Source organism: Mus caroli, unplaced genomic scaffold (genome assembly GCF_978045245.1).
Source record: "Mus caroli unplaced genomic scaffold, Mus_caroli_1 scaffold_12, whole genome shotgun sequence".
NCBI classification, from domain to species: Eukaryota; Metazoa; Chordata; class Mammalia; order Rodentia; family Muridae; genus Mus; species Mus caroli.
The window spans coordinates 37,556,980-37,614,048 of NW_028227267.1; the positions used below are offsets into that span (position 1 = coordinate 37,556,980).

Below are 57,069 nucleotides of genomic sequence, written 5' to 3' on the forward strand. Positions count from 1 at the left end.
CCTGCCATTTGAAATAAGGGACTGCTTGATGTAGGCTGTGATAGAAACATCTCAATAGCCTGTGGAAGGTCTTCATACTAAAACATAATTCCCCTTTATCTTAACCTTACCCTGTACAATCATTGTATAGAATTCATTGTGCATGACTGCTTTTCAGCTGGCCTTGATATGTATACTTATTTTATTATATCTGAATTTCCTATTTCTTTCTTCTTCTGCTTAGTTGTAGTCTGTGAAACTCGATGTTTCTTGATGTAATGATTTTAAACTATGAAAACCTGAGATATAAGGGCTCAGTACAGCACAGTTGAAAATTTCCCAGGTGTATGCTGTGTGTACTCATCTTGGAAACAATGTAATAATAACTGTGTAATGGTAGTACCAGATTAATGCATAACTTTCAAAGACAGTTTGAAGAAATTATTAGAAAATGAAATAGAGACAACATTGGAACCCGAGAAATGTAAAAGTCATTGACGTTATGAAATTAGTTTCACACAACATTTGAGAGTAGTCCTGAATAGTAAAGTATAGAATATGTCATAAAGTATGTCAGTCAAAATAAGTTAAAACACTGGGACTCTTACAAGGGTTACTGTGTGCAATGTACAGAATCAGAAAGCTAGCAGAAGTACTGAGTTAAGGGTTAAGCACCTCTGACCCATTCAGTGCTTTGGTAGAGGATTTCCCATCAGAGCCCTACCCTGCAAAGCAGGGGTTGGATCTCCAGTACACACCAGCTACTCAAATGGATACCATGTTTCCTTTTGTAAAGAAATGGAAGAGTCCGTTCAGCCACCATCTGGGAAGGCTCTATCTCATTTTCAGAGCCACTGCAATTGCAGGATTTTAACTTAGCCCCAGCTCCATTGTCTTATGCCAGTATTCTCTGTATTGTCCACTTTCCTGTGGTAGTGTCAGTGATGGGCTCTGCACTATTATTTGTCCCTGTTACCTGACCTGGTGTTGCTGCTCACAAAACCTGCTTCTCTGATCCAAAGAGAAACTTCAAATCACATTCTAAACGGCTTTGGCCCTGAAAGGAAATGGGTGCTTCTACTTTTTTACAACAAAGTAAACATATCTCAAGAAAAACTTTCTATAGGTATGATCCATCCCACTAATTTAGCACACAAAGAAGGACAAAAGTCCATATTAGGCGATGGAGAGATAGCTCTTCATTTGAGAATATGTTTCTCAAAAGACCCACATGGCATCTAACAGTCCTCTGTCATTTTAGTTCCAGGTGAAACCCAATAACTTCTTCTGGCCTTTGGGGAGTGGCATGCAAGTGTTGCACAGACCTACAGAAGGCAAATCATGCGTGAATATAAAATAAAACCAAATAACAAACAGAATCACCACTGGGGGGAACAAAAACCAAGGGAGAAAACTCACAAAGCATATGGGCCTGGATTTGGTCTCAGCTTTTAAAAAACATCTGGGTACTGAATACTGAACTACACACTGTGCTTGTGTTAAAACCATAAAATGGAACCAAATGTATTGTCAAGCACAAAATTCACTCTCATAATAATGAAAAATAACAAAATCACCAAAAAATAATAAATCCCTATCTCAAAAGTTCCTAAAATTGAATCTCTCTAGTAGTAGTTACCACTGATAGAACATTTGAAGGAAAGCAGAAGCATACATGTCTGTGTTTTCTGACAGCTTTTATATTCCCTTAGAATATGTTTTTATTTCCTGAAAGCCATTTCAGAAATACTGATATATTTCCAATTAATTTGTTCAACACTATCATACACAGTATTTTAGCAGCAGCTAAATGTTTGATATGAAAGGATACAATATGGGTAATTTTTCCACCTTCAAGTTGGAATCCACAGAGTTGGACACACTAGACAACTGAATGTACAAACTATTACTTTTGTAGCTCAGTCTGGCTGGGAAGTCATTATGGAACCCAAGCCCCTTACTTAGAACCACCTGTGTCTGATAGGTGTGGGATTTCAATAGGGTGATACCACAGCTGAATAAAGAAGTTTCTTAGCTGGGCGTGGGGGCGCACATCTTTAATCCCAGCACTCGGGAGGCAGAGGCAGGCGGATTTCTGAGTTCGAGGCCAGCCTGGTCTACAAAGTGAGTTCCAGGACAGCCAGGGCTATACAGAGAAACCCTGTCTCGAAAAAAAAAAAAAAAAAAAGTTTATTAAGAATGAAGAGTTAGAGATCACTGTTTTATTCATAAGAAAACATCCAATTTACTCAATAGTAACTAAAAGTGGGCAGTCAATATGTACAGTGTATAGCCTTATCAAAAAAGTAAATCAATTACAAAATAAAACAACAGCAAAGAAACAAACAAAAAATAAACTTTAAATGAAACAAAAGAGAAACAAAATAACAAAAGTAATCAAAGCTCAAACCAAAATCAAAAAACAATTGTGCTAAAGAGCCTTCTTTGGCTGTTATTTTGCAGCACAGACTTACAGTCCATGGCTGTCCTTGGAAACACAGTAGAAAATAAGTTACTTCTGGTAACAATCTTTACAAGAGAAATTTAAGTAGGTCTCCTTTTTTGGAGTATGGGTTTGAAGAACAAGGACACCCAAGACTAAGTAGAAAACATGTTATAGACTTTGGCTCAAAGTCTTTATGATCTTGTAGATAGATTTTGTAATTTTCCTTGATGACCTATCAGGACAAGAAAAATTTACACTCTCAGAATCTTCCTGTTTTCCCAGAAGCTCTTGATGTGTCTCAGCACATGTCTGAATCCCTCCACATGCTCACTCTTGCTGAGCCAGAGCACAGATGAAATTAAGGGTTATTCATTGCAAGGAAACAAAAGTAAAGGAAGAAAATGCCGCAGATGATAGCCATGATTACTGGGGATGAGATAAAATATTTGCTTTGCACATGCAGATATCCCCCTATAGAAGTTATCTTCAAAGGAGACCTTGTCCTGGTCTGTTCCATGTTCCAGTTTCTGCTGGAGTATTTCACACCTAGGGAAGGAAGGAAGAACAACCTGATTAGGATTTGTCAATTCAGCTCTCCATCCCACACTAGATCTATTCAGCTGGATAATCTATTATGACCTATCATTGTCTAAGGTCATTCCCTGCATCCCCAAGTGTCATTGAGCACCTGGGCTTGGAATTATTTCTCAGCTTTTAAAAACTGCTAGAAACTGAGCTGAGAACTACACATTGTACAGGAGTTTAAAAGAAAAACACTATATTTCTCCAATAGTCCAGGTATAATATATTGAATAATAACAATGTAGCAATGTCTGATACTGAGTTCAAGTGAGATGTGAACAACCTAGAAAACCATGTGGATGCCTTATGGGGAACCTGCCTAGAATTGAAGTGAAGGTTACAATTATTTCTCTAGTGCAGGATCCTGACAGGGTACCACTCATCAACCCTTATATCTGGAAATAACCAGAGAAAACCTATAACATGAAATCCACAGGCACTGCATGTGTCCTAAAATCAGAAAGAATGTGCTAACTGAAAATATTCCCAAGGCTAGGAACTGAATTTTAAAAGTGATGGTCATGAAGGAACATAACAACACACATGTACATCTGAGACTGTGGTAGAGCACTCTGTCAAATATGCAATTTATTTGTATTCACACAACCCAAGCACAGTATACCTCAGTAACCTGTTGATTTTCCTAGCTAATGCTATTATAAAAATCTCCCAGGATATTTTGGAGTCATAAAAACAAATCTTGAATGGGATAGGTACGTAATGAGCAAAGCATATAGACAGCTCAGTCAATGATAAGCTTTCCCCTCATAAACACAGACTCAGAATCAGGGTTCTTGGCATAGTATCCAATCTGTCTTAGCAAGTTCCAAAAGCTGTGTAGAGTAGGCTTCTCTGCCAGCAAAGGATCACGTGTTGGTGATGGACTAGCCTCTCCTTCACTGTTTCAGTTTTGTCCCAAAGTAAACAGTTCCCTCCATTAGAGGCTCCCTTTGTCATTGCTTGACTGACTTGGTGTCCAAAGGTATGATCCCAGAAAAATAGGAAGTCATTATAAATAGGAACCAATGGAACAATTTTCTCCGAATAATGTGACTGTGTCAAGGATATTTTGAGTAAAATGAGGCTAACTAGTTGAAGGTCAAATACTTGCATGGATTATCTAACACTGAGCAGTAGTTCATGAAAGGGCTGCATCACATAGTACAGTTTCACTCTTTAGCTGATGGACATCAGGATATCATCTTCTTCTGGACTACTCTGAGGACCAGTACAGACCTCATGTGTCCTAGAGACTCTGTGGATATCTACTCCTTGTTCTGGAATCAGTGGGTCAAAGGGGACTTCTTTTCTACTTTCTGAACCTCGCTTCTCAAACACCTGATTTTATACTACCAGACCTGTCTGAACGTCCTCATTTCTCCCAACACCCATTGAGGCTGATTTTAACACTGAGAAAATGATTTTGTATAACAGCAATTGCAGAATCCCACACAGATAACATATTGTGAGTTTTTAGATTATCATGACCCTCAAGGGGCTCCTGAAACAGCTCTGTTTTGCACCACAGCTGTGGGAATTCTGCTGGATGCATGTACAGCTACATGCAACTCAATCTCTCAATGATTAGAATCCAAGCCATATCATAAGGCAATGTTTTACTGAGTAGAGGTAGCTGTAAAGGCAATGGTAGCAAGCAATAAGGAGAAGAATCTGGAATGCTGAGAATACACAGTGAGCCACCTGATATTCCAGTCAGTCTTTTTAATTCTTCCAGAGCAGAAAAGGGACATAACACATGGATTTTATACACCAACTTCCTCCTCAACACTATGTACCATATTCCATTGATTTTCTCCAAAGGAGTTCAATGAGGATCAGTAGTATTGCCCCTAGCCAGTTGAGAGTCTGACTTTAGATTTTGTGTCCTTTTTTTTTGTCTTGGAATCTAGGTAGAGTTGCACACGAATTGGACTGCTGTATTTGATTTTTCATGGGTGCAGTCTGTAATGACAGGGGCTTTACTCATCATGTTTGGCCTCTAGAGACAGACATGGTTACATGTCTACAGGAACACACACACAAACACACACACACACACACACACACACACACACAGTTGTATATTCAAGCATCCATACCACAAACACTTGCAAAGGCATTTTGCCTTACGCAAACACACAACATAGAATAAACACACTGAGTCACAGCTGGTACACAAACATACACACACACACACACACACACCAACACACACACCACATACCACACAAAGACTGACACAAACACAAAAACATCAATGAAATTCTTGCTCTTATCTAGCATATTTTCTGTTGCATGAGCATGTAGTTGGACCTATGATGTGTATAAGGCTCTTAGACTCAAGGGGGCTTTGCAACCCTGACCTGTACTTGTCTCCTCTTCAGGAACTTTTTCAATGCAAATACTTGCTGGTCCTAAAGGGAAATTACAAGCTCTACACAGATATCCTGGACAACACAGCACTAAATTGCCAAGTAAGAGATTTCTATGTATAGCCTCCAGTAAGCCCCATTTTGACTCATCAAGGCCCTCTCACTAAACCTACACTGAGTCCTTTTGAGCATCCGAGGAAGACTGTGACTTTTGATCATTACTCAGGAACTTTTCAACACATTACTTATTATATGATATTAAATCATCCTCAAAATCAGTCAGGAGAAATCTAGTTAAATGACCTGCTGTGACATTTCTGAAATGCAGCACTCTGCACAACTCTGAGTGAGAATGTATCCTGAAACAAAGCCATGCCCAAAATATAGTTAGCAAAACAATGTCAGCAGAGTGAGCACTGTAGGCTTCTATGTATGCCCATGGTTAAGCCAATAAGACAAGCCAGAATAGCCCAGGCAATAACTGTAAGCAGGAAAAATTAAGAAATGTAATACTAATTTTAAAAATAGTAGTATTGTTTAATGATTTGCTGATATAAATAAGAGACAGATCTCCACCTGGTAGTGGACAGATGAAAATTCTACTGGACATCGAACAACAGGAAGTATCAGGTTTATTGAGAGACATAGGCCCAAAGAACTAAGTTAAAGAATGACTACACAAAATCAGATGTCCTTAACTGGCCTTACAAAATACCCACAAAGGTACAGATTTGCATAAGCATCCATAAACACACATACACATACACACACACACACACACACACACACACACACTCACCTAAAATCATAAAAGAGCAAAAACAATGAAGAATCTGTCATGCTAGTGGAAAAAAAAATTTAGACTATGCAGAGCAGATGTTTCAACTGAGAAACACAACTCTGGTATTCTTACTAGGGAAATAGAAAGATCTAGACAACATTTTTCTTGGACAGAATGAGGAGCATACAGAGAGAATTTTTTTCATGAAGCCTCAAAACTCTCACACCAACTGAGATTGTGAGAAGCCTTTCCTACATCCCTGCTCATCCAGCCAGCTCCAGACCACAAGGCCCAGGAAAGAAAACTCCAACAGCACTCAAAGAAAATAGGACTGACATGCTGCTACTCAGGCTCACTGAGTGTGAATCAAGATCTACAGGGGAAAGGGTTGGGGTGGGGGGCAAAAACTGCCAAAAGGCAACAATGAAATCCACTTATTTCTCAATCCCACTAAGCTCTCATCCCTGCAAACTACTTCCTACCTGAAATCTCACATGCTCCCCACAAAATTTTGAAGGCCTTTACATCTTCCTGCAAAGCACTCTACTATTCTAAAGAAGGGCTCCAACACAGCACCCTTCAAACTCAATGTCATATAGAGTCGTGATGTGTAATCAACTTATCTCCCCTAGTGAACTGCAGATTCTGGCAGAAGAGAAAAATTTGCTTGTCAAACATGCAGTTTCTTGATAAAGGCTACCTCCACAAAAAGCCTGGTAGATGATCCCATAAATAAACAGTTGGAGGAGGCATAGGCAAATGTCTGGTAAGTTGCTGGAATGTTCCATTGGACTTTCTATGTTTATGGTGAGCCATGACAGCAATCTGCCTCTGATACACATCACCCTACCTGCTGCTGCTTGGGACTGGTGACAAAAATGTTCTTGCTGGCCTCATCACAGATCCTTTTTCTTCACCAAAGGATGCTTCCTGTTCAGCCGGCCCCACCAGCAGTTTCCTGTTCTCATTCAGCACCATCCTTACTTTTTCCTTCAATTAATTGTAGTCACTCAGGAGGTAACAGTGCCTGAAGCTGATCCACAAAAAAAGAAACAAAAAATGGTCATTTCCAGCAAGCTTACATTTCTCTGCCACTCTTTTAGAACTAGGATTCCTACAAGAGTCCTGATCCCAGGACAGCCTCAGACTAGAGTTCACACTATACCTATCAGTACCAAATCGAGGTAGGTCAAATCCAGAGATCAGTCGCATGCCACAAGTCTCAAAGGACTTAGGAAAACCATAACACCAATAGTGTTCCATGTACATTACTGAAGAGGAAATGTTCCTCATGGTTGCTTATATGTCTTGTTACCAGAAAACAATCAGCAGGGAAAGGGCAAAAACACTCTGAGGGAGAAGAGAAGACCAACATGTATAAATTCATTCCATTTTTGTCATGGATCCCAGAACTTTGAATCTGCTGTCAGAATCCTAAAGTTTCAGGGTTGCTTGATATTCCCAGCATGATGGAAATGGTTTCTATGCAGAGGATCCTGAATTTGGAAGAATAAAGTTTGGAGTGTCTTGGACACTCTTCACACTTAAGAAAACTGAGTCCAAGAGGTACAAATCCAAGACCCTTGCCTCAAGGGAGGGCTCTTATTAAGGAACAGATAGTGGGGCTGGAGAGATGGCTCAGAGGTCCTGAGTTCAATTCCAAGCAACCACATGGTGGCTCATAGCCATCCTTAATGTGATCTGACCTCCTCTTCTGGAGTGTCTGAAGACAGCTACAATGTACTCCTAAACCTGATAAAAAGCTTCCGTGAAGTAGCTGGATATAAAATTAACTCAAACAAATCAATGGCCTTTCTCTACACAAAGAATAAACAGGCTGAGAAAGAAATTAGGGAAACAACACCCTTCTCAATAGTCACAAATAATATAAAATATCTTGGCGTGACTCTAACTAAGGAAGTGAAAGATCTGTATAATAAAAACTTCAAGTCTCTGAAGAAAGAAATTATAGAAGATCTCAGAAGATGGAAAGATCTCCCATGCTCATGGATTGGCAGGATCAACATTGTAAAAATGGCTATCTTGCCAAAAGCATTCTACAGATTCAATGCAATCCCCATCAAAATTCCAAATCAATTCTTCAACGAATTAGAAAGTGCAATCTGCAAATTCATCTGGAATAACAAAAAACCTAGGATAGCAAAAACTCTTCTCAAGGATAAAAGAACCTCTGGTGGAATCACCATGCCGGACCTAAAGCTCTACTACAGAGCAATTGTGATAAAAACTGCATGGTACTGGTATAGTGACAGACAAATAGACCAATGGAATAGAATTGAAGACCCAGAAATGAACCCACACACCTATGGTCACTTGATCTTCGACAAGGGAGCTAAAAACATCCAGTGGAAGAAAGACAGCATTTTCAACAAATGCTGCTGGCACAACTGGTTGTTAACATGTAGAAGAATGCGAATCGATCCATTCCTATCTCCTTGTACTAAGGTCAAGTCTAAGTGGATCAAGGAACTTCACATAAAACCAGAGACACTGAAACTTATAGAGGAGAAAGTGGGGAAAAGCCTTGAAGATATGGGCACAGGGGAAAAATTCCTGAATAGAACAGTAATGGCTTGTGCTGTAAGATCGAGAATTGACAAGTGGGACCTCATGAAACTACAAAGCTTCTGCAAGGCTAAAGACACCATCAATAAGACAAAAAAACCACCAACAGATTGGGAAAGTATCTTCACCTATCCTAAATCAGATAAGGGACTAATATCCAATATATATAAAGAACTCAAGAAGGTGGACTCCAGAAAGTCAAATAAACCCATTAAAAATTGGGGCTCAGAACTGAACAAAGAATTCTCACCTGAGGAATACCGAATGGCAGAGAAACACCTGAAAAAATGTTCAACATCCTTAATCATCAGGGAAATGCAAATCAAAACAACCCTGAGATTCCACCTCACACCAGTCAGAATGGCTAAGATCAAAAATTCAGGTGACAGCAGATGCTGGCGAGGATGTGGAGAAAGAGGAACACTCCTCCATTGTTGGTGGGATTGCAAGCTTGTACAACCACTCTGGAAATCAGTCTGGCGGTTCCTCAGAAAATTGGACATAGTACTACCGGAGGATCCAGCAATACCTCTCCTGGGCATATATCCAGAAGATGTCCCAACCAGTAAAAAGGACACATGCTCCACTATGTTCATAGCAGCCCTATTTATAATAGCCAGAAGCTGGAAAGAACCCAGATGTCCCTCAACAGAGGAATGGATACAGAAATTATGGTACATTTACACAATGGAGTACTACTCAGCTATTAAAAAGAATGAATTTATGAAATTTCTAGCCAAATGGATGGACCTGGAGGGCATCATCTTGAGTGAAGTAACACAATCACAAAAGAACTCACACAATATGTATTCATTGATAAGTGGATATTAGCCCAAAACTTAGGATACCCAAGATATAAGATACAATTTGCTAAATGCATGAAACTCAAGAAGAATGAAGACCAAAGTGTGGACACTGTGCACCTTCTTAGAATTGGGAACAAAACACCCAGGGAAGGAGTTACAGAGACAAAGTTCGTAGCTGTGATGAAAGGATGGACCATTTAGAGACTGCCGTATCCAGGGATCCATCCCATAATCAGCTTCTAAACGCTGACACCATTGCATACACTAGCAAGATTTTGCTGAAAGGACCCAAATATAGCTGTCTCTTGTGAGACGATGCCAGGGCCTAGCAAACACAGGACTGGATGTTCACAGTCAGCTATTGGATGTATCACAGGGCTCCCAATGGAGAAGCTAGAGAAAGTACCCAAGGAGCTAAAGGGATCTGCAACCCTATTGTTGGAACAACATGATATACTAACCAGAACCCCGGAGCTCTTGTCTCTAGCTGCATATGTATCGAAAGATGGCCTAGTTGGCCATCAATGGAAAGAGAGGCCCATTGGACTTGCAAACTTTATATGCCCCAATATAGGGGAATGCCAGGGCCAAAAGAATGGGAATGGGTGGGTAGGGAAGTGGGGGGCGCTATGGGGGACTTTTGGGATAGCATTGGAAATGTAATTGAGGAAAATATGTAATAAAAATCAAAAAAAAAAAGAAAAAAGAAAAACCCACTGTCATCACGTCTGCTAACATCTTGACAGATGAAGACCCACAGAAGCTCATCAATAATTGTATGAGGAAACAAACATGAAGAAACAGATCAGTCTAGACATATTGTACACCACCACATCCCATGAAAGATTCTGAGGGAATGTTCTACATGGATGGGAACACCTCAATTAAACATGGAACCAGTTACCCAGGGGCTTCGGGAGATATTGTAGCTGAAATTATTTGGCCTCAAGATATATAGACCAAGTCTATGGTGAAAGAAAACACCAGTCATCACTTACCAGGAATGTCAATATGCTTTACTTAATAAATATGTGGATACTATGATATATGGAGAAGGAGGGCTCATCATTGCTGGCAGAAAGAACATTAAAAACAAAGAGGAATTCTTGGCTCTCCTGGAAACTCTTTGAATTCCTCCATGATACTCTTGGTTTCAAGGCAAAGCACATCAACTTAATGACCCCCTTGAGGTCACAAGTAATCAGGTCACTGAGTTGGCATGCCAAAAATTGTTTGAGATCAGTGTATGCTGTGCATGGCGGCACATGCCTTTGATCCCAGCAATTGGGGGCAGATGCAGGCAGATTCCTAAGTTCTAGGCCAGACTGGTCTACAGAGTGAGTTCCAGGACAGCCAGGCAATACAGAGAAATCCTGTCTAGAAACAAACCAATCAAAAAACAAACAAACAAAAAACAGTGGAATCTACTGACATTCAGGTGACATACTGTGACCCACTGTAGCCTGAGAATCCATAGTATAAACAAGGGGAAATAAGGGATGTAAAAATATCTAAAGCATAGCTGAAACCAAAGTTTGGTGGTGGACACCAGAGGGAAGGAACACTCTGCCAGGAAATACTGGCAAGTTTCTGGAAACAAACCTTCACCAGACTACCTGACTGGCATACACACTACTTTCTAAGTTGCTCATAACAAGGTATGGTAAAACTGGACTTAACAGCATGGCTCAATTCCTCCAACAATATGTCAGCTTAATAGTAAAATACATGTAAAGACAGATACTTCTGCTAGAAGTGGGAACATATGAGGGGCCAAACAGTGGTCAATTGTGGGAAACTGACTTCACTGATGTGTGTCCTAATGGGGGAGAGTAAGAGTCCATATTTTTTTTTCCTGAAACTTATGAGTTTATCCACTAGTCTGAAACTTCTAAAAGAGTAGCTGAAAAACTCTTCAAGGTACTTGACCAACAATTATACCACACCCTTTGAATTGTGTCAAACTATAGCAGAGCATTCATAGCCAAAAGCTGTCAATAAACAGTGAATGATTTAGGAATAGATGGGAACCTTCATGGTTCCTGCAGACCTCAGAGTTCTGGTCTCATGGAAGTAAAGAAGAGTTCCTTAACGGAAACACTACAAATCTCTCAGAAGAGTTCAGGGAAAGGTGGCTGAGCCTCCTTCTTACTTTGGGACTATTGTACCCAATACAGGGAGGAATTCATCCCTATACTATTTTATTGGAATGCCTGTCCCATAGCTTTCTAGGCTCAGATATCATCAGCTAGCCAAAATATAACTATTTCTTTTTCATTAGCCATGTTCTCGAGTTCTCCATAAAGGCTCTTCATACGACTGCCAGAGAAACAGAGTAGACTTTTGACTGCCCAACCATCTCCCCAGACACCTTTGGGCCTTGTTGTAGTGATATTCCATAACCAAAGGTGGTAGCCAAAGACAACACAATCAATGTGGAAAGCTTTTGCATGATTTCTACACTCTTACACCTCTGAGGATAGGTGGCATTTTACCATGCACTCAGCACACACAGGTCAAGAAGGCAGAAGGCACTGATGTCAATGCCAAAAGGAGCCCCTTCTGAAATTATGAATCCATTAAAATAGAGGTTTCACTGGACCCGAGGCCTTTCATCCCTTATCAATCCAATTGAGTCTTAGGTATCTTATGAATACAGGATCATATTCCAACCCCCAACAGACTCAGGCCTGGAACTGAGAACTTAAAAATGTAGATACTGGAGAAGTAAGAGCTAATAGGACCAGGAAGCAGCAATTCAATGTCCCTCTTGGCCTTTGTTCACAGATGCCTATTCTGTCTGGTTGTTTTGGAGATAGAAAGAATGTAAGATTTTAGCTTTTGAAGAAGGGACATAAACTTTAGTGACTTCTTCTATTGCCAAGTACAAGGGAGTTTTCATTGCAAAGAAATGGGGTTGTGAATTAGAAAGTGCAATCTGCAAATTCATCTGGAATAACAAAAAACCTAGGATAGCAAAAACTCTTCTCAAGGATAAAAGAACCTCTGGTGGAATCACCATGCCGGACCTAAAGCTGTACTACAGAGCAATTGTGATAAAAACTGCGTGGTACTGGTATAGTGACAGACAAATAGACCAATGGAATAGAATTGAAGACCCAGAAATGAACCCACACACCTACGGTCACTTGATCTTCGACAAGGGAGCTAAAAATATCCAGTGGAAGAAAGACAGCATTTTCAACAAATGGTGCTGGCACAACTGGTTGTTAACATGTAGAAGAATGCGAATCGATCCATTCCTATCTCCTTGTACTAAGGTCAAGTCTAAGTGGATCAAGGAACTTCACATAAAACCAGAGACACTGAAACTTATAGAGGAGAAAGTGGGGAAAAGTCTCGAAGATATGGGCACAGGGGAAAAATTCTTGAATAGAACAGCAATGGCTTGTGCTGTAAGATCGAGAATTGACAAGTGGGACCTCATGAAACTGCAAAGCTTCTGCAAGGCAAAAGACACCATCAATAAGACAAAAAAAACCACCAACAGATTGGGAAAGGATCTTTACCTATCCTAAATCAGATAAGGGACTAATATCCAATATATATAAAGAACTCAAGAAGGTGGACTCCAGAAAGTCAAATAAACCCATTAAAAAATGGGGCTCAGAACTGAACAAAGAATTCTCATCTGAGGAATACCGAATGGCAGAGAAGCACCTGAAAAAATGTTCAACATCCTTAATCATCAGGGAAATGCAAATCAAAACAACCCTGAGATTCCTCCTCACACCAGTCAGAATGGCTAAGATCAAAAATTCAGGTGACAGCAGATGCTGGCGAGGATGTGGAGAAAGAGGAACACTCCTCCATTGTTGGTGGGATTGCAAGCTTGTACAACCACTCTGGAAATCAGTCTGGCGGTTCCTCAGAAAATTGGACATAGTACTACCGGAGGATCCAGCAATACCTCTCCTGGGCATATATCCAGAAGATGTCCCAACCGGTAAGAAGGACACATGCCCCACTATGTTCATAGCAGCCTTATTTATAATAGCCAGAAGCTGGAAAGAACCCAGATGTCCCTCAACAGAGGAATGGATACAGAAATTATGGTACATTTACACAATGGAGTACTACTCAGCTATTAAAAAGAATGAATTTATGAAAATCCTAGCCAAATGGATGGACCTGGAGGGCATCATCTTGAGTGAGGTAACACAATCACAAAGGAACTCACACAATATGTATTCACTGATAAGTGGATATTAGCCCAAAACTTAGGATACCCAAGATATAAGATACAATTTGCTAAACGCATGAAACTCAAGAAGAATGAAGACCAAAGTGTGGACACTGTGCCCCTTCTTAGAATTAGGAACAAAACACCCATGGAAGGAGTTACAGAGACAAAGTTTGGAGCTGTGATGAAAGGATGGACCATCTAGAGACTGCCCTATCCAGGGATCCATCCCATAATCAGCTTCTAAACGCTGACACCTTTGCATACACTAGCAAGATTTTGCTGAAAGGACCCAAATATAGCTGTCTCTTGTGAGACGATGCCAGGGCCTAGCAAACACAGAACTGGATGCTCACAGTCAGCTATTGTATGTATCACAGGGCTCCCAATGGAGAAGCTAGAGAAAGTACCCAAGGAGCTAAAGGGATCTGCAACCATATAGTTGGAACAACATGATGAACTAACCAGTACCCCGGAGCTCTTGTCTCTAGCTGCATATGTATCGAAAGATGGCCTAGTCGGCCATCACTGGAAAGAGAGGCCCATTGGACTTGCAAACTTTATATGCCCCAATATAGGGAATGCCAGGGCCAAAAGAATGGGATTGGGTGTGTAAGGAAGTGGGGGGCGCTATGGGGGACTTTTGGGATAGCATTGGAAATTTGGAAGGAGATTGAGGAAAATATGTAATAAAAAATATTAAAAATTTAAAAAAAGAGGACAATAAAATGGAATTTTCAATAGGAAAAAAAAAAGAAAAGAAATGGGGTTGTAAATCAGAGATTGTGTGAAATCACATGGCTCAATACATTCAAACAGTGTCTCCTCTCAAGGCAGTTGCACTCTAAAACATAGAATCCAACTTGTGTAAAAGTAAAGGTGCAGAAGTAGGTTTTTGCCCTCTGGGAAACAGAGACACCTGGGTAAATCGATTGTTTGTTCCATGAATGGACCCCAGAAGTAGATTTATATTGGAGAAGAATCTCCCTCATAAAAGGATCCTAACAAAGATGAGCTACCCATGCCATGGCACTAACAAACTCACCCCATTCAACACTGGACTTGTAGTGAAGCAGAGAGAAATCTCTAGCTTTGGAAGGAGATGTTGCCAAGAGGTATCCCCAGGGGCAAAAGAGAAACTCAAGGAAAGGGCACCTCAGAAACTGGTCAAGATGGGGTAAGCTGGTAAGCTGGTAGGCTATGGAATTTCCCAGTGACATCATCAGTAGTCACTTCCCAGACAATCTCTTGTATCCAAGAGAACCCTAGAATCTTCTGTGATGTCACCAGTGTTGTGGTAACCAGAGCAGCTTGTGGGGTATTACTTCAGATCCTCATGGGTTCCCAAGGAGGCATGTTGTCCATGCTCCTCAGGGTATTTCAGAGAGAGAATAGAATACACACAGACACCAGAACAAGGCAGAAAGAGTCCGGACGCCCGTCATGGTGGGAAAGGGCAAGAAACAACTGGTCATGGAGATGGCACAGTGAGTCCTGGGCAAGGTTTGGGGAGCTGCCGAGAGGATGTGGGCTTCAGCTGGTCCTTCCAGGAATAGGGATTATGATCTGGATCCTTCAGATTCTTCAATGGTAGAACCAGAGTCAAGAATGTCTAATAATTAGTTTTACAGACAGCCCGATATTCAAAAGCCTGCAGTTGCTTTGCTGAGAGATCTTAATTTCCTCCTGAATGGAAAATTATGCAGAGCAAGCTCTGTGAGAATAGAAAAGTGTTGTTCTCAGGATAGAGTGTTCATGCACTTCATCTTAATAGAGTTTCCTCTAGGTTACATGAGCATGTGATGCCAAGAACAGAGAGGGCTATTCCCCTGCCTATGAATCAAGGTCTCAGACACTTTGGTATGGAACACACGTGATGTGGACTGATTCACAGTCTGGGGTTCCTATAGTAGTGTACGAGCTCTCATCATGCATTTGAAGAAGACTAGAAAAGTGTTGGCTAGTGTGCTAAGAGGTACGGATTTTGTTGTCAGATATGAGCTGACAATGCCCTCCATTTATTCTTGCCTGGGGCAGCTTATGCATTTCAGGGCTAGGGTGATTACAATAGGAAGTCAGGCATATGTTTAGTGATGGTGGTTGTGAACAGGGACCTAGCTGAGGAGCCCAGCTTGAAGATACCTATGATGCACTATACGGGATTCTCGGATGCTGGGCGTGGTGGTGCGCGCCTTTAATCCCAGCACTCAGGAGGCAGAGGCAGGTGGATTTCTGAGTTCGAGGCCAGCCTGGTCTACAGAGTGAGTTCCAGGATCAGCCAGGGCTACACAGAGAAACCCTGTCTCAAAAAACCAAAAAAAAAAAAAAAAAAAAAAAAAAGGGATTCTCGGTGTCTAGATTTTCCTCTTCCTCGGGTTTCTGTGTGGGACAAAGCATGGTTTCCCTTTCCCTGCCCTATTATCTCTACAAGGTTACTAGTGTTTTTCTACCTACAGGGTCTGTTGGGGAGCCAGCACCCCAACCCCCCACCATCAATGAGCAGGAGAAGAGACGGGAGAGGTTGGAGAAGCTCAAAAGAGAGCTCCAGAACATACAAAATGCCAGAGACGAACTTCAGGGAATCCTGGCCAACTACACTAACAAGGATTTAAATGACAGGTAGTCTTTATGCCCAGATCTCTGCTGACTATCTTGGGCCATCCCTGTTAAGCCCAGATTCCCTCATACCACAGGTGGCTACAACTCCAGGCTGTCTGCATGTCCAAATCAATTTTGCTGATTGGATTGTCAACACAGAACTTCAAGTTCAGATACGAGTGATATGGGGTCACAGGCATTTTGATTCCTCCAAAAGTTATTCAGAGCCTGTGGCATGAATCACAGTCTGGGGATGAAGGTAGTGATGTGTGAGCTCTCATCCTGCCATTTAAAAAGCTTACACAGGTGTTGGTTTGTGGGAGTTGCTAGGTAATGTTTGTTTATAGCCAATCCTTTCCATAATTGACCAGGCAGTAATTTGGGAACAATTGGTCCTCTCAAAAGCTGGAGAGGCCTGTCCCACATACTGCCTCTCAGTATGACTGGATTGGCTGCAGTTCATAATGGCTTTTCTCAAATTTTGTTCATTATACTCTCAGATAAAGCCAAATCAATTTATTTATTTGGCATTCTGATTGAGTGTAAGTGTGTGTGTGTGTGTGTGTGTGTGTGTGTGTGTGTGTGTAAAAGAGAGAGAGAGAGAGACAGAGACACAGACTCAGAGAGATACTGGGTGCATGTGAGCTTGTGTGTGTGTTTGTGGATGTGTGTGTTCCTGTGTGTGTGTGTGTGTGTTCCTGTGTGTGCAGCTTAAGATCTAGAGAGTCTGTGTCATGTGATATATCCTTAGGTTTTGCCTGACTCCATTTCCAGGCAATAGCAGTGAGGAAGCCAGGGAGGTTCATTCTGAGTAGCAGAGGACTTGACCTCGGTGCTCACCATGGATGCACATTGGAATCTCCTGGTTTGTTATAAAGACTTTTCCCTGTAGATATGATTATGTCCTTTGGGAATTTATGTAGCAATAGAGCCAAGGATTGACTATTCCATGTCGAAACCAGGAGGAGAATCATACAGATTTAGCGTGGACCCAGGCCTTTGACACAGATTCCTGGAAAGTTCTGGGAGAGTCAGTCTATTCTTTCAAACCCCTTCAGGGAGCTGAAGCAGATCAGCACCCTGCCTTTTCTTCCCTGGGCTTACTGGCCCAAGGTGAAGAGTAATAAGTTTAATAAGCACCAAGTTGAACAGGTAACAAGGAGCTAGGTCCAGTGGCATATATGTGGTGGGGAAGTGCATGATTCACCTTGAATTGAAATGATCCTTGTATCCTTAGTTCACGGGACAATTTGTTGCTTGGGCCATGCCCTCCCACAGGATCAACTTTGAGACATATATGCTTGAGATGCAACATGACCAGGTGATGACTGACCTGAAGAGAATGCCCAGGGACATCAGTGAGGCCTTATCCAAGTGCAAGGAGTTGACTAAAGAAAATCAGTTCTACTGGTGAGTGACTAACAGGGTCATGACCCAAGAAATAGGCCCAGGATATGTCTGACAATCCTTGTCTTTGAACTAACGTGGGGGCTTAGGTTCTATACTCTTAGTCTCTAAACAGGAAGCCTGCCTCCTTCAAACAAGGCACTAAGATTTTAACATCTTAGACTCATTTTGACCAAGGGTGAAGAGTCTGGGAGCCCCTCAAGCCACTGTCCTTTCCAACTAAGTATCCTCAAGATCGAAACGTTTCCACCATGATGGAGATATCAATCAATCTTGGGCCTCGTGGGCTCTGAAAGTAGATTCATAGATGGGGTTTCCAGGAGAAACATAGAAAGATAGTGTGATGCTTGGGTCTCTTCACTCCTAGAGAATTTTGCCCTATACCTACAGGTGGTTTTTTAATACCACAGACTCATAAGAACATATAGACCCCATGTTCTTTTCTGAGAGATACATGAGTCCCTGTTCGTGTCAGGGTTTTCAAAAGTACCTTGGGTCTTCTGGAAAGTGGCAGTCCTCTGGATTTGATCTCCCTCTATGGCCAATCTGGATACTTGTCTGGGGCTGTCTGGGGATCAGGGCCCATGATAAAGGAATGGTGCTTGGAGGAATGGGAGGAAGATGGATGGATGCTGCCTGGAATCACCATGTTTTTGTTTGTGGCTCAGCTTTAGGAACTGCCACCTCCTGATTGAATCTAAGCTCATCCAGCACAAAGTCAGGATGTTGAGGAGTGAGAACAGACAGCTGCTAAGGGATCAGATTGCATTGGCAGAATACAACATAGAAATAAAAATACTATGTAAAGAAGGCAGCCAGAATATCAAAGACCACTATACTACGCAGCAGCAGGTAGGATGAATGAAGCATCATGGGCAGAATGCCCTAATGTGTAATCATAAAGACAGTCAAGCCTATGTAACCATCCTGCACCTTATCCAGGCTCTCTCCTATGTCTCATCCAGTTTTACACTTCTGTGATCATTTCCAAGACTTTCTGTGGAGTTACCCTCTTTTGAAGAAATTGGATTTCAGACATGCCCTCTCTTCCCAATACCAGTCGGCCACCTCTAGCTTGCCACTGTAGGCAGAGGAGATCCTGGACCCCTGAATGCAACATCTTTAGGTTCTATGGTATGGAGAGGTGCCTCAGGATGCCACTTTCTGAATTATCTAGGAACCAGGCCCTCTGTTCTTCTCTATGGCAACTCATCCAGAGGGGCTTGAGCCTGTCCTCTCCTAGGACAGAAGGGCAGGCTCCAATTTTATTGTGTATGTATATGTGTGTGTATGTGTCTCATGGCTTGCCTGAAAAGATGCAGTGTCCTTTACATGTCTCTGAGATGAAGTACTCGTACAGGATGGCAGTATCTAAGGAGCCATACACATAGCAGGGCTATTGGGTTTTGTTTTTGTTTTTGTTTTTTCCTTCATGAGTATCCCCTTTAGAGTTCAATGCTTACCCTTGGGAAGAATTCCATGAAGTGTACTCTTGCTGATTACAGTATCCCTTCAGTGTGCATGAATTTCCTGTGAGATGGTTTCTCTGGGGATTCCCAGATATAGGGGTTCACAAGGAGAGCCAAGGAAGGATTCAGCACTCCAGAAATAATAAGAGCCTTCACTTCAAAGTTTGCTAGGATCCCTAGATTGCCTCTGTTCAATAATAGATTCAGACCCTGATACACACTTATTTTTCAATGTAAAAAATATTTAGACTATTGGAGAAATGTGGTGTTTTACTTTAACTCCAGCACAGTGTGTAGTTCACAATTCAGTGTCAAGCAATATTTTACATTTGAAAAAAACATCCAGGCCCAGGTGCTCTCTGACCCTTCTCCTATGGAGATACAGGAAAGATCTCAGATGAAAGGTCATACTGGATTATCCTGATGAGTAAAGCTGATGTTTCCTGGATCGCTGACATGACAAGATCTCACCAGGCTTTTTTCTCTTCCTCCCATAGGTCTGAAATATTCTGCAGAAGCTCAAACAGATCAGAGACCAGGTCAAGATCTTGCTCCGACACAACTGTTCACCAGGAGCACTGGATGTACAAAGCAAATTAACCACCATTGCATCTAATCCTTGTAACCATGGCAATCTTGGGCTGCATTTTCTTCTATTTTGGTTTGCTATGGGTAATGAGGCCTTTATTTTGTCTAGCCTCTGGTCCAGCAAGACTGCCTGTTTGGAAGGCTTCAGAGAAGTACTGAGATACATCAAGATCTGCTGGGCATACAGCAGGACTCTGAGAATGCCAATTTTGGCCGGTCCTGTTGGGTCATCAAGAATTATTTCATAGTGATCAGTCAAGTGAATTTGAAAAACTTTGAGGTATCATCTGTAACATCTCTCATGTTAGCCTTGAAGGACTAATCCATCGGCAGAACACCCACCCCAATGAGGCACGCCTATATTCATCTTCAACAGATTATTACCATCAGTGACTGCTTTGCACTATTTCACCAAGGCCAGCAACAGGCTGTGGGTCTGTGCTGAACATCTGCAGCAAGAGAATGATGCTTAGCTTAATTATTTTGTTTGGTTTTTGGTTAGAGTTTTGATTTCTTTGGGTCTTTGGTTTTCCTGTGTTTTCATTTGAAGTTTCATTATATATTCATTATCTTTTTGTTACTATAACTAATTTGTATTTTTGCTAAGTCTATATCTTTTATAAACTGACTCCCCACGTTAAGATGTTATTGAATAAAATTAGTGTATTGTTATGGATAAAACATCATCTCTAATTATTTCTATTATAAGGATATTCTGCATTTATGTGTGGTCCATACATAGTCCTGTAACACTAGAAGTTTCAGGCAGGAATGGGACTCTTCAAGTGTTATGTAGTTTAGGCTTCATAAGTAGTGCCCAGCCAGCCAGAGCTCCACAGAAAATTGAGCTTTTGATGTGGATAATGTGTCAAACTTTGTGGATCCCAATGTCAGGATGGAAAAAGTATCCATGCTCTATCTCTATAGTCAAAAATTTAGCTAAAGTCATAATGTACTCTCCTGTGGATGACCACGTTGGACAAACAAATTAGAAACACAACAGTATTTCTCTAATACATCCCAGGAAACAAAAATATTCACACTGAGTAATTAAAATCTTCTGAATTATAAATGAAGTGATTGGGATTAAAATGACCTTCAAAGGTCATTTCATAATTGAAGGTTTGATACCTACTTCATAGAACTGTTTTACAAAGGAGTAGTAGATATGGACTTGCTGGAGGGGTTGTGACAATGGAGGTTAGCATTGAGGTTTCAAAAGCTCATGCCAATCCCTGCCTCTGTCTTTGTCCCTGTCTTTGTCACTATCTCTCTGTCTCTGTTGATCTCACTATGTTTCTCTCTCTTTTTCTCTATATCTCAGTCTACAATGTCTCTGTCTCTGCCTCAGTCTTTCTGTTTGTCTGTCAATCTGTATCTATCTATCTCTTTCCTCTGCCTCCTCTATATGTATCAGATGCAAGTTCATCTACTCCTCTAGTCCCATGATGCCTGTATGCATGCCTGCCTGCCTACTGCCAAGTTCCCCACCTTGACAATCCTGGATCACACTTTTATATTGTTGGCTAACCCCAATTGAATATTTTCTTTATACGTTATTTTGGTCAAGATGTGCCCTAGCAATAAAACAGTGAATAAGAAAGCAAAAGAAACTCTTAATCAATGCAAAGATCAGCTACAAGATGGGAGAGGATCTTCACCAAGTGTACATATGACAGAGAGTTCATTTCTAGACAATCGGATGGTGTTTAAAACCAAACACCAGGAACCTGCCTGTTAAATATTAAAACATTATAAATTTAAACATTTCAAAATGTTCTATGGCTGTACATGGTAGTGCACACCTGTAATCCCAGCAGTCAGAAGGCAGAGGCAAGAAGAACTGCATGAGCCTCTGGACAGCCTGGTCTATGTACTAGATTCTGGGACAGCAGGAGTAACTAGAGAGTCCCAGTCTCAAACACACTCCCTTCTGATGTTCTGTCGAACTGAACAGAATCTTCAAGGAAGAGAAAGAAATGGATCATAGATATGTATTTAAATATTTAATATCCTTCCTCATAGGAAAATGCAAATTAAAATAGTTTTAACCTTGTATCTTACTGCAGTCAGAATGGCTATTACCAGTAGTTTAAGGACCACAACTGTTGGTATGAGTGTGGGGTAAGAGAACATATATTCACCTGTACAGTCATTACAAAAAACAGGAGAAATGTTCTGGAAAACATTACTAGAGATAGATCTTCTATATGAACCAGCTATACTATTTGTGGGGGTGTGAATGAGAAGAACCCTTATAGGCTCATAGATTTGAATACTTGGTCAACAGGGTATAGCACTATTTGATCGAATTTGGAGCTGTGGCCTTCTGTGGGGGTGGGCTTTAAAGTTTCAAAAGCCCAGCTCAGGGCCAGTATCCCTGCTTCCTGCAGATCCAGATACAGAACACTCAGCTACTTCTCCAACACCATGTCTGCCTGTGCATGATTCTGTCAGGACAAAAATGTACTAAAATTCTGAAAAGACCCCCATTTAAATGCTCTCGTTAAAAGGACCTATCATGGTCCTGTTGTCTCTTTCTAGCAAGAGAACACAGACTCAGACACTATTCCAGGGCATATAGCCAAAGGCATTATCCTAAGACAGAGACCTGGGTGTGCTCATGTTCCTTACTGATTTATTCACAATAGGCAGGACATCAAAACAACCCAGACGTAAATATAACTGATGAAAGGATAATGAATATATGGTTCATATACACAATGGTAATGAACTGTGACAATATAAATGAAATTTACAGGTTAAAGGATAGAGACATGAATAATCTTTCTGAGTGATATAACCCAGACCCAAAAAGACAAATACCACATGATGTGTCTTATGTGGATGGTAACTTTGAATGTCTAGAAATGTGTATTTAAACTGCAGTATCCAGAGAAGGTAATGCATAGTGTTGGGTTATAGGAGGATATTTCAAGAAAATAATAGAACACATAATTTGTGAAGGAGAAAAAAGGAAAACAGTAGGACAGAGTGAGGTAAATATCTTGGGAGATTGCAGAGGACTGTGGTGGCTTGAATATGCTTGATTATGGGAGTGGTACCTTTAGGTGTTGTGGCCTTGTTAGAAACAGTGTGTCAGTGTGGAGGGTGAGCTTTGAGATCCTCCTACTAAACACCAGTTAGACAGTCTTCTTGGTGCCTTCAGAATAAGATGTAGAGCTCTTAGCTTCTTCTCCAAAGTAATGTCTGCCTAGATGCTGCCATGCTTCCTGCCTTGAAATCAATTGACTGAGCCTCTGAACCTATAAGCCAGTGCCAATGAAAAGTGGCCTTGGTCCTGGTGTCTCCTCACATCAATAAAACTCAAAGACCTGGGGCAGTAGACCACCATGTCCATAATTTGGTAAAGTTGAGTGGGTTGGAAGTCCCAGACCCACAGTAGATGGCAAAAGTGTCACCTGCTTCCTACCAGGCCTCTTTCATGGGACCAAAACCTCTACATAGGAACATGGCCTGTGGTCATTTAGAACAGAATAGGGTTCCCCCTACTAATGAGGTACCTAGAAGATGGTAGGGTTCAGTCAATAAGCTTCCCTTCCCGGACATTCCTTCCTCAGAAGGTACTTAACTTCTAGTCTAACCTCAAGACATGTTATGCTTTCATTTCCATGAAAAACAATCAATAAACAGTTTAGAACCAAGGAGTGTCTCTCTCATCAAATCAACTGTGGGTTATACGAAGAAAAAGCCTTTGCCTACAGAGCCATGCCATCTAAGTCTCCAACAGAAGGCCCCTTAATTCTCCTGGACTAGTCACTTCTGAGCTAATACAGAATTTCCCATTCCCTGTTTTCAGGGCTAGTTCTCAGCCTGCTGGCCTCCTACATGCTCAGCTCCTCTGTGACTTCTAGCAGTACCTGCATGTCCAAGATTCTGAGAACCCCTTGGCCTGGTCTCCTTGCAGGCCAGCAGGCTCTAACCTGCTATAAACTCCCTGCAACTCAGCACTGTCTGGATGTCCAGGATTTCCTGGGTCCATGTCCCCAGACTCCTTAACATAGGCCCATGGAATTCAGAACCTCCATTCTCTACTCTTGCCTGTGGTTTTCAATGTCAAATGGACTCCAAGGTGTCAGGGAACCCCAGCTTCGATCTCCCATGCCCAAGGCTACATTCTTCCACACCCTAAGTAGTGTAATTGCATTTCAATCCAGGTCAATACCAGACAGTGGGCTTAAGATACATACAATCTACCATGTCTGCATTTGGTCTGCCCAGTTGGTTTCCCACACCTGTGCTGCAGACCACAAAGCAAAACAACACTAAGACAAGGAAGTAGTATGGAGGTGGGATAACTGACTGCAGACTTTTGAAAACCCACCTGTAAGCCTACAATTTAAGAAGCTTTATAATACACAAACCCATATAAAGGAGGTTTAAATGAAAATACCCTATTATGCTCTGACAATTCCTCCCCTGAACATAATATACTACCCAATGAAAAGCCCAGGGCCAGGTTTGCTTTATCTTGTTTGGAGTTGCTCATCACTGAGTCTCATACACACTCCCCAATCATTAAAGACTGCTTCCATTGCTCTTCCTCCCTTTCTGGAAGTCAATGGTCAGACCACATTGCTGAAGAAGATGGTATCTGGCACAGCCATCAATTCAGGCATCTATCTCATTATTTTCTTGAGAACATATCTATTACTCTTTAGCAGTTACTTGGAGATATTTGGCCCATTGCAACCCACCAAATGTCTATAGAAGAGATAATCCCTTGGTAGCTGAGATTGCAAATCCCAGTCCACCATCACCCTCCTAAAATCTGGCAACTGATATTCTAATTTCAGCTTCTCTAAGTGGGCTAAACTGGAGAGGGAGCCCAGGGCCTCAAGCACACCAAGCAGCAAACACTACAGGACAATACACTACACTTCACCACAGCATACCGCACCACACCACACTATAGTATACTACACTAGATAACCCCAGTCCTCCTGTTTCTCTGAGATCAACTTTGGCTGTCCACTGTGGGAACATGTCTTCTTTATATATCTGCACTGGATATAGGAAAATATGTTTTAACCAAGATCACTTTGGTGTTTGTCTAGCAAGTTTGTTGGCAATGTTAAAGATTTTCAATTGACATGCAACTTTATCCTTTGTGAAGATTCAATATAAGAATACAATGTACAACTATTAAATTATTTATCATTTCTTTTCATTGGGAGCTTTCAACTCCCATTTTCATTTTGACCTATTGTTTTCTTGTTGGTTGGTATTGTGGTAGAAGCTGTTCCACACTCTTTAATTTTCTTCTCCTAGGTATAATGACCATTACCATACAACCCTGAAAATATTCATCTCATCAGATAGCTTTAACGTGGCTAAATACTCTTTTGCAAACAAATTATGGATTATGGAGAATCTGGGGGTTGGGTTTTAAAATACTTTCACCAAAATAGTCAGAATATAAAACCTCTTACCTAGTTTCTGGTTTATTTCGAAGGAACAGCTCACCTGTAGTATAGAAATGTTTTTCTTAAACAAAGACTTGCTGTAACCAAGTTTGGGAGGGTTAGCTTTAATTGTCAGTTGGAAACAACCTGGAGTGAATCTGGGAGGAGAGTCTCAACAAGGGATATTTCCCTGGGTGGCCTGTGGGCATATCTTTGGGTTAGTTCTCCTAGTCAAATTAATTGATATCAAAAACCACAGCCCACTCTCAGAGGCAATATTCCCTAGACAAGGAAGAGGCCCCGAATGCATAAAGGTGGAGAATTGAGCTGAACACAAGTAAGCACTCAAGTGAGCTAGTGAGCATATCTGTGTTCATTTGTCTCTGCATTGGAAGGTCAGAGTGATGTGACCAGTACTCTCAAGCACCAGCTGTTACGACTTCCTGCAATGCTGGGCAGTCACATGAAACTGTAAGCTAAACAAACTGTTTCTCTCCTAAGATGCTTTTTCTGAAGCGTCTTTTCATTTGTCCACCCTGTCAGATCTTCTCATTTGGAGGCTTGGAACTCTTTTTACTTTATTTCTCCATCAAATGCAACATGTTTCTGGGAACTGAACTTTCCCTTCTACAATGTTAAGTACTAGAATTAATTTCTTTGTTCTTATTGTAATTTGACATCTGTTATCTAACAATCCCCATCTCCTTCCTTCTACTCAGGTCTCTACAAGAACTATCTCATCTACTCTATTTCTATAGAAGATGTAATCCCTTGGTAGCTGAGATTGCAACTCCCAGTCCACCATCACCCTCCTAAAATCTGCCAACTGATATTCTAACTTCAGCTTCTCTAAGTGGGCTAAACTGGAGAGGGAGCCCAGGGCCTCATGTATACCAACCAGCAAACACTACACGAGTATACACTACACTTCACCACAACACACCACCCCTCTCCACACTACAGTATACTACACTAGAGAACCCCAGTCCTCCTGTTTCTCTGAGATCAACTTTCTTTCTTAGCACTTGCTCAGCCTTCCTGCATGGATTATCTGCCCAAACAAGGTGAATGTAATAAAACAAAGGGAACATTTTCTACTTTCATAATCCACATTAAAATTTGCTGTGAACTCTCTGCAGTTCATGACCACCAGGAACACCTGGCCTCCATTCTCTCCATTGCCACTTACTGGGTTCCCTCTCCATTTTTTCTGTTCTCTTTTCTAATCTGAGGATACAGCCTTGGATACTCATTTTTTGGGTACTTTGTCCTTTCCTTCAGACCTCTGTATTTGCTGTTTCTCCCCTTAGGACTCTGTGTATCAGGCTGAGTACTTATAGAGCTGTTTCTAACTCTGCATCAGCCGATACCCACAAGAGCTTCTGGCCCTCAGACAGGTGGTTCTCCAAAGCTTTAGATAAGAGGTGTGACTCTGAATAACACCCTGACTCCTGCAGACGGATGGCTGCTGAACAAACTCCATGACTAGTGGTACCAGGAGGGTTTTGGGACTCCTCCAAGTCTGGCTGCACTGCAGCTTCTCCTACAATTCAATGGGGATGCCTTACAGGTTAAGAGGATCAGTCAAGTACTAACAAGGTGGCCACATGGACACATCCAGAAAGGCATGGTACAGGAGAAGCTGAAATTCCTACTTGTTCATGTGAAGGCTGCTAATAGAACATTAATGTCCAGGCAGCTAGGGTGAGGGTCTTGACCACACCCTATACTCCAACTTGGCCACACCTTCTTATATTGCCACTCAGTGGGCTGAGCGTATAAAAACGATAACAAATATTGATGCAAAAATACTCAATAACTTCTTGGAAACTGAATCTAATAACACATGCAAATGATCATTCACCATGATCCAATAGGCATCATGCATAGGATGTAAGAATGATTCAATGTTTTGGAATTCATCAAAGTAATATACTATGTAATAAATTTAAGAAAGTATTACTTGATCATCTCTTTAGATGCTGTATCATCCCACGGATGCAGGAATGATTCAATATATGGAAATCCATCAATGTAATCCACTATATAAAATAACTTAAAATATATTGGATAATCTCATCAGATGCTGAAAAAGTGTTTGACAAAATACAATACAACTTCAAGTTCAATGCACTGGAGGGATCAGAAATCACGGTCTATATCTGAATATAATAAGAGCAACATAGAGCAATCCAGTTGCCAACATCAAAATATATGGATAAAAATTTGAAGCCGTCCCCTTAAAATCAGAGACAAGGAAAGACTTCCCCCTCTTCCTCTATGTATTCAACATAGTTCTTGACATTTTACCCAGAGCAATCAGGCAAAAAAAGCAGATCAAAGTGATACAAATTGGGAGGGAGGAATTCAAGACACTACAATTTGAGGAGTATGGGATATTACACATAAGTGAGCCCAAAAAAATCCAGGAGAGAACTCCTACAGATGATAAACCCCTTCAGCAAAGTCAATGGATATAAAATTAACTCAAAAAATCCAGGAACTTTCCTCTACTCAAAGGGTAATTAGGTTGAGGAAGAAATTTTAAAAAACAACATACTTCACAATAGTCACAAACAATATCTTGGTGTGACTCTAACAAATCAAGGGAAAGATCTGAATGACAAGAACATTAAGTCTCTGAACAAAGAAATCAAAGAAGACCATAGAATATGGAAAGATCTCCCATGGTCATTAATGAGCAGGATTAATATAGTAAAAAAGGTCCATCTCGCCAAAATAATCTACGGATTCAATGTAATCCCCATCACAATTCTAACTCATTTCCTCACAGAGATAGAAAAAGCAATTCTCAAATTTATCTGGAATAACAGAAACCACAGTATAGCAAAAACTATTCTTAACAATAAAAGAATGGCTGGGGAAATCACCATCCCTGATGTCAAAATATACCACAGGGCAATAGTGATAAAAATGGCATGGTACTGGTATAGACAGACAAGTAGACCGATGGAATGGAATTGAAGACCTAGAAATGGACCTACACTCATATGGTACTTGATCTTTGTCAAAGGAGCCAAAACCATCCAGTGGATAAAAGACAGCATTTTCAACAATTGGTGCTTGTTCAACTGGCAGTATGCATATAGAAGAATGCAAATTGATCTATTCTTATCTCCTTGTACAAAGCTCAAGTCCAAGTCACTCAAGGACCTCCACATAAAACAAGATACACTGGATCTAATACAAGAGAGAGCAGTAGAGAACCTCAAACATATTGGCAAAGGGGAAATGTTGCTGTACAGGACACGAATGGCTCAAGCTGTAAGATAAAAAACATTGTCAAATGGGACCCCATAAAATTGAAAAGCTTTGTAAGGCAAAGGATGCTGTCTAAAGGACAAAATTGCACACACATATTGGGAAAACATCTGTACCAACCCTACGTCTGATAGAGGGCTAATATCCAAAAAATACCAAGAACTCAAGAAGTTACACTCCAGAGATCTTAATAACCCTATTAAAGAATGGGGTACAGAGCTAAACAGAAAATTCTCAACTGAGGAATCTTGAATGGTTGAGATGTACTTAAAGAAATGTTCAATATCTTTAGTCATCAGGGAAATGCAAATCAAAATGACCCTAAAATTCCACTTCACAGCACTCAGATGGGCAAAGAACAAAAGTCAGCTGACAGGGGATTCTGGCAAGAATGTGAAAAAAGAAGAACATTCCTCCATTCCTGCTGGGACAGCAAGTTGGAAAAACCACTTTGGAGATCAATCTGGCAATTCCTGAGGAAGTTGGAAATAGTTCTACCTCAAATACAGGTATACCACCATGGTACATAGACCCAAAAGATTCTCCAATATATTAAAAGGACACATGCACCACTACTTTCATAGCAACCTTATAATGACCAGATGCGAAAACAACCCAGATGTCCCTCAACAGAGGAATGAATACAGAAAATATGGTACATTGAACAGAAGTACTACTCAGCTTTAAAAACATTACTTCATGAAAGTCAAAGGCCAATGTTTGGAAGTTGAAATATCATCCTGAGTGTGGTATCCTAGTCACAAAAGGATATAGATGGTATGTAGTTATTGATAAGTGGAAATTGTTCAAAAAATGCATGGAATCCTCACGATACAACTAACAGACTATGGGAAACCGAAGAAGAAGGAAGATCACACCAAAGTGTGAATGCTACAGTTCTACTCAGAAGGGGGAAGAAAAAATGTTTGGAAGTAGGAGGAGAGAAGGATCTGGGAGGGAGAGAAGAGTAGGAGGTAAAGGGGGTTCTGGTTCAGACATGGGAGGAGACCGGGAAGAAGTACAGAGTGAAAGTCATTTGAAAGGAGGTCTGTAGCCACTGGGGAGGGGGAACTGTGTGTAACCACTATAAAGTCTCAGATGCCAGGGACCCAAGAGATTCCCAGAACCCAACATGAAGGACATTAGCCGAATACCGAACAAAGAAGAAGTAGGAAATATACAGACCATATTTATTGGATAAGCATGGAAACCTTCGAAGCATGGAGCCACCCAACCATCTCAAAAGTATTAATCCAGAATTCCTTCTCTCAAAAGTAAATGCAGGGATAAAGAGAGGAGCAGAGCTTGAAGGAAAGGCCATCTAGAGACTGCCCCAACTTGGGATCCATTCCATCTGGGGACACCAAACCCAGTCACTATTGCTGATGTCAAGAAATCTGATGCTGTCAGGAGCCTGGCAAGTTTCTCTCTCTCTCTTCTCTCTCTCCTTTTTTTCCCCCCCCACAGGTGCAGGAACATTTTTGTTGCTTTTCCCTAAACACAGTGTAACATTGATTGATAACATTTGTATCAAGTTAGGATTATGGGTAATCAGGAGACGATTCAGTATATCAGTATGTAGCAATGGTCCTCAACCTTCCTAATGCTGCAGCAAATCTTTTATGTACTTCTTCATGTTTTGGTGATACTCCCGCCCCCATACCATGTAATTATTGAAATGCTACTTCATAACTGCAACTTTGGTATTTGGTCTCTCTTGAAATGCTATGCATGCAGCCAAACATGAGACCGAGCAAGGGGACCCAGATTGTGAAGTTAGGACAAGGACTGAAGGAACAGAACGGGATTGCAACTCCATAAGGAGAACAACAAATTCAACCAAACAGAGCCTCGCAAAACTCACATGCACTAAACCACTAAGCACATAGTACATGAGGGGATATCCAGAGTTCCAGCTGGATACGTAGCAGAAGAATGCCTTATCTGGCATCAATGGGAGGGAATGCCCTTGGTCCTGTACAGGCATGATGATCCAGGGTTGGGCAATGCTAGGGCACTGAGGCAGGAGTGTGGGGAGGAGGGGGTATAGGAGCACCCTCATACATAAAGGAAACGCTAGAAGTGGAGGGGATGGGGTTTTTGGAGGGGTAACTGAGAAGGAGGATAACATTTGGAATGGAAATACATAAGAAAATCAATAAAGAAAAAGTAAAAATAAAGTTATAAAAATCACAAATGGGGCAACCCTGGAGAAGGACAATCTACAAAATAGATCAGGATCTACAGATACAAGCCTCACCAAAAGAACTTAGAAAAGAGAATTACAGGCAAAGGAAATACCATAAATGTTATTACAAAGTCACTCAAAGAAAATACAAAGAGTAAAAAACTCCTAACTCAAAACATCTAGCAAATACAGGACACAATAAAAAGAACAAAACTAAGAATAATAGAAAAAGAAGTGGGTGAGACTTAACAATTCAAAGACCCAGAAAACATCTTCAACAATATCATTTTTAAAAGTCCTTAACCTAAAGACAGAGATGGCCTTAAGTTTGCAAGAAACCTACAACACACCAAATCGATTCGACCAATACAGAAAATCATCCTGTCACATATTAAACAAAAGTATAAATGTACAGAATAAAAAAAGAAAATATTACAAGCTCTAAGGGAAAAAAAAGTCAAATAACATACAAAGGAAGACCTATGAGAATTACATCAGACTTGTCACCAGAAATGATAATATCTATAAGATCTTGGACAAATGTCTTGCAAACTCTAAGAGAATACAAATGCCAGCCCTGGCTACTATACCCAGAAAACTCTTTATGACCATAGTTGGAAAAACTAAGATATTCTGCAACAAAAACAAATTCAAACAATATCTTTCCACTACTCCAGCACTACAGAGGATACTAGAAGCAAAATTCAAACAGAATAAGTGTAAACATACCCAAGAAAACACAACAAATGAATAATCTCACAAGAGACCCAAAGAAAAGGAAAAGCATGTTGTCACCATTCCCTGCCCTATTATCTCTATGAGTTTAATAGTGTTTATCAACCTACATGGTCTGTTGGAAAGGCATCACCCCAACCCTCCACCACCAATAAGCAGGATCAGAGAATCAAGAGGATGGAGAAGCTCAAAGGGATCAAAAATGAGAGAGACGAACTCCAGGGAATCCTAGCCAATTACACTAACAAGGATTTGAACAACAGGTAGTCATTATGCCCAGTTCTTTGCTGACTGTCTTGGCCCTCTCTGTTAACCTCAGTTTCCCTCATATCACAGGAGGCTAAAACACCAGGCTGTCCATACATCCCAATTCATTTTGCTGAATGGATTTTCGACACAGAACTTCAAGTTCAGATAGGAGTGAAATGGGACTCAGGCAATTTGATTTCTCCAAAGGTAAATCAGAGCCTGTGGTATGAATTACAGTCTGGGCTTTAGGGTTGTAGTGTGTGAGCCCTAATCCTGCAATGTAAGAATCCTATACAGGTATAAGTTTTGGGGAGATGCAGAGTACACTGTGTTTATGGCCAATCATGTTTGCAGTTGACTTGGAAATAATTTGTGTTCAACTGGTAATGTCAACAGCTGGAGGGGCCTGGTCCCACATACTATCTCTCAGTATAACTGGATTGGCCATAGTTCATCACTGCTTTTATCACATTCTATTCACTATACTATCAGATAATGTTTGTTCATTTGGCATTCTGATTGTGTTTGATTATGGTGGGGGGTGTCAGTGTGTGTGTGTGTGTGTGTGTGTGTGTGTGTGTGTGTTCCACTTAAGAGCTGGAGTGTCTGTGTGGTATGCTGGGGCCTGAGATTTTGCTTGACACAGTTTCCAGCCAAAAATAGTGAAGACAGAGGGAGCCTCACTTTGAGCAGCACAGCATATGAGCTCTGTGCTCACCTTAGGTGCACACTGGAAATGTAGCATCCTGTAGATACTGATTATGTCCTTTGGGAGTTTATGTAGCAATAGAAGCAAGGATTGACAATTCCTTGTCTATAAACAGATATGTAGGTGGACCCAGGACTACAGCACAGGTTCCTGGAAAGTTCTTGGAGTGCTAGTCTATTCTTTCATGCCCCTTCGGGGAGATAAATTAGGTCATATCCCTGCCTTTACTTCCCTGCCTCTACTGACCCCAGGCAAAGAGTAATAAGTTTAATAAGCTCCAAGTGGAACTGGTAATATGGAGCAATGTCGTGGTATATATGTGTTGGGGTAGTCCATGATTCAGCTTGAATTAACATGATCCTTGTATCCATAGTTCATGGGATTATTTGCTCCTTGGGCCATGCCCTCCCACAGAATCAAAATTAGGACATTCATGCTCAACATGCAACATGATCAGGTGATGACTGACCTGAAGAGAATGCCTCAGGACATTAGTGAAGCCTTGTACAAGTACAATTTGTTGACTAAAGAAAATCAATTCTACTGGTGAGTGACTAACAGGATCATGATCCATGTACTAGGCACAGGATATGTCTGCCCATCCTTGTCTTTGAACCAAAGTAGGGGCTCAGTTTATATACTGTTTGCGTCTAAACCAGAAGATCTCAGAAAATGGAAAGATCTCCCATGCTCATGGATTGGCAGGATCAACACTGTAAAAATGGCTATCTTTCCAAAAGCAATCTACAGATTCAATGCAATCCCCATCAAAATTCCAACTCAATTCTTCAACCAATTAGAAAGAGCAATCTGCAAATTCATCTGGAATAACAAAAAACCTAGGATAGCAAAAACTCTTCTCAAGGATAAAAGTACCTCTGGTGGAATCACCATGCCTGACATAAAGCTTTACTACAGAACAATTGTGATAAAAACTGCATGGTACTGGTATAGTGACAGACAAGTAGTCCAATGGAATAAAATTGAAGACCCAGAAATGAACCCACACACCTCTGGTCACTTGATCTTTGACAAGGGAGCTAAAACCATCCAGTGGAAGAAAGACAGCATTTTCAACAAATTATGCTGGCACAACTGGTTGTTATCATGTAGAAGAATATGAATTGATCCATTTCTATCTCCTTGTACTAAGGTCAGATCTAAGTGGATCAAGGAACTCCACATAAAACAGAAACACTGAAACTTATAGAGAAGAAAGTGGGGAAATGCCTTGAAGATATGGGCACAGGGGAAAAATTCCTGAATAGAACAGCAATGGCTTTTGCTGTAAGATCGTGAATTGACAAATGGAACCTCATGAAACTTTAAGCTTCTGCAAGGCAAAAGACACTGCCAATAAGACAAAAAGGCCACCAACAGATTGGGAAAGGATCTTTACCTCTCCTAAATCAGATAGGGGACTAATATCCAATATATATAAAGAACTCAAGATGGTGGACTCCAGAAAATCAAATAACCCCATTAAAAAATGGGGCTCAGAACCAAACAAAGAATTCTCACCTGAGGAATACTGAATGGCAGAGAAGCACCTTAAAAAATGGTCATTTGCTTCTTAGGGGTCACGTGAGACAGGCAGGACAAAATTTACAAGTATTAGATCCCAGTGGAATTGCCAAATGAATGGTTATCATTGCCTTTGGGGGGGGGATTTTATGTTTTCTCTCCCCTTTCCCTGCATTGCAAGATGGTCTCTTCACCCTGCCTAGATCTTGACTCACACTGAAAGAGCCTGAGCAGGTACTTGTCAGTCCTGTTTTCTGTCAGTGTTGCTCGAGTTCTTTCCTAGAGCTTATATTCTGGACCTGACTGGATCAACAGGGATGTGAAATAGGCTTCTCTCAGGCTGAGTGTCAGTGTGAGAGATGTGAGTCTTCAAAAATGAAATTTCACTAATGCTCTCAACCTAGTCTAAGAGTGTGCCCCCTAAAAATTTTTATTCCCCAGTGATGGATAGCAGAGTCCTGTGTCTCACATTAAACATAAGTCTTTCATAGTCTCCATTCAACTGTTTCTCTACCATCCATTGCTATCTCCTCATAGTTTTCGACTCACTTATGATTTTTGGTAAAGAAAGGGATGGAGGGAGGGAGGGAGGGAGGGAGGGAGGGAGGGAGGGAGGGAGGGAGGGAGGGAGGGAGGGAAGGAAGGAAGGAGGGGAAGGGGGAGAGGGAGAGGGAGGGGGAAAGGGGCGGGGAGGAGGAGGGGGAGGGGGGGGAGGGGTATGGGGAGAGGGAGAGAGAGAGAGAGAGAGAGAGAGGGAGAGAGAGAGAGAGAGAGAGAAACCATGTTGCCAACATTTAAAAGTGAATAAAAACATAGATAGTCCAGCCCACCTTTTCCAAATCTTATCATGTGACCTCAGAGTCCCCTTCCCAGTCCTTCCCTCATTCACTACAACTTCCAGACCCAGGGTTTGGAGGCCCACCCATGTGAAAAAAAACAGGGGTACCAGGAAGCATGGTACCCTTGGAACCCGAGCATGATATGGGGCACAAAAGGGGAGCTCAAAAACAGCTAGCTGAAGACATGAGACAAAACAGGGCTCCAAGGATCTCAATGTTCCTATTGAAAGAACACTTAGGAACCTAAAACACCAGCCTATCATTCTATGATGGGAGTGTAGGGCTCTTGGAGGACAAGGGGCAGGAATCCAGGCACCCCGGAGTCACGAAAGATGGTTCTGTGGCCTGGTGGGAAAGCATTGGTGTTGGTTGAGGGACCACAGAATCCAACTTACCTGGATTCTCATGGCTCTCCATTTACTGGTCCTCAGACTCCAGTGGCCCTGGGGATCAAGCTTCTTCCTGAAGCTCCACTTCTGGGCCTCTCTTCTGCTGCGAAGCCTTCACACAGCACTCTTTCTCTTGCATGCATCGTGGATGCTGGCAGGGGTCACAGCAGATACTCAGACACTGGAGTCAGGAGGTCAGGAGACCAGGCCAGATATAACCTTTGTGGCCAGTTCTAATCCAGCCACATGCCCTGGTCCCCCTCCCAGTTGGTCACGGCTAGCTTTCCTTTCTAGGTATAGGAGTTCCTGGACCCCTGAAAACAACCCATTCCAGCTCTATGGTATGGAAAGGTACCTCGGGATGTCACTTCCGGAATTATCTAGGAACCAAGTCCTCCGATCTTCTCTATGGCAGCTAACTCAGAGCACCTCTGGCCCCATCTACTCCTAGGACAGAAGGACAGTCTCCAGTTTTATTGTTTTCTAATTAAAGTCTTTAGTAATATAAAGTTAAATATGTAAGCATTTAAAAATAAAAATTAGACTCCTTTGCCTTCCTTGCACTAAGATAACCCCCTGAAAATTAATGGAGTGTCTTACTGGCTTCACCAAGTGGATTCTTGGAATAATACAGTGCATCCCTCTGCTGACATTGTTTTTGCTGAGTGTATCATGGAAATGACTTCTCTTCTCATGTTTTCCACCTCATTATTTTGCAGAGTGCCTCATTTCAGAAAAAAAAAACAAAAAACAAAAAAAACAAGGCATGTTAAGTCACCAATATCATTCATTTTGGCCCACATTAGGAATGATGAGTGTGTGTGTGTGTGTGTGTGTGTGTGTGTGTGTGTGTGTGTGTGTGTGTGTATGTGTGCACATGCGCGCGCGCGTGCATGAGCGCGCACACGTGCTATTGCACGCCTGTGTGTTTAAATTGGGATTTTTTTAATTTACATTTTAAATATTATCCCGTTTCCTGGTATCCCCTCATTAAAAAAAAAACCTCCCCCAATTCCCTTTCCCCTCCCCTTCTTACCAACTCACCCACTCCTGGTTCCTGGCCCTGACATTATATCACATGAACTGTAATGTGTTGAATTGCAGCTACTGGATAATATCTATGGCTAACTGTTTTTATTGGTGCTACCAGAGTCTTATGAGAACTAGCCAAGTTAGGTTTAGAGAGCAGAATATATTTCAACTTGGAGCTTGCTGGAGGATGTTTTGGAACCCTTTTTTAGAACCTTGAATCTTGTGTGGACCCACTTGTGTGTGCAGAGGATCCGCTTGTCTGTTTTATACCATACTTGGAGAAGCAGCAAATATCTGCATGGAAAAAGTTCCTGACAAGGAAATCAGGACAGGCCCAGATAGCACAGGCTGGGTTAATTTAAGAATCTACTACACAGCTCAGGTCCCAATACCAGGTCAATTGTCAGGAAATGTGCTGTAATATATGTAATATAGCAGTGTTTTCATTGATGTGTTTGTGTGTGTGTTTGAGTGTGTGTGTGTGTATGTTTTTGCCCAGGTGTTTGTGAACATGTTTATGTGTCATATTTGTGTAATGGTAGGTACCTGTTGTAGGTGCTAGTACATAGTACTGTTCATTCATGTATTCTTTTCTTTTATGTGTGTGTGCATGTATATGTGAAGGCATGTATTCATGTGTCTCTGTACACATATGTATGTATGTGTTTGTATATATTCACATAATCACTTGGTGAGCAAACATCTTAAACTATATAATAGAGGACAACTTAAAAGAGAAAAGTACTCTGTCAGTTCATTTTGCATTGGGGAAACAGCTCTTCATCATGCCTCTCCACCTAGATCACTAGAACAAATGGAGACAAACATGGTGTAAAGTCAGATTTTGAAGGGTTTGTAGAGGGAAAAGTGCTTATCTGCATTGAAATCATTTGTAAGAAAAGAAAGGAAGGTGGAACCTGGAATTAGTGATGAGTCTGCTGTGTTAAACCCATTTGGCTGAGAGTCAAAAAGGCTGGCTAAGCCTTTGTGTTCCTTCTCTGTACTTGGTGAATAGTAACTGCACACTGGAAAACCAGGTGGATTCTTGCATATTCTTGGCATCCTAGTTTGTTTTCCTGTTTGCCTGCTACCATTTTCTTTCCAACTTTGCCTATGCTTCACTCAGTCTCCCTTCCTTGGAGTTTGTTCAGGGTGTTATGATTTGAAAGACTGAGTTGCTTGGGGTTGAGACTGTCCCAAGCCAAAGGGCCATAAGTATGGTGAAACGTAAGAACAGGGCTGCCTCAGATAGCCCCTTAGGCTCATGGGCTCATGATATTCAGAAGCACAAACACTATGTTGTGTCTGTAGCCCTCTGTAATTCCTGTTATTAAAAACAGCTTTAAAGGTTCACCAGCTCAGGACAGGTATTCTTGCTTCCTGGAGTTCCAGATACAGGACTCCCACACCATGTCTGCCCATAGGATGCCATGCTTTTGCCAAGACAAAAATGTACTAAAATTTTGAAAATATAAGCCCAGTTTCAACCTACCACATCCAAGGCTACATTTTCCTACTGTCTAATTAGTGTATCTGCATTTTCATCCAGGTCAATACTAGACAGAGGGATTATGGTAAATATAGTCTAACATCTCTGCATTTGGTCTGCCCAGTGGTTTTTCCACACCTTTACTGCAGGGAAAAAGCAAAACTGCACTAAGACAAGGAGGTAGTATGGAGGTGAGATAACTGACTGAAGACTTTTGAAAGGCTACATGGAAACCAACCATTGTAGAACCTTTATAATATACAAATAAATATAAACAATGTTTAAATAAAATTACTCTATTATGCTTTGACAATGCCTCCGCTAAATCCCATAAACTGTCAAATGGAAAACCCAGGGGCAGCTTTTGGTTATTTTGTTTTGGGTTGTTCATCATGGAAGTCTAGTACCCACTCAGGAAACATTAAAGGCTATTGTGATTGCTCTTGGATACTTTCTAGAAGTCAGTGGTAAGACCACAATGCTGAAGAAGATGGTAATTGGCACATCCATCAGGTCAGACATCTATCACATTAGTTTGTGTGTGTGTGTATGGATGTTTGTGTGTGTGATGTGTGTTGTGAACATACCAATTTCTCTTTAGCAGTTACTTGGAGATATTTGGCCAATTGCTGCCCACCACAGTACTTCTACAGAAGAGCTAATCCATTGGTAGCTGAGTTTGCAACTCACTGCCTACCATGACCCTCTCAACATCTGTCCCAAGATCTGTCACCTGCTGTTCTGATTTCAGCTTTTCTAAGTGGGCATTACTAGAGAGAGAGCCCAGGGTCTTGGGCACACTAAACATTAAGCATTACATTAAACTACACTTCACTACACTACACTACACTACACTACACTAGCCAACCCCAGTCTTCCTGTTTCTCTAAGATCAACTTTTGACTTTCCACTGAGGGAACATGTCTTCTTTATATTTCTATACTGGATTCAGAAAACTATGTTTTAAGCAAAATCACTTTTGGCTTTGTCTAGCAGGCTGGTTGGCAATATTAAGGTTTTTAAACTGGCATGCAAATTTATGTTTTCTTGAAGCTTCATTACAAGAACACAATGTAAAACTATCAAATCATTTAACATTTCTTTTCCTTGGGAGCTTTGAACTCCCATTTCTGACTGACCTAATGTTTTCTTCTTGGTTTGTTTTTTGGTAGAAACAGCTTCTGACTCTTTAATTTTATTCTGACAGGTATAATGTCCATTACCATATGAACCTTAAGATACTGAACTTACGAGATAGCTTTAAGTTGTGAAATACTCTTTTGCACAAAAAATTGTGGATTGTGGAGAACACAGGAACTGATGTTAAGATACTTTTCAAAAATAGTTAAATATAAAAGTTCTTAATTAGAACCTTCTCTATTTTTAAGGACCAGCTTACCTGAGCAGAGATGTATAGGCCTCTCAACCTGGTACTTGGGATGCTAGGGCAAGAGTTCATGGCCAGCATGGACAACATGGCAGGACTCAGCCTCATTAAACTGAAAATGAGAAAGCACCTGACTACCTGATACAAAAATGACCTTTATAGCCTTAAATATATAGAGAGTAGAATATAAATGTTTTTCTTAAACAAATACTTTTTCTAACCATAAACTTGCTGTCTGTGAGGGTTAACTTTAATTGTCAATTACATCCAACCAGGGGTCATCTCGGAGGTGAGTCTCATCAAGGGATTATCCATGGGTGGCCTATGGGCATATCTTTGGGGTTAGTTCTCTTAGTCAAATTAATTGATGTAAAAAACCACAGCCCACTGTCAGAGGCACTATTGCCTAGGCAGGGAGGGGGTCCTGAACTGCATAAAGGTGGAGAATTGAGCTGAACACAAGAGAGCACTCAAGTGAGCTAGTGAGCATATATGTGTTCCTTTCTCTCTGCTTCGGACTGTCTGTGTGATGAGACCAGTAATGTCACCACCAGCTGTTATTCCTGTAATGATGAACAGTCACATAAAACTGTAAGCTAGAAGAACTGCTTCTTCCCTGAGACATTTTTGGCTTGGATATTTCATCACAGCAAGAGAAATGAAACTACCACCTCTAATGAGCCTTTTCATTTGTCCACCCTTTCACATTTTTCCATTTAGAGACTTTGAACTATTTACTTAAGTTCTCCATAAAATATATAGTATGTTTCTGGGGAGTGAACATTCCCTTCTACAGTGTTATGTACTAGAGTATATTTCTAGAGTATATTGTTGTTTGAAATCTCTTATCTATCAGTATCCATCTCCTTACTTCTAAACAAATCTCTGCAACAACCATCTCATCAACTCTGAAATCACACCACACATCATACATCCTTGCTCTGCTTCCCGCACAACCTATGCACAATCCATACCATAAGCATAGCTTATGTCTTTTGGTCAAATTAGATCCTAAGAGGATACACAGTGGGGTGATACATGGAGGAGAGAAAAATACATTTAAAGAAAGGAAGACCTGGAAAGATAACCCAGACTGTAAATATTCTCTGCAAGTAATAGGACAGAAAGTAATAGAACAGGACCCTTGATGTTCTTATCTGACCTAGATATGCCACAAATGTGTGTATCCCTCCATGTTAAAATGTTCATGTGTGCTACATATATCAGGCACACACACACACACACACACACACACACACACACACAAACACACACACACACACACACACATTTTTATAAAAATTCTTTATCTAACAACCACTGAAGAATATCTTGCCCTGTACCTGACTTTCCATTCTTCAGAGAACGATGATGTGTAAGCAGAACCAGAAGTTAGAAATGCATAAGGCATTCAGTACTTAATGAAAGGCTCTGGTTCTGGGTAACCACCTAGGCTGCTCCTACCATTTCTCCTTGCATGCCATCTGTTCCTCACTGTCATGGTGACTTTCTTCTACTCTGTACAGCTATAGTCCTTTCATCTCCTCATACTTGGAAGACCTACTGAGATTTTTTGAAAGTTTTGTCTTTTTTGTGTCATAATCAAAGGAATGTAGACTAGAATAAAGCCAGTGTTGCAGTAAATCTCTCCAACCCAAATATATCCTGGCAAGGATCAATACAATATGATTACATGCAGTGCACCTAGATTGGGCAGACCTACCACTACACTAACATCTTTCAGAGCTTAAGATACCCCTTAGAACTTGCAGTTTCTCCAGACCATGTGCTTCTGCTCCAATTTTCTCTTTCTTCCTCCTCCTCTGTGTCCTCTCCCTCTTCCATTTTCTCCTTCTTCTCCCCCTCCACCTTCCCTTTTACCTGCCCAATCATCAGCTCTCCTCTATTTTACAAATTAAAATGGGAATAAGGTTTACAGGAAATCACCTGAGTGCTGACTCATTCCTTGTTCACAACCACTCACAGGAGAACAGAATTAATATCTTATATAATTAGCCCCAGGGCTGTCCACAAAAATCCTGTGATGGGATCATCTCCAGTTTCCTCTCTATTATTCCTGCTAGGAATAACAAGGGGCAATGCCCTTGAGCTTCAGTGAATGTCAACCCTGGTTATGCATGCTGACCACTGGAGGTGTCTTTCTACTAAAGGCTCAACCCTATACTCTACAGTCTTTGACTCTAAACAGCAGGAATGGGATCAGTCATAGGTGTCTTCCAGGAAGCTCTAATGGTTATTCTAATACTCAGGCACTGCTCTAAGCCACAATGTTACCTTCTCCCTCTTTAGAGAAGTTTTCACTAATCCCAAGAAATAGAGATTTGGTGCAAACTAATAAGAGGTCATCAGGACTTTGAGACAGTTGGTCTGGGGAGGAAAGGGAAAGATCAGAAATTTTGCATCTGAGGCCCCTTCAGGAGGTGTTCATGTTTTTAAAAAGCCCTTGCACAAACAGGAAAGATGCAAGTCTGGTACATTCTACAGGAAACAAACAGATTTCATGTGAGTGAAGGCTGACATCATTATCCGTGAAATAAATATCAGCAAATGTTTTAAGAATAGCCATTTGAAAAGTCCCATGTTAATTTTCTGGAGCTATCATTACAAAGTACCACAAAGTGGATGCCTTAATCAATAGAGGATTTTTATCCTCGATTCTAAAATTCAGGAGTTCAAAACTATGGTGACTTAATTTCTTTTCCTGTTGCTGTGATATAATATCCGTAGACAAGGGCTAGCTTTCTGTGCTGCCCAGGCAATTTGCAGGACTGCTCTCCTGAATGCTTCAGCTGGTGAGGAGCAGGGCCAACTGTGACACTTGTATGGCCCCACATCCTGCTCCACTACCTGGCACAGGGTTGGGAATTTGGGGACAACCTCTCTCCCATGCCCATGCCACAGCTCAGCTGCCAAGTGACAGAATCATGTCTGCTGTACTCACATTCTTGGGGCTGGGTCACTGTTGCTCCTGCAACCTGGCCCAGATCTAGTGTGCAGCCCAGGTGATATGCTGGGTGTGCTGCTCTAACAGCTATACTTTGTGAGGGATGGGTAAGCTGTCACTCTCTCTTTTCCCTCAGGCTTCCTTCCTGTCTAACTAAGGTGGCAAAGGGTAAGGGCAGGAAAGGCATCTCCCCTGCATTCTGGCTTCCTCACTGCAGAAGAGTGGCAGGACCAGCTATCCTGTGGTGAAACAGGGGAAGATCAAGAGATGTGGCATTAGTGTGTGTGTGTGTGTGTGTGTGTGTGTGTGAAGTTGTAATCTCTCAGCACAGTGACTTACTGCCTGACTGCCTGATGCCATATTCTCTAGCCATGATGGCCACAGACACATTTTCTGAAATTTTAAGTTCCAAATATGCATTTAATGGTTAAATTCTTTTGCAAATTTACTGGATTAAGAACTACCTAGTGGGCAGGGTGTGGTGGCACATGCCTTTAATCCCAGCACTCAGGGACAGGGGGGTGGGGGGCAGAGGCAGTCGGATTTCTGAGTTCAAAGCCAGCCTGCTCTACAAAGTGAGTTCCAGGACAGCCAGGGCTATACAGAGAATCCCTGTCTCAAAAAAACAAACAAACAAACAAACAAACAAACAAACAAACAAACAAGAACTACCTAGTATCGGAATGAGGTTAAAAACTACAGATATATGTACAAGGACATTTCCAAAGAGGATTAACTGGGTACAAAAGACCCACCCTGCAGTTTGGTGGCACAGTTTTATGTCCTTAAATCCCAGACATGTAATTGAAGAAATATTATTAAAATGGAAGAACTTAGAGATATTAATTTTCCTTGTAGAACAGTTTTGACATGTGCTAGAGATACTGTTGTGTTGTTCTTTCCTGGAAATTTTCTACTTTTTTTCTTTTTTGATTTCTTCTTTGATGTATCATTATCTAGCACTGAGTTGTTTAATTACAATGAGTTTTGCACTTATTAGAGATTTGTTTGCTGTTGGTTTTAAATGTTACTGTACTGTGTTGCAATAGGATATGTAGACTTATTTCAATTTTGCTCATATTTCTTTTGTGGACCACAAACTTGTCTATTTTAGAGAAGAGTCCCTGGATTGTTGAGTACACTGTTTATTCTTTGGTACTTGGGTAGAATATTCTGCACCTATCTGTCCATTTGATGTGTAATATTTAATTCTCATGTTTCTTTATCTTTTGTCTTGATGACCTGTGTTCTGGAGAGTAGCATACTGCAAAATAGCTCACTACTATTCAATTGGTATTAATTTGCAGTAACCATAGAAAACAAAAATGTAAATGGAGACTATGGGAGTAGAATAGGCTATTAGGATACAGGTGATAAGGTGATATGAAATGGAAAGTGGACAAAACAGGGAGAGGCTTAATTTGAGAAGGATGAAGGGGATAATACAGAAGGAGAGGGAATTTGTGGGAAAAACTAACACTAAATTAATATGACTTAAGCGGTCATATTAATTTACATATACGAAAAATTGTATAACACACATACACACACACAGTAACACGGGGAGAGAGAGAGAGAGAGAGAGAGAGAGAGAGAGAGAGAGAGAGAGAGAGAGAGAGAGAGAGAGAGAGAGAGAGAGAGAGAGAGAGAGAATTATGCTACTGGGATAAAAAGTCTTCCCCAGAGCCATAGGCTATCGAACAAAAAATCCCAATATAAGGCATGGAATACATCCTTTGGCTGTGTTAGTCAGAAGGCTCCAAGAGTCTCTTAATGAATCATAGACTATTGATTTTTGTGAGGCCAGAGAGCTAGGGGCTGAGGGAAGCAGGCCTGGAGCAAGAGGCAGTTGAGGCATGTCCAAACCCTGGAAATTTCATCCTCATAGTGGCAGCAATAGAATACATTTTAGACTTTCAGACGGATTATCTGAAAAGGTGTAACTGCAAATCATGTGGCAAAAGAGCTTTTCAGAGGATTCTACTGGTTGTAGTGTATAACTGTTGTCATTCATTTCTCCAAGTTGTAGGGCTGGACAAGATCACTATAAGAAATAAGTGTTTATGGACAATAAGAATTTCTATCATGCTCCAAGCTGAGAACCTAAGAAACTTCATTATTTGCAGCTAATGTGTAGACTTGGGGATGAACAAAGCTTTGAGTTCATTAGGCTCAATAGCCATTTCAGAGAGAAAGGAGCAATACCATACTCAGGTCTGTGCTGCTGTGTGTAGTACATGTCAGGAAAAGGGGGAGGGGAGCTATGTGCTCCAGGACAAAGCATTGAGAACACTTAGGTTGCAAGAATTTGTATTCTATACTATATTGGTTATGCTATATTATATTATATTTATGCTACAAAATTATTAATGTACATCAAGAAGATATTCATCTTCTTAGGAGTTGAAAGACCTGAGCAGAGATTAGATGATGTTGCTGGTAAGCAGGGGTAGTTTATTTCCACATAGAGGTGTATGGGCTTCCCCTCTTGCTGAGGTTGCACCTGGCAGTGCTTCAGAGAAGGCAGAAGCTCATCCAGAGCTGCTCAGAATTCAGGAGAAAATGTCTAAGACTGTAAATTAATACTTGTCCTCACCAACCACCAAGAATATTTAATCGATGTGAGTTAAGTAAATTTAAAAGACTTTGAGCAAAATCCTGTAACATGTGTCATCCTTGGTCTTACAAAGTCTTAAACTACAAAGCCCCCAAAGAAACACGGCAATGCTTGCCTTGATAGCTATTACATCTGAAACTTTCTACCTTGTCTTCATGGCTGACCACTTGTTGTAATTCAGTACCACTAAACTGCCCCTGTTTATTTGGGTTTTGTTTGCTTACAGGCTTAGCGTTTTTGGTTGCATTAGTTTGAGGATTTGATATTTATTTTCTCTTTCTTTTTTCTGGTCACTATTTTGATATTTTGCTAAAGCTATATACACTGCATATACTGATCCAGCTGAGTAGAGAGAGGTTCTTTTTATGCCAGTACCGAGTGAAATGTCTGCATTTTTATGAATTGAAAAACAAACCAACAATAAGGAAACAAGTTCAAAGCCTACACTCTCAAGCCCAGCATTTTTAGCCAGCTATGGTGTCACACTTCTGGAGCTCCAGAATTCACAGGCAGAGATGTTTTTCTGTACTCTCCAGGCATCATGGTCTAAATCATGAATTCCCAGTGCTTCACAAGGGTATATTTTGGGGTGTGTGGATGTCATGGCCTACTCTGTGAATAAGCACTTCATGATAGAAAATGGATTTATACTGTATCCTTTAGGTCATATAATTAGATACCCCTAAAATATGGTATATGGTATTCACATGTTCCTGTAATAGTCATGCTGACCACATTTGCCATGGCACTCTGGTCGAGTCAGCTTTTCAGGTAGGGATGCCTAAATAAAAGCTGCTCATGAAGCAAAAAGAGTTTCACAGAAACTTGCTCCTGGAGTCTGGCTTTCTCTTTAACCCATACATTAATTTTCCATTCCCACGTTAGTCTAGTGGATGGATCCACGTGCTCTCTTTATTATAAATGCCTTTTAAGATTGAATTCTGACATAGCTAAAGCCTTAGTGTTCCAACAGTCCTAGAACGTCCTTGAGCAAGACCATGGGCTTGAAATTCAGTAAGAATGTTGCTTATTCACTGACATTCAGAATAGCCTCTGGTACTACACTATCACTTAGAATAAAAGTCAAGTCGCTCCCATATACAGGAATTTACAATGGTTTAGGAAGTAGTTTAGGGCTGTGGTTTTAGAGTATTGCATTATTCATGAGATGGTTAGCTAGAATGGAACTCCCTAGTTAGAACCATGACTTGGGTGTGAAAGCCCTTGCCCTAGGAGTGAAAAGATCTCACACCAGGTTTCTAAGACTATAGCTGATCTTAGATAGGGCTGACTTTGTCTCAGTTATTTTATTGCCCAGTTCCTGCCAGTCTTTGTGTTTTCATTCCTCTGTTCTGTGTAAGAGTCATTAAGCATCCGGTTACCTCATTTGTACCTTGCGAGTATGTCACCCAACTTCGTTATTGTCTTCTGCATAAAAAGTCTGATGCTCGAATTGGCATTACATTCAGATTCCACAAGACCTCTCCTGTGTGCATCTGTTTGTCATTCATCCGACGCTTTGCCCACAGGTGACTAAAGACCCGTTCTGTGCAGACAAAGGGGCCCAGAGGGTCTGTGGCACACATTAATAAGAGTCAAAACTGTATTGCTCTAAAGCTTCTTAGGAAATGAATATTAATTTGGGGTTCATAAGAAATCAGGACCCAGATATAGCTGTCTCTTGTGAGACTATGCCAGGGCCTAGCAAACACAGAAGTGGATGCTCACAGTCAGCTATTGGATGGATCACAGGGCCCCCAATGGAGGAGCTAGAGAAATTACCCAAGGAGCTAAAGAGAACTGCAACCCTATAAGTGAAACAACATTATGAACTAACCAGTACCCCCCAGAGATCGTGTCTATAGCTGCATATGTATCAGAAGATGGCCTAGTCGGCCATTAGAAGAAAGAGAGGTCCATTGGTCGTGCAAACTTTATATGCCTCAGTACAGGGGAAAGTCAGGGCCAAGAAGTGCGAGTGGATGGGTGGGGTAGTGGATGGGGGAGCGAGTGGGGGACTTATGGGATAGCATTGGAAACGTAAATGAAATAAATACCTAATTAAAAAATAGAAATCAGGTAACCCAGAGCTATCTGCTTCTCATTTCCTCAAAATATAGCATTGGTGATAACTGTAAAGCAGAAATACTGACCTTTAAGAAAAAGACCTCCCTACTATCCATGTGGAGATTTCCCATACATGTTGAGATAGGGCTTTCTTTTTAGGTAATATTAGTGTGACTACACATTTGATGCCTTTATGGTTTTTGTTTATTTGTTTGAATTTGGAGCATTGCTATTTTTTTAATATATGTATGTTTTACCTACTGCAAGCCGCACCTGGTACCAGCAAAACCTGCAAAAGCAAGCCAGCCAGGCAGGAGGGGCAGACCCCCACAGGATCCCAGAGGGGGCTCTAGAAAACGCCTCAGGACCACATCTGTGCACCAAATGCATGCAATTCCTCCAGAGGCCAGAAGAGGGCATCGTGTTCAACCCAGAGACTCATTAATAGGATTGTTAGCTGCCCTCTGGGTCCTCTGTTGGATAGACAAATGCTCTTAATGGAGGAGACTTCTTTCCTGTATCTACACTATATTTCTTCTTTGTCCTTCAAGATTGTGTGGTTTTCAATTGAACAAGATCATCCAAAATCAAAGATAGAAGTTTATGGAGACCTATAGGTTCAGGTGCTTGAAGAAGGAATTCTAATTTTCCTAGGTTACCTGGCACCCATGCAGATCTGTTGTGGGTTCAAGATAATGCCATAGAATTGTCAAGGCTTGAGCAGATCTGTCACCTCTCATGTAGGATAACCAGGCAGACTAGGCATGAAATGCCTACTTGATGAAATGCAGAATTGAGAAGTTCCTCAGTGGGTAGAAATGGAGGAAGGAATAACCATTTAAGGCCAGCTCACCAGTCTTGTGATAAAACTTCAAACTCTCCTGCATGGATGGAGCCTGAAATAGAGGTCACATGCCTATGGTGGAGAGCATGTCTGTGCAAGGCTAGGAAGGGAGAGAGATGGTTGATATTGATCTTAACCACACTAGATCTCAGAGTTTATTGAGGTAGTATTTCTTCCAGTGGATGCTTCATGCTTGTGAAGGTCTCCTAGAACAGATCTCATTTCTGAGACTAAATGTGAGTCAGAGACTTAATGTGTAAAGGAATTCATCCCCCGAATCCCCAAACTGGTGCTGTCAAACCAGGGCTTTAAAGCAGAAGCCTGAGAATGACTGGGGGATGTGTTAAGTTGCTCACTGTCTTTGGACACCTTCTCTTTCTAAGCTAACTCTGACACAGAAAGGGTCACCTGTAAATACACAGGAAACCAATCATTATCAAGTGATACGGGTCTTCTTGTCCATCTCTTAATTCTCTGGTGGGTCCTGAGCCTTATTCACTTGTAGGTCTTCAGTGTAGTGCTTGGCTGTTTTGGTAAATGCTACCTGTCAGATAGCTTACCTGATATCTAGTAATGCTATTTGAGCAGGTAGATAACAGCTTGACATCAGTCTTTAAATGACTAAACTGTCCTGAGCATGCAGTGTGGACTGAGACACTTCCTTTTCCTTTTCAGATAGATATTCCTAGTCTTGAGAGTATTCTGAAAGCCATTCTCAAGGACCAATCTTGTAGCATCCAAACTGACTACGGAGTATCAAATTGCCACTTGCCTTGTAGCTGTTGTAGCAGATGAATGAAGTTACAGGCCTGGAATGTAACTCAGGGAGCATGGACTTTTATTAGGTTCAATCATAGCACTGGGAGGTCAAAGAGAAGGAAAAATTACCCCATCTCATCCAGACTTGTTGGAGACAAAAAACTGTGAGGCTCCATGGAGGCTTTTAAAGTCTGCCACCCTCCTCATAGATTCCTCCCAGACTCCATTTATTGCCCCTAATTGAGTAGATATATACTCTGGGGAAAGTTTTCATAGTCGGGTTATAACCAGAAAATAAATACAAATATATAGATCATTAAATTCTGTGTCTGTGATGACTGGCTGATGAGATGGCTCAGTGGATAAAGGTAAGGCAACCAAGCATAGAGACCTGAGTTCCTTCCCTGTGATCCACATCATAGGAGAGAAAAAACTCTGTCAGTTGTCCTCTGACTTTCATGTAGGTGGGGGAACCAGGTCTTAGCCCACAGCATCTCAACTTTCCCACGGCTCGCTTACACTGAAAAATTTCCACCTGATACACACATGTAAGTATATGACTCTGTGCTCCATTTGAGAGATTCAGTACTTTTTTTATTTTTACTTTTGTTGTCCAGAAGCGAGAGAAACCAAGGAGGCCAGCATGGGACCATCACTTGAAACCCAGGTTAGGCATTATGGATACAGGGAACTGGTAACTGAGGTTCGAACATCATGAGGTCCAAACTGCTCTAAATGGTTTTCTATACATTCATGGCCAACTGTAGCTGATGCTGTTGTTTCACTGCTGTTTCTTTGTTGCTATTGTTTTGTTTTATTGTCTACCTCTGATTACCTCAAAGAGACAAAACCTGTGATGAAATTCCCAATAATTCCTCTGTCCTGTTGAATCATCATTAGATGTTAGAGTCAGCTTTAGTGAGGATGCTGGCCTGGATGATGCACAGCAGCTCCGGGTTGCCTGTAATGCCATGATAATATCTTCCTCTGACAAAATAGCAGTTATCAGTGATACAGAGTGAAACGATTTACAGTGCTAGCACTCTTAGGTTTAAACAGACACCAGTTGGAAAGTACAAAGTACCCTAAGATGGAGGCATATGCCCCGGCTGACAACAGTAGGCTTTAAAACGATTATATTGACCTGGGAGTAGACAGTGGAATGTGAGGTGCATGCAGAGGCCTAGTACAGAGTGACTGACAGTTTTCCAGGTAGAAGGTGTTCCCACTACTAGAAGGTCTTTGGATCTGTGGTCTAGGCAGCATATGGAGAGTAATGAAAGTCACTGTCTTGTGAATTTGCTGCTGAGACAATTGCTTTCTATTCTGAATATACACAGTGGAGTTGGCTCAAGGTCAAGAAGAAACAGCCATTGCTGTAGTTCATTCCTCTGAAGAACATTCTCCTTCTCTTTTCAGCCCACATAGATTAATCATGTACCACCATGTTCCCTGGACACTCACATGACAGGGATATGGTCCTAATTTCCTGTTATGTGTACCAGAAGATCACTTTATAGTGGCCCAGATGATCTAGTTCAATCTTGCAAGACACAATAATCTAGCCTAGTATTGTGACACTTGCCTTTAATACCAGGAGAGGCAAGGGCAGATAGAATGCTATGAAATCAATGCAGTCTAAACAGTTGGTGGAGATTATGTTTTTTTATTCAGGATCAAGTCAAATAAATTCCTGAGGATGGGAGGTTTTAGGTTTACCTGTTAAGGGAACTTTGTACTTGTAGGAGGGGATAATGAAAATATTCACAGATAAATTGTAGAACCCGGGCCATCCATCATTCAGCTACAAGTAAAGTGCATCCAGGGGAATAATTAAGAATCTGCTTTGGGGATTCTGACTAGGCTAACAAAAGTGTACTTAAACGTAGTTATTATAAGGAAATTGTCCCACCAATTCATATACAGTAAGATGCATAGCCCACATTTGGACAGGTTTTTTGGCACCATGTATTTCCATGCATGATGTGGGTACATGGTGTCAGGAGACACAGAAGAAGGCCTCATATCCCTTGAAACTGGAGTTACTGACATCTCACACCATTGCTTGAAATCCAGCACTTGGGAGAGGGGGTCAGAATCAGGAGTTCAGGAGCATCCTTGACTACATCAGGAATTTTAAATCACCTTCATTACTATAAGAACTTCATTGAGTTTCCATCTGTTGCTATGTATTGTAATGCTAAATTCTTTTCCTAAGAAGGTCTGGGCCTAGGAGAGAACTGTCTTATAAAAAGATTTTGTTGTGAAAATATTGTTGCTTAATTTAAAACCACTGGTTAATTAAAATTGGCTACTGGTATTTACTGGAGACATTAGACATATGTGAGTTTTAGTTATCTGGTTGCTGGTGGAGAAGTGAAAGATAAGAGGAGAAACTAGAAAAAAAGAGAAAGGCACCATGGAAGACAGGTACCATGAGAACATATGGAGGAGAAACAGCAAGTATTTGGGGTCCACCCCTTGGGAGGTAGCCAGGTGAGCTGTCAGAAAAGCAGATTACGGGTCACCCCACAGTAATTATCTCTGTGTTTGTTTTTTAAGACAGGGTTTCTCTGTATATCCCTGGCTGATCTGGAACTCACTTTGTAGATCAGGCTGGCCTCAAACTCAGAAATCCTCCTGCCTCTGCCTCCCAAGCACTGGGAGTAAACATGTGCACCACCACCTCACAGTAATTGTCAAAGCCAAATGATATAAGCATAGTCTGAGTCATTTGTTTGGAAGCAAGTCAGGATGAGCTTAAATTGGTTCTACTAAAAGTTTGTCTCAAAAAAGAAAGTGATGGGGAAGGAGAAGAGCATTGGCTGGAAGGGATAAGAGAGAAGACCATGGAGAAAATGGTCAAAGACATACTTGAACAGATATTCTCCAAAAGCCATAGTATGTACACTTTTTTATTGAATTATTTATTTATTTCCATCTGATCACAGCCCCTCCCTCTCTTCAGATCCAATGTCACATCCTTCCCCCTCCAATTCCCTATCCCCTTCTCCCCAGAAAAAGGGACCATCCTTTTTCCCCAGTACCAACCCACCCTGGCACATCAAGTTGCATCAGGAATAAGTGCATCCTCTCTCACTGAGCCCAGACAGGGCAGCCCAGCTAGGGAAAGGAGATCTAAAGGCAGGTAACAGAGTCTAAATCCGAGGTAGCACCCACTCCAGTTGTTAGTCACTCACATGAAGACCAAGCTGCACATCTGTTTCATTTATGTAAGGGTCCTAGTTCAAACCCCTACATGGTGTTGGCTCATGGTTCAGTCTCTGTGAACCCCCATGGGCCCAGATTAGTTCACTCTTTAGGTCCTCTTGTGGCTTCCTAACCCTTCTGGCTACTACAACCCTTCTACCAACACTTCCACAAGACTCTGACCACAGTCTAATGTTTGGCTGTGGGTCTCTGCATTTTTACATTTAAAGGGTGATGGAGAGAGCATGCAATTAGAGGGACTGCCCACAACAGGTCACAATGGAAACCTCTCAGGAGCCTGCAGCAGCTACTTGTAAAAAAGGATGGTGACTGTGGTCTTGAGAAGTAGGAGACACATTCCTCCTGGGTACCTGCCATTTGAAATAAGGGACTGCCTGATGTAGGCTCTGATAGAAACATCTCAATAGCCTGTGGAAGGTCTTCATACTAAAACGTAATTCCCCTTTATCTTAACCTTACCCTGTACAATCACTGTATAGAATTCATTGTGTATGACTGCTTTTCACCTGGCCTTGATGGGTAGAAATATTCTATTATATCTGAATTTCCTATTTCTTTCTTCTTCTGCTTTGGTGGAGTCTGTGAAACTCGATGTTTCTTGATGTAATGATTCTTTTTTTTTTAATTTTTAATATTTTTATTACATATTTTCCTCAATTACATTTCCAATGCTATCCCAAAAGTCCCCCATAGCGCCCCCCACTTCCCTACCCACCCATTCCCATTCTTTTGGCCCTGGCATTCCCCTATATTGGGGCATATAAAGTTTGCAAGTCCAATGGGCCTCTCTTTCCATTGATGGCCGAATAGGTCATCTTTCGATACATATGCAGCTAGAGACAAGAGCGCTGGGGTTCTGGTTAGTAAATCATGTTGTTCCAACAATAGGGTTGCAGATCCCTTTAGCTCCTTGGGTACTTTCTCTAGCTTCTCCATTGGGAGCCCTGTGATACATCCAATAGCTGACTGTGAACATCCACTCCTGTGTTTGCTAGGCCCCGGCATGGTCTCACAAGAGACAGCTATATTTGGGTCCTTTCAGCAAAAACTTGCTAGTGTATGCAATGGTGTCAGCATTTAGAAGCTGATTATGGGATGGATCCCTGGATACGGCAGACTTTAAATGATCCATCCTTTCATCACAGCCATGAACTTTGTCTCTGTAACTCCTTCCCTGGGTGTTTTGTTCCCAATTCTAAGAAGGTGCACAGTGTCCACACTTTGGTCTTCATTCTTCTTGAGTTTCATGCGTTTAGCAAATTGTATCTTATATCTTGGGTATCCTAAGTTTTGGGCTAATATCCACTTATCAGTGAATACATATTGTGTGAGTTCTTTTGTGATTGTGTTACTTCACTCAAGATGATGCCCTCCAGGTCCATCCATTTGGCTAGGAATTTCATAAATTCATTCTTTTTAATAGCTGAGCAGTACTCCATTGTGTAAATGTACCATAATTTCTGTATCCATTCCTCTGTTGAGGGACATCTGGGTTCTTTCCAGCTTCTGGCTATTATAAATAGGGCTGCTATGAACATAGTGGAGCATGTGTCCTTTTTACCGGTTGGGACATCTTCTGGATATATGCCCAGGAGAGGTATTGCTGGATCCTCCAGTAGTACTATGTCCAATTTTCTGAGGAACCTCCAGACTGATTTCCAGAGTGGTTGTACAAGCTTGCAATCCCACCAACAATGGAGGAGTGTTCCTCTTTCTCCACATCCTCGCCAGCATCTGCTGTCACCTGAATTTTTGATCTTAGCCATTCTGACTGGTGTGAGGTGTAATCTTAGGGTTGTTTTGATTTGCATTTCCCGGATGATTAAGGATGTTGAACATTTTTTCAGGTGCTTCTCTGCCATACGGTATTCCTCAGGTGAGAATTCTTTGTTCAGTTCTGAGCCCCATTTTTTAATGGGGTTATTTGACTTTCTGGAGTCCACCTTCTTGAGTTCTTTATATATATTGGATATTAGTCCCTTATCTGATTTAGGATAGGTGAAGATCCTTTCCCAATCTGTTGGTGGTTTTTTTGTCTTATTGATGGTGTCTTTAGCCTTGCAGAAGTTTGTAGTTTCATGAGGTCCCACTTGTCAATTCTCGATCTTACAGCACAAGCCATTACTGTTCTATTTAGGAATTTTTCCCCTGTGCCCATATCTTCAAGGCTTTTCCCCAATTTCTCCTCTATAAGTTTCAGTGTCTCTGGTTTTATGTGAAGTTCCTTGATCCACTTAGACTTGACCTTAGTACAAGGAGATAGGAATGGATCGATTCGCATTCTTCTACATGTTAACAACCAGTTGTGCCAGGACCATTTGTTGAAAATGCTGTCTTTCTTCCACTGGATGGTTTTAGCTCCCTTGTCGAAGATCAAGTGACCATAGGTGTGTGGGTTCATTTCTGGGTCTTCAATTCTATTCCATTGGTCTATTTGTCTGTCACTATACCAGTACCATGCAGTTTTTATCACAATTGCTCTGTAGTAGAGCTTTAGGTCCGGCATGGTGATTCCACCAGAGGTTCTTTTATCCTTGAGAAGAGTTTTTGCTATCCTAGGTTTTTTGTTATTCCAGATGAATTTGCAGATTGCGCTTTCTAATTCGTTGAAGAATTGATTTGGAATTTTGATGGGGATTGCATTGAATCTGTAGATTGCTTTTGGCAAGATAGCCATTTTTACAATGTTGATCCTGCCAATCCATGAGCATGGGAGATCTTTCCATCTTCTGAGATCTTCTATAATTTCTTTCTTCAGAGACTTGAAGTTTTTATTATACAGATCTTTCACTTCCTTAGTTAGAGTCACGCCAAGATATTTTATATTATTTGTGACTATTGAGAAGGGTGTTGTTTCCCTAATTTCTTTCTCAGCCTGTTTATTCTTTGTGTAGAGAAAGGCCATTTATTTGTTTGAGTTAATTTTATATCCAGCTACTTCACCGAAGCTGTTTATCAGGCTTAGGAGTTCTCTGGTGGAATTTTTAGGGTCACTTATATATACTATCATATCATCTGCAAAGAGTGATATTTTGACTTCATCTTTTCCAATTTGTATCCCTTTGATCTCCTTTTGTTGTTGAATTGCTCTGGCTAGGACTTCAAGTACAATGTTGAATAGGTATGGAGAAAGTGGACAGCCTTGTCTAGTCCCTGATTTTAGAGGGATTGCTTCAAGCTTCTCACCATTTACTTTGATGTTGGCTACTGGTTTGCTGTAGATTGCTTTTATCATGTTTAGGTATGGGCCTTGATTTCCTGATCTTTCCAAGACTTTTATCATGAATGGGTGTTGGATCTTGTCAAATGCTTTTTCCGCATCTAACGAGATGACCATGTGGTTTTTGTCTTTGAGTTTGTTTATATACTGGATTACGTTGATGGATTTCCGTATATTGAACCATCCCTGCATCCCTGGGATGAAACCTACTTGGTCAGGATGGATGATTGTTTTGATGTGTTCTTGGATTCGGTTAGCAAGAACTTTACTGAGGATTTTTGCATCAATATTCATAAGGGATATTGGTCTGAAGTTTTCTATCTTTGTTGGGTCTTTTTGTGGTTTAGGTATCAGAGTAATTGTGGCTTCATAGAATGAGTTGGGTAGAGTACCTTCTGTTTCTATTTTGTGGAATAGTTTGTGAAGAACTGGGATTAGATCTTCTTTGAAGGTCTGATAGAACTCTGCACTAAACCCATCTGGTCCTGGGCTTTTTTTAGTTGGGAGACTATTAATGACTGCTTCTATTTCTTTGGGGGATATAGGGCTGTTTAGATCATTAACCTGATCTTGATTCAACTTTGGTACCTGGTATCTGTCTAGGAACTTCTCCATTTCATCCAGGTTCTCCAGTTTTGTTGAGTATAGCCTTTGGTAGAAGGATCTGATGGTGTTTTGGATGTCTTCAGGATCTGTTGTTATGTCTCCTTTTTCATTTCTGATTTTGTTAATTAGGATGCTTTCCCTGTGCCCTCTAGTGAGTTTGGCTAAGGGTTTATCTATCTTGTTGATTTTCTCAAAGAACCAGCTCCTTGATTGGTTGATTCTTTGAATAGTTTTTCTTGTTTCCACTTGGTTGATTTCGCCCCTGAGTTTGATTATTTCCTGCCGTCTACTCCTCTTGGGTGAATTTGCTTCCTTTTGTTCTAGTGCTTTTAGGTATGTTGTCAAGCTGCTAATGTGTGCTCTCTCTAGTTTCCTTTTGGAGGCACTCAGAGCTATGAGTTTTCCTCTTAGAAATGCTTTCATTGCATCCCATAAGTTTGGGTATGTTGTGGCTTCATTTTCATTGAACTCTAAAAAGTCCTTAATTTCTTTCTTTATTCCTTCCTTGACCAAGGTATCATTGAGAAGAGTGTTGTTCAGTTTCCACGTGAAGGTTGGCTTTCTATTATTTATTTTATTATTGAAGATCAGCCTTAGTCCATGGTGATCTGATAGGATGCATGGGACAATTTCAATATTTTTGTATCTGTTGAGGCCTGTTTTGTGACCAATTATGTGGTCAATTTTGGAGAAGGTACCATGAGGTGCTGAGAACAAGGTATATCCTTTTGTTTTAGGATAGAATGTTCTGTAGATATCTGCCAGATCCATTTGATTCATAATTTCTCTTAGTTTCTCTGTCTCCCTGTTTAGTTTCTGTTTCCATGATCTGTCCATTGGTGAAAGTGGTGTGTTGAAGTCTCCCACTATTATTGTATGAGGTGCAATGTGTGCTTTGAGATTTACTAAAGTTTCTTTAATGAATGTGGCTGCCTTTGTATTTGGAGCATAGATATTCAGGATTGATAGTTCCTCTTGGAGGATTTTCCCTTTGATGAGTATGAAGTGTCCCTCCCTGTCTTTTTTAATGACTTTGGGTTGGAAGTCAATCTTATCAGATATTAGAATGTCTACTCCAGCTTGTTTCTTCATACCATTTGCTTGGAAAATTGTTTTCCAGCCTTTCATTCTGAGGTAGTGTCTATCTTTTTCTCTGAGATGAGTTTCCTGTAAGCAGCAAAATGTTGGGTCTTGTTTGTGTAGCCAGTTTGTTAGTCTATGTCTTTTTATTGGGGGAGTTGAGTCCATTGATATTAAGAGATATTAAGGAAAAGTAATTGTTGTTTCCTGTTATTTTTGTTGTTAAAGTTGGCATTCTGATCTTGTGGCTGTCTTCTTTTAGGTTTGTTGAGGGATTACCTTCTTGTTGTTTCTAGGGCGTGGTTCCTGTCCTTGTATTGGTTTTTTTCTGTTATTATCCTTTGAAGGGCTGGATTCGTGGAGAGATAATGTGTGAATTTGGTTTTGACGTGGAATACTTTGGTTTCTCCATCTATGTTAATTGAGAGTTTGGCTGGGTATAGTAGCCTGGGCTGCAATTTGTGTTTTTTTAGTGTCTGTATAACATCCGTCCAGGATCTTCTGGCTTTCATAGTCTCTGGTGAAAAATCTGGTGTAATTCTGATAGGCTTGCCTTTATATGTTACTTGGCCTTTTTCTCTTACTGCTTTTAGTATTCTATCTTTATTTAGAG

General features: G+C 41.1%; 1 long non-coding RNA gene across 1 annotated transcript; it reads right to left on the reverse strand.

The window, feature by feature from the left end:
• Positions 1–2,204: 2,204 nt before the first annotated feature.
• On the reverse strand, positions 2,205–35,479 carry LOC147001771 (uncharacterized). The gene is made up of 3 exons (XR_015044624.1): positions 35,166–35,479; positions 7,011–7,193; positions 2,205–2,971 (listed from the first exon to the last, which is right to left on the reverse strand). It is a non-coding gene; the product is annotated as an uncharacterized LOC147001771 (long non-coding RNA).
• Positions 35,480–57,069: the final 21,590 nt, after the last annotated feature.